The sequence below is a fragment of the Pungitius pungitius genome, chromosome 11, assembly GCF_949316345.1.
Source record: "Pungitius pungitius chromosome 11, fPunPun2.1, whole genome shotgun sequence".
Lineage (NCBI taxonomy): Eukaryota > Metazoa > Chordata > Actinopteri > Perciformes > Gasterosteidae > Pungitius > Pungitius pungitius.
This window is the reverse complement of record NC_084910.1, coordinates 8,827,863-8,899,951: the sequence shown is the minus strand read 5'-3', so window position 1 is coordinate 8,899,951 and position 72,089 is coordinate 8,827,863. Positions and strand designations below refer to the sequence as shown.

The following is a 72,089-nucleotide window of genomic DNA, read 5'->3' as shown; positions in this document are numbered from 1 at the left end:
TTGGCCATGAAATTAGTACCCTGGTCTGTCTGAATGACTTTAGGCAGACCGAAAACCGCAAAGAATCGATTTAGTGCTGATACTACTACCTTTGACGTGATCTTCCGAAGAGGAATAGCCTCCGGATATCGGGTAGCAGCACACATTATTGTTAGCAGGTATTGGTTTCCTGACCTAGTTTTAGGCAACGGGCCAACACAGTCGACAATCACTCTCTCAAAGGGCTCACCCATAACAGGAATCGGGCAGAGTGGAGCCTGTGGAATGACCTGGTTCGGCTTTCCGGCGATCTGGCAGGTATGACAAGTCTTGCAGTAATGGACCACATCTTTCTTCAATCCTGGCCAAAAGAAATTTTGCAACACACGGTTATAGGTTTTTGTGACTCCTAGGTGCCCAGCCCATGGGATGTCATGGGCGAGGGACAAAATGTGTGTTCTGAACAGTGTCGGCACCACAATCTGCAATACAGATCTCACTGAGTCTTCAGCTTGGTGTGAGGACCATTTACGAAGCAAGAGCCCATCCTCACAAAGGTAAGCAACAGCCTGTGCCTTAGCTTGCTCTGGCGTCACAGCAGAACTATAACATTTACTAAGTGTAGGATCTGTCTTTTGTGCCTCAATCAGGTTCACACGTGTAACAGGTAACATGCACTCCTCAGGGGGAGATGCATAACTTGGATCCTGCCGTTTTATTGATGCTGGTGAAATGGGAGACAAAGAGGATATTTCATCTGTACGAAAAACTGAGTCAAATATCGTGTCATTTAAATCAATCACATCGCCCAGCCGACGTGACTGTGCACGCGTCACCACACATGCTGGGTACACAGAGCTAAGCTCAACAGAGTTAGCAAGCTTTTCGGGAGCATTTAAAACTTCCAATACTGGACTCACCAGACCCCCAGCAATGTCGTTTCCCAGTACCAAGGTGATCCCTTTGACGGGGAGAGACGGTTGTACAGCAACTTTGAAACGTCCGCTAACCAATTCAGACTGCAAATACACATAGTGGAGCGGCACCGGAACGTACCCCATCTCAATGCCTTGTAACAAAACATTGTAGCCACAAGCTGAACTGTCAGACCAAGGCAACACGCCCGACAGAATAATGGACTGCGAAGCCCCTGTATCTCGCAGTATACGAATAGGAACCTGCGTCTCGGACTTATCAGTTAATGACACAGTCCCTGCAGATATGAAAGGATCGTAACAAGAATCAGCAGATTGACGTGACACAGGCAACAATTTCACAGAAGTACGGGGCATAGTGTGAACTAGCCCCACAGGTTTGGTAGAAGCCTGTCTACGTTGCAGCTTCAAACAATCCGCCATTAAGTGTCCTTTTCTATGGCAGTAAAAACATTCACGCTCCTCTCTGGAACGAGGCGGAGAACGGGGAGATGTGCGTCTCACCGGTGCAGCAGACGTGGCGGCAGCACCCCCAAACTCACTATGAGGTAAAGTGAACACTGTCTTGTGCGTTAGTGCAAACTCGTCAGCCAGCACTGCGGCCTGGGACAATGTCGCAACCTTCTGCTCATTTAGGTACACTACCAACCTGTCTGACAGACTATTTTTAAACTCCTCCAATAACACTAGTTCCCGCAGGGACGCAAAGTCACTGCTCTTACTGACCGCACACCATCTATCAAACAGTGTCTGTTTTTCACGGGCAAACTCCACGTAGGACCTATTTGGGTTTCTTTTATGGCTTCGGAATTTTTGTCTGTAAGCCTCAGGGACCAACTCATATGCACGGAGAACTGCGTTTTTCACACAGTCATACTGTAAACTGTCCTCCAGCTCCAACGCAGACACAACCTCTTGGGCTTTACCAAAGAGCTTACATTGTACCAGCAATGGCCAAACTTCTTTGGGCCACTTTAGCGAAGCAGCAATACGCTCAAATACTCCGAAGTATGAATCAACCTCAGATTCTCTGAACTGTGGGACAAGTGCAATGTTCTTACTGACATCAAAACGATCAGATATCTGATCTGGGGATGTGGTCTGCGCAGAGGACAAGGGTGAAGACGTTTGCCCAGCGCGAGCCACCGCAATTTGCCCGTCGATCTCCAGCTGCCTTATCCTGTACTCTGCGTCAAGTTCCATTTTCCTAAAGTTAAACTTGTTCTCTGCTTGCCTAGCTTGCTCCTCCATCTGGAGACGTGCAAGCCTCACCTTGACACGAGCATCCAAACTGGATCTCTGGCTGGATAATGGATCAAAGCGGGGCAGAGTGACTGGGGTTCTCACCCCATCCTTTTCCTCTGCCTGCCTTCCCGTGGGAGAGCCAAAGACACTGACAGACTGCTCACCTTGCCCATCTCCTCTGCTAGGAGAACTGGCCGCCTCAACTGGAGGCAACACACCTCGTATAACAAGCTCTTCCATGACACAGCGTCGCAACTCATGCTTAACCTGGTGCTTGGGCACAGTTAGTGAAAAATGGTCAATTATCGCGCCCAGGTCTGCCTTGCGACACTGCTCTAGCAGCTCAACGGACGGCTGCGCAAGGAACAACTGCGCCAGCGTCGTAGCCATCCAAAACCCTGGTCTCTACACAACTACAAAAACCAACAGGCCCACAACCCACAGACGGTGGACTTGAGCTAATGATTAACAAATCCCGGACGAGCCCCCACTCGTTACGCCTCCACCCCGGCTCGGAAGAGGAGGTGGGGCGTAACTGCCCAAGACCACGCCTGTTGGGACCGGAACCTGTATGCGATGCACTATAATAGCAATCAATAAAACACACGCTGCTACAAAAGTACAGAACGGTGGGTTTATTTTTCCACTAAATAATAATGAAAAGAAACAACCAGTACATACCATACAAACACACACAAATAGGTAGACAGGGGATAGGAGGGCTAACAGGTAGCAAGGCCTGTGGAGTAGGGCGGTGCCAGTGGTCTGTCAAAGCAAAGAAACAAAACAAAAGGACCCTGAACTTCCCTATTCCTCTAATCCTACCTACCACAATCTAACCTATCACACCACTTACCTAAACTGCTACAATACACTGGGTGACAGCCACTGGCTTCTAACCTAGTGTTTCTAACAGGTTTTTCCTACGTGTGTATGTAGACCCCAGGGTATCTTACCTAGCCCTGCTCCACAGTGCTCTTGGGGTAAGTACAGAAGACAGTGTTAACAAACAAAATAAATCACACAAATCTCAGTTTGTCTCTCAAAGTTTGTCTCTCAACGTGTCTCTCTCAAACCTCTATCCCAACAACCCACGTCTCCAAGCTCTCACAACCAAACATTTGTAGAGGAGAGCCGCGCTGGATTGGCTGGAGAATCACCTGGCCACGCCCGCATCATCAGCAGCAACTCACCACACCTGTGAAGCATAGATTGAAAAGGAAGACACGGGGGGGAAGGAGAAAACACCACCAGCAGCCGGACGTAACAGAGGGATATACCAAACTCTTCCATCAGTCCTATCCAGTTGTGCGGAGGGAACCACTTCAGCATAGCCCTTCTGAATGACATTACTAAGGAACTCTGTATACTCACTTTGATATTTCGGATCTCTTTTGAACTTCCTTTTCAGATTCAACAGATGCTGTTCTGCAACGACGCGGTTGTTAGGCATTGTGATATTATCCGCTTTGAAAGGTAAGTTAATGCAGTAGTGACCCTCTTTCACTTTTACAGAATGATTGACAATGTTCAGAAATTTCTTGTCATTCACTGACATTTCCCTTTTTTCTTCATAGGCCTTCTCATTGAAGTCTGTGTTGTATTGATTCACTAGAAGTTCTTGCAGGTCGACCAAGGAGATTCTGTTTGCAGTCACGGTGGCCATTTCCACAGCTTTGCTGCTACCTCCCAATGGGCCGTTGATTACCCAACCTAACACTGTTCTTACAGCATAAGGTCCATCTTCTTGTGAGTTTATTACCTGCCAAGGTTCTATAACATTGGCTGCATTCATTCCTATGAGCAATTCAATGTCACCGTCTATGTGAGGTAACTGGACTTCACTAAGATAAGGCCATTGCTTTAAATCTTCTTGTGTTGGAATGTTCTCTTTTGTTACAGGCATAGTTTTCTGCGTGTAAACATCAGGTAAAGAGATGAATTTGTCGCCATTAAGTTCACAGACTTCTAAACCTGATACTAACATGCTTTTTATGGGCTTCTCATGTGCCATTGTTCTCAACAGTACAGTCGTTTGTTTCCCCTCTAGACACAACTTCTGCGCCAGCCTGTTTGTGCAGAATGTTGCTGAACTTCCAGGATCAAGAAGAGCATAAGTTTGAAAGATTTTGTTGCCTTTGACAGACTTAACCTGCAGAGGAAGGATTGACAGTGCACATTTACTGTTCCCGGCCCCTGTATGTCCACAAACATTTGACGACACCTTGCTGATGTGTTTTTGTGACGTCTCGGCTTGACTTTTAGCCCCAAAGTCCATGTGAAGCACATTGGGATGTGTTTTATTGCAGATGGTACATGCAAGACGGTCTTTGCAGTCTTTGCTCATGTGCCCTTTACGCAAACAACCAAAGCAGAGTCCTTTTCCCCTTAAAAGGTTCAACTTTTCCTTGTGGGTTTTCTTCTTAAAGTGAGAGCAGTTCTCCAGACAATGAGCACCATCACAGCAGAGGCAAGGAGTTTCCATCTCACCAATCCTACTTGGAGCAGCTGGTGCGTTCAGTGTTGTTACATTAGTGGCATAGGTAGACTTGGGCCTAAAAAGGGTCTTACATACATTGGGCCTTTTATTCCTGCTTGCAACTGGTTCGTGTATGTCTCCAAATATCGGGTTGGAACATATCTTGGCTTCTTTCTCAATGAACTGTACAAGGTCTGTGAATGTAATCCTGTTGTTGTCTTCCAGCTTATTTTGAGCTTTAGTCCGCCATCTATCCCGCAGCTTGTAGGGTAATTTCATAACAATGGCTTTCAAGGTAGAGTCAACGTTCAGTTCCTCCATGTAGTTCATCTTCGCCATAGAATTACAGCATCCTTTGAGGTATAGAGCATACTCATTTAGGGCTTTGGGGTCTTCAGGTTTTATATTTGGCCAATTGAGAACCTTTTCAATATAGGCGGTGGAAATTTTATGCTCATTGCCAAAATGTTCAAGCAACAAGCGCTTTGCCCTGAGATAACCCTGATCTCCTTCCATATGCTGGCAACTTCTTACTAGATCTCTAGCCTGCCCTTAAGTAAACTGCTCAAGGTAAAACAACCTATCTTGTCCACTGTCGGTCTTCATCTCAATGTTGTGTTCAAAAGATGCCATAAATGACCTAAACTGTAAAATGTCCCCATCAAATATGATAACATTTTTAGGTGGCAATAATGACAATTGCTGCTGTTTGAGAAGCAGGGATGTAATTTCATTTTGTCTGTTTAAGACAGCAAGGAGACTATTGGAAACTACACCGTCCTTTGATGGTCTGTGCTACATAAGCTCTTGTTCTGATAACATAGGACCTGGCATGTCTGCATGTGTTTGAACAAGAACACTATTTCCCGTCTGTCTATATTCTGTACTGAGCTCCACTCTGTCATGGGATTTCTCTTCACCATTAGCATCAACTCGAGTTGCGCCCTCGACCTCCAGAGCTTGTGCCTGCCCTTGTGCTACCCCCGTACCATCTTGGGTCTCCTGGAATAACCAGTGTCCTCTCTGGTCGCCCTGGGAACTTTGTTGTTGGTATGGTAGGTGATACAACGGCAGATGCTGTAGATTCTGTACCCCGACCTTCGGGGGCACACTTCTTTCTTCCTGCACATTGGGAGCCCTCGTTTGCAGTGTGTCCATGTTGCCGAGTTCCCAGTTCCCCTTCTCAAAGTAGTCGTTCATGCCATCAACTGGGGTTGAATAAACTTGTTCTTCCGCGCCATCCAACACTGCAAGCTTTGCGTTTGCAGCAGACAACTCTGCTGCGAAGTTCAGAGTCTCCTTTTGCCTTCTTATTTCCTCTCTTTCCTTAGCTATGCGCTCTTCCTTTTCTTCCAAAGCATGCCTTTCCTTCAAAGCAGCAGCCTTAGCTTAGAGCGCTGCCTTTTCAGCATGTGCCACTAGACGAGCTGATTCTGAGCTTGCATGTGAACTTTTATGTGAACCCTGAAGAGATACTGTCTTTAGGACGAATTTCATCTCTTATTTTTGGCAGGTGTTGAACAGGACAGGATTGAATCCACTCATCAGCCTTAATTTCAAACTCATTGATGTTTAACAACTTTGGCTCATACCATTGTTGTGTGTCTGTAGCACACTCATCCTTTGACAATAGCTGTTGGTATTGTTTATGAAAGTCTTTAAATTCTTCAGTGTATTGCTGAACATTCTCCTTTACTTTCTCTAGATTGACTGGATCAGACATAAGTCCAATTGTTTGGTTCATTTTACGAGTCAACGCAGCACACTTAGTCTTTCTAGCACGTCTTGCTTCTTGCTTTTTTTTTCTAACTCAAACATTTCTTCCTTCTTTCCTTCCTTAACAGGTGCCACCTCAGTGGCAATTCCTTCCATATTGATTGAGCCGCTTTGTTCCATGTTCCTTTGTTTCATAGCTAGAGGAGCAATGCTGGGGTTGAGTGTCCCAAGGAGGTAGTATCTTGGATTGGCTGCCGCGAGTTGATGACGTCACGGTGTGTGTGAAAATAGGTATAATAAAAAAGATGGACGCATACAGCGCCAACAACTAATTCATTAGTACGTGTTTTACTTGGACAACTAAATGTCCGTATACACACAAATACTACAAAGGACACATTGACATGCACGTTAGCCAGGCCTGGAATCAAACCAACCCTCTGATTGGAAGACAACCACGCTCCCCACTCACCCACAGTAGCCTTAAGCTTTTTGATTTGATTGATTTCATTCATTTCCTCTATGGGGGGTTGAAATACAAGTAGTACTACTAGAAGTAGTAGAAATATTAGTAGTGGTTGTAGTACTATTTGAAAGAGCAATAAGTATTCAACTAAACATCTTTATCCTAAGCTTCATGGTTAAATTACAGATAATCATTGCAGCTTTGCAAGGAGGTTGTGACAGGCTGCACTAATCAGCTAATATGGATCAGCTGTGAGTCACAGACAGAGCCCAAGTAACCGTGACAACGGAGCAGCTGTGGTCACTAACAAGCTCACAGGGGCAGAGACACACAGTGAATTACTCAGAATCCACACCTCAAACAAATGTCCCCTGGAGCCAAACTACCCAGGCGATCCAAAAAATATTGTGATTGTGAGATACTCTACCAAATGCATGAGTGTCTTAATGTGTTTTAAAACTGCTTAACTAGCAGTTTACAAAACATGTACCTTCTGTTTTTTTTAGAAACGTGTCGGGAGATTTATATTGAAGGCTTTGGACAGACTGTCTCTGTCTCGGGCTCCTCACGCAAAAAGTAAATAACTGGGATTCCATACTCATATGAGTCCAACCATCACAAGCACGGCATCATTTTAATCCAGAAACAAAGCCTGACAAGTGAATAATGTGGCCGTAACAGAAAAAGTGCCTTTTTCTTACCAGATTCTGACACTCCTGTCACTCTAGATTTCCGGAACGTTCCAAAGCTGCCCTCTCCACATAGAAACACATGTAAAACTCAGAAACTGACCCAAAAAACTAATGAAACATAATTAGTGATTATGAAAAAAGTATAGTAGATATCAACAAGATGTTTTTTTATAAAATTGTTAAGACTTGTGTCAACATTGTATAGTTTAAATGGTGTCTCTAGCTGAAAGATTGTAAAATCTGAAAAAGATGAAAGTTGAAGAAGTTTTGAAAATGAACTCCATTGGAAACCATGTTTAAAAAGTTGATGATTTTAATTCATATTAATTCAATTATGACACCAAGAAAGCTGAAGTCATAGCACACATCCTCACATAGTTGCAGATTAGTCTCTGTGAGACAATGGTGTCTTCGTTCATATTGCACATCTCCACTTCCTTGTTTATGGAGAACCCACTCTCCACAGTAGCTTGTCCATGGGACAGAAGCAGCAGCAGCTTTTCCACAAAGCTCCAAAGTTCTGCATATCCATTCATGGCCTTATGCAGGAAGCTGTCAACTCGCGATTTTCCATCCAATGCACTGAAGGCCATGAATTCCTCTCCTCTGGCCTCACTGAAGAGGAACTTCTGAAATTGTTGGGAAATCTTATCACCTGCAATTAGATAAAGACAAGCACATCTGTAATATTTTCTAGTTAAAATTATACTTTGTTGTCACAAGAGATTATATTCACTATACTCTGGAAAATGCATCTCATATTTTCAACTCTATTTCAATTATTATGTCTAAGAACATATACTCTATTTCAATTATTATGTCTAAGAACATATATTAGGCCTTACATACATTTATTATGACTCATATATAACTCATACTAGGCTGTATTTCCAATAAAATAAAAAAATAAAAATGAACTGCAAAGTAATAGGCTAGTATAACTTGATATCTAAAATAAGACTCCCTTTGATAACCCTAGGCTAGTTGTTCACATGTCTACAGATGTTACCCACTGTGACTCCTCCTGACAGCTTCTTATCCTGCACAAATTTCATGATGGGGGCCTTCATTTTTTGCAGGCACATGTCACAGGTTCTTTGTGCATATTTTGGCAGACCAGGCACATCATATTTCGGACAGAGGGGTACTTCAGGGGGCACACATTTTTGACAGGGCATTCTGGCTGTCTCGAATGAACAGTAACACCTCACGCTCACTTCCACCACTCTGACTGCCTGACATTCCCTGACAAAAGCACAAAAGTCACATCACCTGAAACATCAAATAAACTCTCCCTATGTGTAACTTACACTACGCAGCATTTGACAGATCCAGTTAAAGGTGCTATCAGTGATCCCGGTTGGCCTAACCTCTTGTTGATGTTTGAATTATCATCAAACAAAACGAAGGCTAGCTAGCCCCTCCCTCCTCCTTATCCGTTATCCGTGCAATAACCCCTCTCTGCAGAGACCGCGTTTCTTTACAGTGTGTTTATGTGTATAGTGAGGAGATGTTTGTGGTATGTGAAAATAAATGTTTTGGCCTAAAAAAACACGTGACATCACTGATAGCACCTTTAATAGGTCAACTGCTTGTCAAAACAATTAATCTGATCTCTTAATTTGTCAACTTATTTTCTCAACATAAATACTTCACTAGTCAAGTGACTTTGCAGCTCATATAGCACAATGATAAAGAAATCTAAGATAAATATTACCTTGAGGGCACACAAACACAGGCGATCTAATATTCAAAAGCCCCCCTTTAATTCTCCTAGTTTGTTGCACTGTTGTATTATTACTTTTAACTTTGATTAAGTTATTAAATAGAACTCCTTGGTTGTTTACCTTTGATTTAAATAACTGTCCGTGAGGCAGAAACAGTTTTTAAAGGGTTAATTATGCCATGGCTGAGTGACTGCTCGGATGGAAGTGTGTAAGACTCTGCTTCCTGGTCTGAACTCTGGGTCATAGATTAAGTCCACTAAGAAACTGGGTCAGGTTCTTAGAAATGAGTTGAGCTCCATCAAAAGTTGGATGGATGCCGTCCCTCCTAATCAGACCAGGCACTCCCCAAAACGTCCTCCAGTGATCAACGAAGCCCACATTATGTACTGGGCACCACCTCGACAAACAGCGACGGAATGCATGTCGTCACTGATAAAGTTTGGGAGGGACCCGGAGAAAACTACGGTGTCAGACATTCTAGGGGGTAGGGAGGGAAGACATCACAAGGTTAGCTGCTAAGCTAATGCTAAAAGAGGTAGCGTTAACGCTTAACAACGCCTCACCTAGATAATTCGCAGCTTGTACTGAAAACTACTACTACTGACTATGATCCACACGCAGAAACTGTTCCAGTACTGCACATCAAACCCAATCACCTATTTATATGCATATGTGGTGAACTGGACTTTATATATCGCCCTCATAATGTTTACAATTGTTCACTCTTCAGTGCGCAATTTTGGATTAATTTTAACCTGGTCTGGAGCAGGCTAGCTTCAAAGAATAAATCACCATGTTACTTGCCAATATTCATGGTGAACGAGTCTTAAGTCTTTTATTCACAAATTTTAGGTTTTTCAAGTTTTGTAACAATTGGAGCATATTTAGTACCTCCAAAGCACCTTTGTTTTGACTGTGAATAGCAGGTTGTCATGGCAACACCGTGACACGAAACAAAATGTTTTTAATAACCTTTAATCACCAAGGACTTTAGTCACATTTTGTGGCTGTGATAAAGTCCCTGGGATGAGTTCGTCAAAGTATAGCGTCTAGAAAGTGCAAAAAATAGAGGGAATATTCACACAAAAAAATGATAACCAACTTCCTGTTGTAACACCCAGACTGGGGATTTTGGCCACAAAGTGATTTTCTGTGTGTCTTCTGTCAATCACCCTTCCCTCTTGTTTCAGACACCGCCTACCTGTGTGCCGCCGCCCCCGTGATTACAACCCTTATTGTTTACACCTGTGTCTCGTTCCCCTGTGTATTTAGCCCTCGCCGACGAATTGCTCTGTGCCAGTTTGTCTCTTGTCTCCCATGAGCTTACCAGCGATATCCTCCAGTGTGCCTTCCCGTGTTTCGAACCTTTTCTGTCCACCCGCAACCCTTTACCTGCCGACTTGGATTTATCTGCCTCCTCTGTCTGATTACCCGTGTACCGAACCTCTGCCTGGATTAAATACAAGAATTGCTCTTAACTACCGTGCGTCAAGTCTGCTTTTGATTCCAGGTCCTTGTGGCCCGAGCCTTCCTGACACCTGTTCATTTTAGAGCATGGTCCCAAGAAACTGTTTTAAGTCTCCCTGTTCTACATATGTCCCAATATATGGCCGGGGCTACTTTGTTGAAAACTGCCAGGTAGCAAGGAAGCAATTCATCACTTTTGAGCCAAAACTCCACATCAGCTCTGTAACGTTATTTACCCAGGACACTGACATTACGTTTCAAGAGTTTTTGAGTTTGCCAAGGCACCCAAATATTGGCTGAAACTTTCTTAAGTCTTAAGGCTGTCTGCAGATGACTGCAGAGAGTTGAGGTTGATAAGATGAAAGGGCTAGGAGTAACTCGTCAAAAGTTTGCATTTCCCTATGCCAATAGGTGGCGCTACAATTTTTTGAAAATCACTGCCAGGGAATACATTAAGGCCTACACTAGCATCATAATGAAGAAATTCTGGCCAGAATAAAAAATGTTCCTTGGAGTTAAAACATTTTACATTCTCAAGAAAATTGAATGGATGCCAGGCCACGACCAGGTAGTTGCATAAAAACTCTTGACTCTTCAGGAGCAATTGGCCCGAAATAGATATCGATCAGGATAAAATTCTCGGACGAGTTTGTTCATTTATGAAGCCAAAATGCGATGGAATTTGAAAAAAACAAGCAAATATTCAGCAAATGCCTGCAGCACCCGCTAATGTTCAAATATTCGGAGAAAATTAGGGTATACTAAAGGACTCAATGTGAACATATCTTAGACTTTTGGAGCAGATTTTCTAGCAACCTGCTGAGCGTAACGATAAAAAGCCTTCAAACCAGAAAGACTTACAGTTCAGATGAAGAAAAATAGTAATAATAAGGCGGGTGTAGGGGTGAGGGGTGTGAACTGTCAATCATAATTATGACTGACAGTTTTTATGACTCTGTGATCATTTATGGCTCTGTGTGTGTGTGTGGGGGGGGGGGAGTACGTTGATCAAAGAGTCTGTTAAAGGTATTAATAGTGATAAAACAATAAATTGGTTTAGAATTGGAGGAAGAATGAACATAAGTTTTATCCGAAGGTGTTTTTACGACCGGTCACACCTCTGATCCAGATAGAAATCAAACACTGGGGGCTAGACATTCAGGTGACCCCTAAGACATCAAAGGGCAAAACCTCTGTAGGAATTTGGGCAGACAGTTAGGTGTTATCAGAAGATGTTTCACAGAAGGGTCCCCCATTGCTACAGACAGTATGATCAGACCGGAAAATACGTCATTGAGGGGTGTATATAGGTCCACAGAAATACCTCGAAAATACTTCACTCTGCCCTCAATCACCGCTGGGACCGCTGCTCCTGATTCTGAAGCTGTTTTTTGTCGCTGTTCGCTAGGAAATCTTTGCAAAATGGATCATGCTCCGCCAGGCTGCATTATAGGTATGTCTACAGACAACGCCAACCATTCAGATGTTGATTACCCCCGCCGTAAGAGAAGGCCTGCTACATGCTTTACTGCAGAGAAAGACCCATCGGTAGAGTTACAGTATGAAGGAGTTAACGGGTATGTGTATCGTTGAATACTATGATGGAAAAGTGACTCTGGCATCACACATCAACCCTGTGGATGAGAAAGGGGATATTCGTGAAAAAGATGTCAATGTTGTCCATGGTGGCCAAATGTCCGTGCAACAGTTTCGGACCGTTGTTTGTACAGACCTTGATCAAGTAGGTTTCCTGGAATCACTTTCCGCTGTTCAGTGGTATAGTGCATCAGGCCCGAAAATATACCATCTTGCCGCAGACCGGTATAACAGACGACATGATGATTTCATTTTTTTGACGGCATGTGACGACAGAGAGAAAATTGTGGCTAATAGGGGTCGTAAGGGATGGAGGGAACAGCCATATCCGCTTACAGACGAAGAGTATAACAAGTGGTTCCCACTCATTTTCTTTATTCAGTGGTGCGACTGGCCTGCTCTGAAAAAAGTGTTTAAACAAATTGACGAAGCAATCAAGAGAGACAGGGTTAATCAGGCTTACGGGTCTGTTAGAAAACGTCTTGTTTACGACAATACACAGAGTGGTATACAATCTGGTGTGCCTGCTACCTTGCGTAGACCAAAAATGATCCATCCCTTAAGCTCCTTAAGAATTACAGGTAGGCTATGTACTTGTTGTTATGTATATATATATCTGCAACTGAGGTTTAATTATGCAGAATCCTAAAAATGTTTTTATCTTCAGGCTCTGAAAACGCCAGCCTCCCAACGACCTGGACTCCCCCCTCTTCTCCATCACCTCCATCTCTGATGATTTACACCCCACCTCCGACACCTCCTCCATCCCCAGAGCCTATGACCACACAGGAAGAGAAGAATTGTGAATCTCATGAGGTGTTTGAGTATTCCGAAAAGTTTGTGGAAGGCATTAGAATGAGCATGATACACTTGCTGGCCAGTGTCTGGCGTCGATACAACAGAGAGATCTGTTACGGATGTAGAGCAAGACGAATGTTTCTACCAGCTACACTTTGAACCTCTGATGAAAAGGCTTTGGAATGAGAACTTCATACCCTCCATCTCCATGTTTATGATCATGAATAATGTCCATGTGGGGGGAGACCGCATCATGGGGGCTGCGGAAGTACTTTTAAACGAGCTGAAATCTGCAGACAATGCGTGGACGTTGATGATGATGTGTAGTACAGAGAGAGAAAATGAAATCGAAAACAATGTGAAAATCTTGAGCAGTGCGGCTAAACTGCGCAACGCCGTTAGAGAATGTACCGGCGTGACCCCTCCCATGACCGAGGTGAATGCCTTTTTATTGGAACAAGATGTTATGTGTTGTATGTACATTATATGTGATGTTACGTTACACGCCAAGGCGGCGCTACATTTTCCGAGGAACAGGGTTTTAGTTTGCGGTATAGACAGACAGTTTCAGATGGATCTTGTTGGTATGGGAGAATATGCAGAGGAAAATGACTCGGTGCGGTATTTGTTGACGTGTATCGATGTATTTTCCAAGTACGCCTGGGTTAGATGTCTTTCTAACAAATCAGGCTCCACTATCGCCAAAGCCCTTAAGGATATTCTGAGGGAGGGGCGTCTACCAGTGAAACTCCAAACTGATGAACAGAGTTTTATAATAAGCAATTTAGGAAGCTTATAGATCAACATAAAATCACTAATTTTTCAACCTCAAACAAGACTAAGGCAAGTATTGTGGAACGTTTTAACAGGACGTACAAGACTCGATTGTGGAGATATTTAACATCTGTTAATTCACGCAGATATGTGGACGTGGTTCAAGATCTTGTAGACGCGTATAACTCTCCTCATAGATCTATAAAAATGGTGGACGTGTGATTTAAAAGACCGAGCCATACGTAAGAGGTCACTCTTAAACAAGCCAGAGACGGAATCAACACGATGGCAGCGAATGGATTTTATGTCACACTACCTAGTAACGCCTCATTTCAGGTATATCCTAAAAATTAGATATGGAATTATAGGACAAAATTAGCCAAGCCCATCGTTCTGAGTGAACCGCACGAGGTGGGATTGATAGAATTCCAGTATCCGTGCGTCTGGAACAGCTTCCCGAAGAGTGACGCGAATATAACAGTGTTACAATTCTAAGACAGACACTATCACTGTCTTTGCACTGGATGTAGGAGTTTATGACTCTATACACGCAATAACTAAAGCGATTAATTCACGATTTAGTAGGTACCCTCTGTTGGGTGGTCTATCATTGCATTATAGCAGCGTTAAAAACCGCATCTACATTCTGGGAGTGGCGGAGGAGTCAACTATAACCTTTGAAGGACAGCTGGCGGCGATACTGGGGTTTAAACACGGGGAACCTTTTCCCTTACCGTCTAATATTAAATCCCTCAATACCCCATACCCAGCAGACATTCATGCAGGTTCACTTTATACGTATATAGCAATATTGTCGACTATCAACTAGTCGGCGACAGCTATGTAGCGCTCCTGTGGTGTACAAAATGTGGACAGAGACGCATACCCACTTTGAGTTATGACAGGCCACACTACACAGCTCTCTCAAAAAACGTTATTGCCGATATAGAGATCTCGATAAAAACGATCAGAAAAGTATATACCCTGTATATACGGTAAGGTGATCGTTAAGCTACATTTCAGACCTATAAAACAGATTTTCAAAAGATAAGGCGCTCAACCTACATCCACGATGACGGGAGATATCTGTCGTATTATATGAACCAAGCCAGTGGAGAACTACCCGGATTTATAGGAGCAAGGGCCCAGTACGGCAACGGATTAGGAGGAATATTTCGCAGTCTGTTCAGAATGGCCATGCCTCTTCTAAAACGAGGATTCAGTATGGCCAAACCGCATTTGAAAACAGCCGCTACCAATATCATCGGCGATGTGGTATCAAATATTGCGAAAGGCGCAAGAGGAAAATGGTATGTCGGTGCACACGTGCAGGGCTTTGAAAAGACCTCCCCCCGGTTGTGGGCGGACCAAGGCAGGAGCTAAAAAAGGTAAAACCGCAAAGAGAAGAGTCAAAAAGAAGACCGGCACAGATCGAGGCGGTTCCCAACTAAGACGCTCTAGGATTCTGACACAAGACATATTTTAGGATAAGCCATGGCTCTCATTCACAATCAATCGGCAGAATGTGTAAAGTCTGAACTGGACCTCTTTACGGTTCCATTCACCCAAACGTCCATCTAGAGATATGCATTTATCGAAATTCCCCCCGTATCAGCGATTCCAACCAACGGTCCTCTGGAGTTTCATATCTCGGCCAGTGGAGAAGATTACTATGTTTTTTCAAGAGAAACTAATGCTTAACGGTGTTGATATTTCTCTCAAGTTTACACGCTCAAAAGATGAATTCTCTGACACCGGCGGCTGCACATTACAAGTTTAACATTGTGTCAGCCAGCGTATTTGTGAAGAAAGTTGCTGTAGCACCTACAGTCCGTCTGGCGCACAGCAGAGCCCTGCAACAGACAACTGCCAAATATGCCATTGACAGAGTAACCCTGAAAACCTTCTCCATCCCGGCCGGGACTCGAGCATGCAACCAGGAGAATCTTTACATGGGTCAGATCCCTAAATTTATTGTTACACCGGTGCTTATAGATTGAATCCGTTTAATTTCCAACACTACGACCCAGAGTTTTTGTGCGTCTATGCTGATGGCAATGCCTACCCGTCCCGACCGTTCCAACCCCTCTTTCAACGAAGGCAGTACGTGAGAGAATATTACCACATGATGATGATCAAAACCGGTAGGCATTTAATAGATAGATCGTTGGCAGTAACACAGAATGACTTTGGCCAAGGATACTCCCTGTTCTGTTTTAATCTGGAGCCCGACGACGGGCACTCAGGGAACGTGTCACTAATTAAGACAGGAAATGTTCGATTGGAGGTCCGTTTCAGAACAGCTTTGCCCCGGACGATAAACCTCATTTGTTATTCTGTTTTTGACTCTGTCATCGAGATATTAAACCAACGACAAGTGTTGGTAGATAACTTCTAAAACCTCCAATGCATACCGTAGAGTTGACAAGCGTTGTTCGAAAACGTGTTTATGACGGAACAGATTTTATGGGAGTTCTAGCTTGTGACCACCTTCCTCAGGGCCGGCGCTAGCCATTTCGGTGCCCTAAGCACAAATGCTTAGTGGTGCCCCCCCCAACCAACCAACCATTCAGAATTTCTTAGTTAGGTTCTCTTTATTACCCAAATAACTTCTAAAAATAAATAATTTACATAAACAAACATTACAAGAAAAAATTATATAAAAGATAAAATTATAAATACCAAATACCACCACAATTACTAAACACAGATTTGGTACTGAACATTGTAAACGCAGAAAGTATTCAAGTATATAACCGTGTAAGTAATGTGCACATTTCTTCAGTAAATAATATACATAAGTACAAATAATAATAAAGTGCAAATAACCACACATAAGTACAAACTGCACAGTAGAATTTATTTACCATCTCTATAAAAGACCATTCTGCTATCCGATAGAACTATATTACAAACATTTTCACTACCATCAGTTGTCAAAGGCCCTACAGAGGCAAGCGCCTGCATTTCCTAGCTGCAAAATCAGCTATCAGGTCATCAGTTTCTGAGCCACGTCCCCATTGATGCTGATGACAGCCAGACCACTTAAACGTTCCCACTCATCATTTCATTACGTTGTGAAAATGTCACTTGTAGCTAGGCTACTTTTTCACTACACAATAAGATTGTTTGAACATAATTGATAACAAACGCAAAAGAAGCATCCTGAAGTGCAAAGCAAACTAGGCTAATAGGCTAACGTTACCTGACTATATCTCTGATGGCTAAAAGAAATAGCAGGCCCAATTTAAGCATAATCAGAAATACCATTGCTAGCTAGCTAGCAACCTAAGGAAGGATTGCTAGTCTTATTGCTAACAGTAACAGAAACGATAACGGTAACATCAATGATAACATAAAAAACAAATGATAACAAAAACGGTAACAGAAACTTCGGGCGGACATTATGAGCGCGAGTACATGTGGCCAGCCGGTCGCCCGGTGACCGCTAGCAACGGTCCTCACAATAAAAAGGGGACCCCTGATTTAAAACATTGTCTTACCTGAGAGCGACACGCGAGCATCATCCCACTGTCTCTTCTTTTTTCTTCTTTCCGCCCCCGACTCTTGATGCCTTTTCGAAGCCATTTCAAAGCTGTCTGCCACATTTGAGATTTGAGCCATAATCGAACAAACTGGGAGGTTCCCCTTTTTCTCGACTAATTTGGTCTAGGCCTATTACTTTTGCCTATTAACATGCTTTAGACATATTTTATTTGTTATTTATACTAGTAGCCTACTGTGATGATTTTCCACGTCCCAGATTTTTTGATGCCCCCCCCAGGCACTTGGTGCCCTACGCGCAGTGCGTGATGTGCGTGTGCAGAGCGCCAGTGCTGACCTTCCTAAGAGGGCCTTGCGCAAGTATCCGGCTATGACGATTGTAAACATGCACCCCTCTGATAAACCCGGAGAGCACTGGCTGGCTATTTAAATCACAAAACACAAGCATGGCTTTTTCTTTGATAGTTTTGGAAACCCTCCAAATTATGAAGCATTCCCTCATGAAATAGTTAACTTTCTCAATTTAACTGTACCAAATTGTCTTATTCTAGAAAACAGGTACAGAATAATCTTGCTACAACCTGTGGGCAGCACTGCATCTTTTTTCTGTGTTTTATACAAAAAGGTTTGTCTTTTCCACGTGTGATGAGTTTGTACGGTGACAATTTAGTCAATAATGATGCCATGGTCTGTCGATTAGTTAACAAGATACACCCCTCTGTGTGCTGCGGGGATACTTTTTCATGTGTACAATGTGCAATCTAATACAGCTCGTCCTCAACCTCCAACATTGCCGGATCTGATGAGTCTTGATTTCATCAGCGACATTCCGATAGTAGGGTCTGAATGTGGCGTAAACAACATGGCATGGCAGCACGGATCCATCCTGCCTTGTATCAATGGTTCAGGCTGCTGGTGGTGGTGTAATGGTGTGGGAGATATTTTCTGGGCACACTTTGAGCCCCTCAGCTGGTGGATCAGACTTGGCGTTAACGCAGAGCAGAAGCTCCTGTTGGTTTTAATTTCTTTTAAACATAACCAGGCCCTTCTCTACTGAACTCCTGGACACAGAGAAGCCCAATCCAGAGTTGACTCATCATTGTGACAGCAAACTGATTCCGGATCAGCACCTCTTAGGTGCTTTAAAAGTAGATATATTGCTGGGACTACATTTTTATCATGCATCGGTAGAAATATACGGTTACATTCAAAATTGGGTCAGGGTTAGGTTTTATCACTCCTTATAAAACCAGTCACTGTAGGTGGATCAAACGGTAAAAGACAGTAATTTGTTCGATACATTGTAGGTTGCTTTGTGATCATGTCAGAATACAGGCAGGTTTCACAAATGACAAAATTGCAAACAGGAAGGGATAAGAGGTCACGGTGGTGGTGGAGGTGTGTGCATACGTGGCAGTGGTGTATGCAAGAGGAGCCTGTTTGAGAGGGACGCTGACACTGTCATCATACAGAGGCAGCAGTACTGGGAGATGAGGGAGCGAATAGGAGGAAAACATTTGGGTTAGTATGATTTGACTGAATTTAAATAAATAGTGTTAAATAGGGTTGAATGATTATAGTCCTATCAAATGCTTGTTGTTGAAATTGCTACTAAACACTTTGAATTAAACCACTAACACACTTTGAATAAAACAACTAAAGAAATAGGCAAATGCAACTACACACTTTCAATCAAACCACTAAAACACTTTAATAAACCACTAACACACTTTGAATCAAACCACTAAAACACTTTGAATAAAACAACTAAAGAAATAGGCAAATGCAACTACACACTTTAATAAACCACTAACACACTTTGAATCAAACCACTAAAACACTTTGAATAAAACAACTAAAGAAATAGGAAAATACAACTAAACACTTTGAAATTAACCACTGGCCTATCTAGGAGCTAGTTTCAAGTCGTCTGTAATACAGACCATTTTCATGGTCCATTTAGGAGATGTTTATTCTGGTGCTACTGTGATTGACAAGTCACTACTGCGATCAAAGGCATACACTGCGTCTCTACATCATCCTTCCACAGTTGCTCAGAATATGGTAAATTCAATTCAATGATTGTAAAAAAACAACATCACATCAACCATATTCCACGATGACATGTGTTAGGACTATGAGTCTACCTCTTCTGGTCTGACAGGCTGGTATGCAGCATTGCTTTGAGCTAAATTCTGACACGCTTAAATAGGGAGGTAATGTTTGCTATATTAACCAACTTTGTTAGTGTGTACGGTGAAGAGAATATTTTAGTTTTTCAGTTTTACCTACAGATTTCACACAAGGACGGTCTTCCAGTGTTTGTGCACGTGAGTCCATGTTTCCCCTGCAGCATGCGCTGGGCAGCCCCACCTCCTTGTAGTGTTGTTACCTCCGACTCTCCTGCTTCGAAGCTTGTGTCGAAATATGAACCAGTGCAAGGTGACGCAAATGTATCGGTGCTTGGTTCATTCGCTGCTGATCACGTGATCAGTGACGTCCGAAGCTTCGTTCTAGCGCACAGTAACGTGACCGCTTCGATTTGATTCAAATGGGTGCGAAACAGGGTTCAGGCTTGTCTGTCTGACTCAAAGTCAGTGTTGTTGCGAGTAGCAAAGAGCAAATTTACAATGGAGCCTGTGGCAAAGAGGTCGCTCCGAGATGTGGGAGCCCTTCAGTTTGATTTCCTCTAACAAGGTTGGCAAAAGACAAGCCAAGTCTGTCACTTGTATTGTGTAATTATTAATTAATTATGGATGTTTATTATATCTCAATAAAAATCAATAATTTCATGCCCCATCCCATGTGTCCACAAGCACCTCAATATCCTGTCATAACAAACCTGGACAATCACTGCCCCACTGACCTTTCCTCTGTAAATTACTTCCCACATTCCAGATAAGTCCCTATGACTGCCATGAACTGCACATGCAGTATGAAGTAGGTATTTTAAATTATATTGCTTACATATAATTATATATATATATATATTCTATTAATCATTCTGCTACTATGATCAAGAACATACATGCAGAAAGACACATAGATAAGTGTCTGTTCCACTTCTACCCAATATACAGAGAATTGAAATACACGAACAAGGACACAATTCAAACCTGAAAAACAATAGTTGTATTCATATAGGAGATTTATTGGTTCAACTTTTCATAATCATGTTCAACCCACAGAGACTGGGCTGGTAGGCTATTTGAAACATGCACTACAAGTATTCAACAGCAGAGGTCATCCAAGAGTTTTCGATGCATTGAATGAATGAACCTTTTTCCAATACAATTGGCTGGAAAGCTTCACTGGTTCAGAAAGCTTCAATTTGCCATCACTACCTCCTTGCAGTCAATCCCGCAGGCAGCAGTGAGCTCGCTCTGATCACAGGCTATTTTATTGAAGTATCAATATTAAAAATGTGCAAAACAGTATTGTTTTTAAAGCGGTACTGTCACGAGGCATGGCGCTGGTGCAAGCCGACAGGGTTTAAGGACTCAGGCACAGGGTTCTTACAAAGAAGTGTTCTTTATTTGTACTCACAAAACAGAAGCGTGCTCCAACGTAAGTCTGAGAGGGATCAATGACGCGACAGGGGACCACAGGCACACGGGGCTTAAATACACAAGGAAGGTGCAGGTGATTGGAAACAGGTGGGAACACTCAGACAATCACGGGACAAGGCAGGAAGTGAAGTTAACCCAGGACCACAAGGAACATGAAACTTCAAACTAAAACAGGAAGAGAGACCAAACCGTGACAGGTACCTTATTAGTATCAAAGTCAGGGACTTGTTAGTGTAAAACTTTATATATAAACACATCTCATCATGTTGTGTAATAAACAATGAATGCATATAGACCTGGGGGGTATTGCACAAGATAGAATAAAGAAATAATCCAGGCTAAGTGATAAAGCACCGCTTGACTTAGTGTGACCCGCTCGTCACGGCTTAATCGGTTGCACGTTTGCCGAGTCGGGCTGAAAAGTGGGATTCGATTCAGGTGCACATAGCTGGGATAAGTGCACGTCCACGGCTTTTTGAAGTAGACCACGCGATGACAGATTTACTGATGCTGAAATGGAAAAGACGCTGCGCGCAGCATATTTCTCACCCGCTGATCAACAACTGATCAAATATATGAGGAGGTAAAGCATGTAATACTCAAAAAAGGAATATGGCAGCTGTAATTAAACTGAGAAAAAGCCTGGCAGACAATCACGGACCAACTGAATGCGGAAGGATTTCAAAATATCTACTTACTAGGAAAGTTGTACACTTCGTTTTAATTGCTTTTTAGGGTCCTCGCTACGACTAGTCGTAGAGGAATCTATTGTATTTCAAGGAATTATTATTATTATTCTCACAAACCGCGGGCCTTTTGGGGGCCTTTATCATATTTTGCCAGTTGAATTTGGCATGGATATCCGGACGGTTAAAAAATTTGAGAATTTTTGGGTGTCACGTTTGGGTATAAAGAAATGTCTCTATAGCGCCCTCTAGAAATGTAAAAAAGACCACACTAGGCCAGTTTCCGCCCCGATGTCTGATCAACTTGAAAGTTACAAATGACTTGGCCTTCCCTAACCAAAATTATAGCATGTGTGAAAAATTGAAGCCCTAAACACACTAATATTTTCATAATTTTTGAAGAATGGGGGCTGTAATTAATGGTTGAAAATCTGCCTTTTTTGGCCTATTTTTGGCCTTTTTTCATGATTTCTTACAGTTGTAAAAGACCAAACTCCTCCCGGGGATTAAACCCGATTGTTTTCAAAATCACGCAGTGTGATTTTTACTGTGATTTATCCTGAGACCTTAAGTTCTAAAAATTTTCAAACTATGTGTGTAGGGAGCATTTTCAAAAAAACACAACGTTGAAGTTGTTATAACTCGACCATACTTCTAATCTGCTCCATATTTCTCATACAGCATGAACTTCTCACCCTTTAAACATCCATATGATAATTTCTGACCTGTCTTATGGTTTAAAGAAGATATTACGGTTAATGAACTTCGCAAGGGGTGTGGCTTAATCTGGCAAGATTTATAACTTCCAAATGGCTTGGCCTGCCCTCACCAAAATTGCAGGATGTGTAAACATTGAACCCCTGAACACACGATAATTTTGTCAGAATTGTTGAAGATTAGGGGTGCTGCATTTAATCAATAAAGATGTGCCTTTTTGGCATATTTTCATAATTTCTTACAGTTGTAAAAGACCGAACTCACCCTAGGGATTAAACCCGATTCTTATTAAATCCACGCAGTGTGCTCTTGAGACCTTGGGCTCTAAAAGTTGCATTTTGCCAGAAGAAATATTAAACTATGTGCATTGGGCGCAGATTTTTAAAAACACCTTTTAAAAGATTTCGAAGGAAGTTTGGTCATGTATGGTACTTCGAGAGGCTTTTATTTTGGGATTGTAATGGCAAAAATATATGTAACTCTTCTAAATGCTTCATTTGTATAACCAGTTTATTAATTGCAAGTGCTGAGATGGAAAGGACATGGAATGAGAGCTGAAGTGTTGCACACTGATAAATGTCCTCAGCGTCCTAGCTCTAGAGACTAAACAAAGTTGGTTGTATGTATTTGTTTTCAAGTGTTAGGAGGGCGAGGCCATGGTCAAAGAACTGATGTGTCTTACATGAACTAGCTGTCCTGAGTATCCTGGCTGTAGAGACTCAACAAGATGGTCAAGGTTTCTGTTGACGCCACCGATAACTGAACTTGGGTATAAGAACTGCCTCGTTCTGTTAGGGGGCAAGTTGGTTCATGACAGTCTGCAGAGCATGTAGCTGTTGTGACCTTTCTTCCCTTGCAAGGAAATAAACTGAGAAAGACATATTTGACTCGGAGCCTTTGTTTCTTACTTTACGATTGTCTGTGCAAAATCTTCCACCACAGGATTGATCCATACTTCTTTGACTGGGCCCTGGTAACAGCACAAGCCGGAAAGACACTGGGGAGAAGTTGTCCCAGTTGGTCAGTCTCAGAAGTGGTATCAGAGCTCTCAACCACCTGAGGAACCGGCACAACCTTACCCCCAGCCAGATCATTGCTCAGAATAAAGTCAACACCCTTAATTGGTAACGCAGGAAGGACAGCAACTTTGAATAACCCACTAACCAGGGCATGGTGAACATGTACATCATGTAAAGGGGCCGGAATATAACTCATTCCAACACCCTGTATGATCGCACTCGATTTACATGCTGAGATAGATGACAACGGTAAGATACCTGCTCGAATTATCGTCTGGGAACCTCCTGTGTCTCTCAAGATCGTTACCGACTGCTGTTCTTTTGGATCACCCGTAAGAGACACAAAACCTTTTTGAATGAAAGGTTTAAAACAGAGATCAGGTTCAACATCCCCACTGTGGACTTTGATTCCTGGCATGGACACAGTCTTCACTAGACCCACACCTTTTGGTTGTGTTGGGTTATACGGATTTTGTTGTTTGCGCTTTAGAGTCAAACAATCAGCAATAAGGTGCCCCTTTTCCCGACAGTAAAAACACTCCCGCTCACTACGCGGAGGAGACCGTGGTCCCCAGGTTTTCTCCAGTGAGGGATCAGGTCTCACAGGACGCGACATGGTGACTTTATCTGGACGAGCGGAAGACACAAACACATTCTTGTGAGTAAGAACAAACTCATCCGATAGTACTGCTGCTTTACTCACTGACGTCACCTTCATTTCATTTAAGAACATTACCATTTTCTCTGAAAAAGAATTCTTAAAGTCCTCAAAGATTCAACTGACGGAGGGATTCAAAGTTATTCTTAACATTATTGGCTGCACACCACTTATCAAAAAGAACACCTTTCTCTCATACAAACTCAACAAAAGTCTGTCCAGCCAGTTTCCTATGATTCCTGAACTTTTGTCTGTAGGCTTCTGGTACAAGCTCATAGGCACGCAAAAGATTCCTTAAGAATTTCATAGTTCAAACTGTCTTCCAACGAAAGAGATGATACTACTTCCTGTGCCTTACCCACCAACTTGGTCTGTAATAAGATGGGCCACAGGTCCTTGGGCCAATCTAGTGCAGTGGCGATCCTTTCAAATGCACCAAAGTAAGAGTCAACTTCTGGCTCCCGAAATGTTGGCACAAGTGCAATATGCTTACTTACATCAAACCTTTTGTGAACATCATGTTTTGGTACACCCTCCTCAGATGAAAGTGTTAGGGACTGTTTGGAAGTGATTCTCATGGCCTCTAAATCAAGCTCCCGTATTCTAACCTCTGCCTCCAGTTCTATTTTACGAAGCTGTAAACGATGATCATACTCTGCCTTGCGCACATTTTCCTTCTCTTCCAACTGAAGGCGAGCCAGACGAACCTTAAGCTTAGCATCACTGCCAGAACCTCGGCTGCCTGGAGAGAAAGCCTCAAAGCGTGGCAATGTTGCATGAGGAGGATCACTTTCGGCTAATTTCCTCGGAGGAGTAGTCTTTGGTTCTTCCAAGGAACTTGCATCCCGTAAACTTTCATCAACAGATTGACAGTCTGTAGAAAATATTATGAATACGGATTAGCTGAACATTGCAATTATGGACAGTTACAAAATGAGCTGATACGCGACAGGTTAGTGGTCGGGCTGGGAAACGTCTCATTGTCAGAAAAGCTACAGCTAGACTGGGGCCCTTTCTCAATACCTGAGACGGCGAGAACGGACTGGCGTTCCCGCGAGAATAGACTCGGGAGACAGACTCGGGAGTCCTGACTCGCAGGTTCGGGAAAACAGAGAACGGTCATTTCCGCAATTGGAACAGCAGCTGACTTGATGACGTCACCGCGTCAGCTGGTCTTGCTAATACGTTTTAATTTAGTTTTTGACTTAAATATTTTACTATTAACAAGCTTTTGTCTCAAAAATTAGAAATGGTATATATATATACCATTTCTATAAATAGAATATAATAATCATAAATATAAATAGTCATAAAATAATTAGCTTTATCATTTTAGGAGGAGGAGGTTGGATACAGTAACAAAAAATTGACTATTATACTAAAATATTTGAATGCACACACACATACCGTTTGTCTTGTCACCCAAACATCAAGAGGCTGATAATCAGTATAGTGGTCCTCGTACAGCAAGCTGCTGACCACAAAAGTTGCTTTAACAACTAACTTCAGTCATAAAATTACATTACGATACTTAAAGTAGTATTTATAAACTTCGACATAAAGTTGTGTTTATTTTCCTGTCGTTGTTGCCTGTTGCTGAGGTGAAATGCATTCTGGGATATTTGGCTCTCACAAGAACAGACGAGCCTGCTCCGATGCATGCCCGGTAAAATGGGCGGGGCGAGTCACATCCGGGTATTTTGACCGTTCTCGGTTTTGAATTGGAACAGTACTCGGGCTGCGACTGATGACGTTTCACGAGTCCACGAGAACAAGAGTCCACACAAGAACGCATATTGAGAAAGGGCCAGAGACTTAACACTTGAAACTACTAAAACAAAACAAGGCAGTCTGAAGAAGTTAGAAGGCAGCAGTGTGACTTAAGAGGAGAAAATGGTGTTGCTAGCAAATGCTCCAATGTCGATGCTGTGCATGCTAAAAATTACAGGGAACCCAACGCTGCAAAATCTCTGAATTCTGTGTGAGAGTGTGTTTAAGGGAGCCGTGGACGCTGGAAAAGACCCGTGGACAGTGCAGCTACAAGTAAGACAAAAAAGTGTGCTTTAAAATTGACACTGTGGCCGATGTCCCCGCCCTGCCAGCCGAGGTGTACTATGACATTACAGGGGGACCTGATGTAAAGCGCCTGGCACTGTCGACACGCCCATTGTTTGTGCTCCCTGTCCTAGGTGTAGAGAAACGCTGCGCAGAGGGGAAAAGTCAGACACAAAGGACATTTATGTTGTAAAAGACCTACACACTGCACTGCTGGGACGGCCTGCTATACAACACCTTCAGCTTGTGTGCAGGGCCAACAGCATCACCATGGAATCGCTGATACAACAGTATCCGAAGCTGTGTAGCGGCTTAGGTCTTGTTCATAGGCCATACTCAATTAAATTTAGGCCCTTTCTCTCCATACGCCACGCAGAGTCCCTTTACCACTTATGGGGAAAGTGAAAGAGGAGATTGACCGTATGGAGAAAATGGGCGTAATCACCAAGATTGAGGAGCCGACTGAGTGGTGCGCCGGGATGGTGGTGGTGCCAAAAAAAGCAGGTACTGTTCGCATATGTGTGGATTTCACAAGGATTTATGAATCGGTATGCAGAGGAAGGTCCTGCCCTCTGTCGAGCACACTCTGGGTATGCTAGCTGGCGCAACAGTGTTCAGTAAAAACAACGTGCTGGAGGCGAAAGAAGGGGAGAAGAGGGGGACCGACGCAAAATACAACAAGAGACACAGTGCGAGAAACCTGGAGCCACTTGTACCGGGGGAGGATGTGTGGATCACAGATGCACGAGTCCAGGGCATACAACACTACCCGCTCGTATATTGTCCAGGTGCCCCAGGGCACACTGAGGAGGAACCAGCATCACTTGGTGCCACTGCACACTAACGGTGGTGTAGTCGATGTTGATTACCCACCGATGGGAGGAAATGCACTGGTAACAACAACCAGTGACAACATCACCCACCACAGAGACTGTGAAAAAAAAAAGGAAAATGTGTGAATTGTTCTGCTTTACTGTTTACATTTACCTAAACCGGAGAGTTTACGTTCTGAAGAACACAGCCTGCTAAAGTAATGGTTCACAGTATGAAAATGTGTAAGTTATTCATTTCCGTTTTGCATGTTTGAAACAGGGACAGATCTTCCAGCAAAAGAGCAGAATAAACACTTTAAGACCTGCAGAGACAAATGTAGTCCACCCTTCTGTTCTCAAAGAAAGGGAGATGTGGTATTATGTAATAATAGCGTAAAGAATGTTTTATTTTGAAGTGACAGGAAGTGACGTCGGAGGGGGAAGCGGGAGCTTCAGAGATGGAAGGCACTAGCCGCGGGCTGCTGTACATAGTTGCTAAATAAAGAGACTCCAAAAACATCGTTATACGAACCTCTTTTACAAATAACTTGACATATGATAGGTCCTGTCATTAGTGTATGAATGGGTGAGTGATGCCATGTAGTGTTAAAGTGCTTTGAGTGGTCAGAAGACCAGAAGAGCGCTGTACAAGTCCATTTACCAAGTCCATTTAGTTTGAATAAATATTCCGTCTCCCAAACCCCCCCTCCACCCAATTCCATTATTTCTAAATAAAAGCCTTAATCTGTACCTCAACCATAGGTACATCACAATTGCTTTCAAATACTAGTGAAACTAGTTATTTTTCTAACTTCGTTCGGCGTTTCACTATGGGAATCGTCTCGGTGTGACCAACTAAGGAAGCTCCAATGACACCACGTCTGTCAGTGACAGACAGGTCGAACTGTGCTGGGGCCCCGCCCCCTCATGTTACCACAGTCGCGCTAAACACGCCCAGGCGGCTCTGGCGGACCCACAGTCCTGTCTACAGTGTGCGCCAATGCCGGAGAAGATTCGGGAGAGAAGGCTTAGAGTGGCGGCATCCTCAAAGCAGGACCCGTGCCTCTATGGAACTGCCACAACCAGCACCCACCTGCCGCAAGCTTCACCTGCCGCAAGCTTCAAGCAAGGAATCACCCGTCCAACCCCGGGGAAGGGAAGAAGCACACGTACTAACCGGCCTAGCTTTTCCCTCCCCTCTACCTTCAAAGAAAAGAAGGGAGGTGGAGGTGAGACAAACACCCCGAGTTTGTATTCCAAATTCCCTGGTGTTTTCCAGTTCTCCAGAGGAGCTTTTGATGTTTCTCCCCCCTCACGTTCAAGGGAGGGAGTATCGGGGGCAGCAGGTAACACAGTGTCACCAAGCACTTCTACCCACCTCAAACAAAGAAATACATTTCCAGGCCGAAGGCCGAGGGCGAAATACATTATAAAAACAAATCCATGTCATGGCCCCATAATCCCCACAGGGGGAGCTCACGCTCCACCGATACAACTCCGTTTTCCTCCTCAGAGAAACAAAGGCTTAACACGTTGTGTCCGGTGCGAGCACTGCATTTGTATGTGAGTAGATCGGCAGGTTTCAGAAAAGCAGATTAGCTGTTTTTTGTCCTGGGCCAATTCTCACAAAGGAAAGCCATTGTCACACCAGAGGCTGTCCAACTGGATTGTGGAGGCCATATCTCTAGCCTATAGTTGTAGGGGTGTCACGGTTTGGCTCTGCTTCCTGTTTTATTTTGTAGTTTCTTGTCTCGTGTGTCCCTGGGTTAGCTTCACTTCCTGCCATGTCCTGTGATTGCCTGATTGTTTCCACCTGTGTCCAATCACCTGCACCTCCCTAGTGTATTTAAGCCCTGTGTGCCTGTTGTCCCCTGTCACGTCATTGTCTCTGTTGAGTTTACCAGTGGTGGTTGTACGCGTCTGCCTTCTGTGAGAATTAAAGAGCACCCTTTTGGAAACCCGTAAACTCTGCGTCTGGGTCCTGCCTCCGACCTGCACCAGCAGCACCGCCAACGTGACAAGGGGTTTGAGTGCTCATTCCACGAGGAGTATGGCCACTTCATGGGCCCTGTTCAAGGGGGTTCCAGTGCAGGATATTTGTGCGGCAGCAAGCTGGTCTACACCTCACACTTTTGTAAGGTTTTACAGGCTAGATGTCTCAAGGCCGTCCTTCGCACACGCTGTGCTAGAGGCCAACGTGTCCGAGTCCCTGTGATGGGCATTACCGGGCTAAACAATTTTTGGCTTCGGGAACGGCATGCAATACAGGAGCGGTCTATATCTCCCATAGTGAAACACCAAACGAAGTTAGAAACAGAACTTTGGGTTACTTAACGTAACCTCGGTTCTTTGATAACAGAGTGAGGGGTTTCACCACACATCCCTGCTTGCATTGACACAGAAAGAAATCTGTCTAGAATGATTTGCGAGGGGCGGTCGACTGTGGTAACATGAGGGGGCGGGGCTCCGGCACAGCTCGACCTGTCTGTCACTGACAGACGTGGTGTCATTGGAGCTTCCTTAGTTGGTCACGCCGAGACGATTCCCATAGTGAAACACCGAACGAAGTTAGAAAAAGACCTGAGGTTACGTTAAGTAACCCAAAGTACTTATTTCTTCTACTGCTAGTGTGGTGGAAATTTGTGGATTGAAGCCTTGTGAGAAATCAAAAGTATCTTGAACTCGCTTTATGATTAAATATTTATTACTAACTAGAATATAGAAAAATGATTAAGATTACAGAAATCATCAACACAAGCCGTACAGACAGAAGTCAAATGACTACAATTCAGCTGAAAAGGGACAGATTGTTCCTTCTCCCTCAGAGGAGCAGGAAGATCTGACACCAGGGAGAGGGGGGACCACTGTTTTATGCCCTTCAAGTGGGACCCCTCTTACTGGCGCCAAGTCAATCACCAACACGAAACAAGTAACAAAACAGGATATACTGTAGATCAGTCAAGGCATCTGTTGGCCCCTCTGTTAAGACAGGAGGCTATTGTAAACACGGACAGGTCACAGGTTTCCCAAGAAAGGTCACCCCACAGTCCTGAGGGACTCACACACAAATGCTGCTCATCAAATTCTTCCCCAGCTAGTACCACTAGTACAACAATTACAACTATAACTAGCACTAAACCTCAGTACAATTCTCAGCTTTTCCTATTTCTATTCTTTCAGCAATGTTTAAAAGTAATTTAAGCTTTTCAAATTCATAGAAGCTTCTCCCATGTGTTCTTTTGCAATTCATTCAAGTTAATTTCAGATTCTAATTTCTGTATTCAGCAATTTTTTAATTTATTTCAGCTTCTTCTTTCTATTCTTTCAGCTATGTTTCTTCCAGCTATAATTTCAGCTTTTTTAATTCCTGTACTTTAAGCAACTTTCTGAAATAAATTTCAGCTTCATGCATTCCAACGCAGTTTCTGTAGGAAATGCATTTTTAGTATGTTTAATTATTCGCTCTGGACATTTTACAGTAAGTTCTCCCAAAACCCGGCCCACCTGCAGGTTGTGGGTTGACCTGCTCAGCAGTAAATACCCTTCCCAGTGAAAAATAAATCATGTGCATTAACAGAGTCAGATTACCTCAAAAGGGGCCAATGTCATGACTTTCCGTTTAGACTTGCAAAAACCCCAAACATTTATTTTCAAAAAGTTACAATAATTTAAACACACCAGCTTCAAAATATACATAAAACTAAGAAAGCAGTACAGTATGTTAACAAAGCTTTAATTCTATTTGTATGTGTTAATAAAAAGTAAGCTGATGTGGACTAGGATCGGGGTCTTTCTCTGATAGAGGGGGCTAAGAACTAAGAAGATTCACATGAACTCATTCTGACCTTGAGACCGGGACTGTCGCTAACGTTGTCCATATTTGATTTAGATATACGATTATAAGCATTAGCTAATAGACATCAGTCAATCTTCATTGTGCAATATCCCCTCTGGGTAAAGAGAGGTCAGGAGTGAGGGAGGACCACTCCCTGTCTTTGGAGATGTCTCAGGATGTCCAGGATAGAGTCCAGCTCCAGATGAAAAGCCTCCAACTCTCTGCTCTTGTCCTGAGCAAGACGCTTCCAGCACTCCACCTCTGATTGCTGGTCAGTCTCCAACGTCTGCAATGAGCCCACAATCACCTACCGGGAGGGGGCGGGATCAGCATCAAACATAGTTGTTGGGATTTTGTCTCCACTGAGCTTCTAACAGAGTTCATGAATATACTAAATGAAACTCAATCGATTTTGGGGTTTGAGCAACTGTGGGTTTGTAATAAATAATGTAGGACAGAAGAGGGGCAGTAAGACCAAACCCTGTAACATGTATATAGTCCTGATGAAAAGAAGAGCTCAGAACGTTTCACTGTCCCTTCCTTTATGGCCTGCTGAAGATGACTGCCCTGAATATTTTTAGAATCGATTAGTCATTAAAATAGATCAGAGCATGCTCATCACTGCTTGTCCCCATCATGCTGCCTGCACGCATTGACTGACAGTAAGTGGGGCTGCCAAGCGTGGGAGACATGCACAAGCTCTGGCTGACCCTCCTCAGCTTAATGAAAAAAAATAGATACCAGAAGTGAAACCTGGAAGTACTTTTGCTACATTACATAGACATGTATAATCAATGCTATGACGGCACCATATAGTTTTCATGGATATATTTCTGTAGGCTAATACTAATATTAATGCCATGTGTTAAGTGTTCAAATCTGGGAAGGAACAAACTGATGAAAAAGGAAAACATATAGATGTTTTACTTATTACTGTTATAGATAAATATACCAGTACCATATATTATTTGTGTTATTGTATCAAATTCTGGAATTGTAAATAATGGGCATCATGATATTTGTGGCAGGTATTGTATCGAATTTGTAATTATGGTATCGCAGCAGTAACCTTCAAGTTACTTACAACACCAATTACCCCAAAATATGACTTTCATAAAGCAGGGTTGAAAAGGTGAAGATCATGGAAACGGGATACATATTGGGGGGGGGGGGTTGTCACCTGCTGCAGCTCCTTCTCCCTGTGCTGGTGCCTGCGCTCCATGTTGACAATCTTCCTCTCCAGGCCACACAGGAGCTTTACTTCTGGAGTCTGAGCTTCTTTAGCTTCCTTCAGCTCTTTCAGCAGTCCGGTCAGCTACACACAGAGCAGTGACTAATTGTAAACAACCAAAAAATGTACATTTCTTTTACCTTCAAACGGAGCTCTCTCTATTAGCAATTAATTGTCTTTATACCCCATTCATATCTCTGCAGTATGAGGCACTTTTATTTTTGATTTTGGAAACATTCTTACTTTTGACTTACATTGTCAAAACCAAAGTACCAAATTGTGCCGAACTATTAGATCCTTTACATTATATGTATTTAAAAGAATAGCAGATGAAAAGTTTCTGTCACCTGCTTCTGCAGAGCTTCCTCTCTGGTCCTGGATATCACCAGAGCCTCTTTTACTCCCTGCATCTCTTTCAGCTGGTCTTGCAAATGTTTCACCGTTATCTGCAGGTAAATGTTAAAGCATCAGCTTCTCTCTCAGGACTTCCTGTTGACATGCTACGAGCCGTACCTCCTGCACGCTGAGCTTATTGGCCAAGTCAGCAACCTTTGAGGACGAGTGTTCCAGGGCATGGCTGGCGTGCAGCTGGTCCAGCACCCTGAGGTGCTCTGCTCTTATGGAGGTCAGCTGCTCTGCAGAGTGCCCCGCTAGCCTAACAGATCACATTCACTTCAGCCGTGGGATCGTGTCCGCGCTCTGCAGGAAACCTAAGTGGACGTGTTGGTACAAATAGAGACCTGCACAGCTCCTCCTTGGCCCGCTCATAATCAGCTCGCAACGCCTCCTTCTCCTGCTCGCTCTGCAGCTGCAGCCACTCCACGTGCTGCCTCAAAGCCTCGTTCTCCTGCACTACCTCAGAGATGTGACTGCCTGTCAAAGAGCAACCACAAATAAGCATAATGGAGGGCTCCTCAGGCGTACTGTAAAACGCAAGCTGCCCCACACAAAATGATATGAAGTTATGTCCAATGGTAACATCCTATTTGCAGCTGCTGCTGTGTGTTAAACCATTATTCTAAGCATACTCCGCATACATATTTAAAACAATCCCCCCATGCATGTGTACACTGATAACGTCAATTGTTCCCCTTTCCTGTCCGTCAGGAGCTCCTCTCTGGATAGGATTAAAAAATCTACAGTTCTAGTATTGTACAAAATGCATTTTTAAAATTAGTTAAAAATGGACTGTTCAACTACCAGGCAAGCTAGTCCTTGTCCCCAATTTCAATATGACCAATGAGAGGCTGTGTGAGCTGAGACACTTGTTTGACTCAGGTACAGTTCAGAGGATGAGGACACGTTGTGTCGCGCAGAGCTGAGAAAGGAAAAGGTGAGCGCTTGCACAGCAGAACAGAAATAAAAAAAGCTCCGTCCAGCAGAGCATTGCTAAGAAAAATAAATAAAAAAGAGCAGCGCTGAGGTAGAGGAAAGACCATCGGAGAGACCCGTAATACTGTTCTGAAACATGCGGAGGAAGAGAAACCAATGTGACCTAAATCCTCCCAGGTATGGGGATATTTCACACTGAAATGGGGGGGGAGGGGGTTTCTTAGCAGTGCCAGCCTCATCTTTTTCCGTTCTAATTGCCGCGCTTGACTAAGGTGTAACCTTTATTATTGTTCGGTCTTTGCTTACTTAGGGATGTTCAAGGAGCAATCTGTTTGTGCACTTTCTAAATATGTTTTGCACTGTCAGTTCTATTTTTCAATAAAGGGTTGGAAATTAATGTTTTTAAATTTTATTTTTTTATCCGATTCATAGATTAATCAATTGTTAAAATAATCGTTAGCTGCAGCTCTAGATGAGGCCCTGAAGGACTACACTCATGTTGTAAATAAATTTAATATTTAAATATATACAGTCCAAGCTGAGGTAATTTAAGGTTACCTGTCCTATCGAACAGCTTTATATATATCTTGTTCTTTTATTGAACAAAATAAACATGTTATTTACACTTCACACAAACAGGTGAGCACACTCCCACCAGCATTGGAAAATGTGTTGGTACAGCCTACGAGCCCCCCCCCCCCCACAGCTGTAAACACTGGTGTCAGTTAGCCAGCCAATTATTTAGGAAGCCGCAACGAACAGTTTGACTTAATGGACATCCTGCTAGCAGTCTCACATCTGTACCTGTGAAGAACGAGGGCTGGTAGGTCTTCTCACAATGAGCGGTTGGAAACGTTTCTTCTCCTCCTACACCAGTGCAGCGGAGAGTTTTGGCTGAGCGGTCTCGTCTCTTTATCTCTGTAGGGCGGGTTTCTGCTTGTGGGATGGGGACGGACATCACATTCCTCCTCTCCTTCTGCAGTCTTACCACAGTGCGGCAGAGAACAGTGCGTGTCTTCGACGCATGGTCTTGGTGCGGGTGTCGGCCTGGACTGGACTGGGCCTATGAAGGGGGGTAATGTCTTCAGCCACTAGGTTTGTCTCATCATCACCCAGAGACCAATATTTGACATAGTCCGAGTCTGTATTAATGACCTGTGCAGCTTCTGTGCCAACCGCGAGTGTGAGCTGCTGCTGGAGAGACCGTTCTCTCTGCCGATGGCTTTCCTCCACACGCTGCAGCTCTTCCTTCACAGGTCCAGCCTGAGACCTCCGTCGCTCATTGGGCCCCAGAGTTTCCATGCGCTGCTTCCGTTTCAGCTGCTGCTCCAAGTTGGCAATCTGCTGCTCGTAGCGGAGCTAAACAGTGCACACAACCTCATGTTTTCATCAATCTGTGTGTTAAGTTTGTTTTGTTACAATTTATGATAATGTGTAGAGTAGCCAGTTTTAAAATTGTAATCTAATAGGATCCACCCCTTTTTAATTGTTTCTTACTTGTCATTTCTTGGACATTTTGGCTCCACCATAGCGAAGGCTGATTTTCGAACACAGTTTTCTGCTGCAGGTCATAAAACTACCGAAAGGAATGTGCCTTCACACCTGGGTGTGATTTCTCTCTGCTGAGGTCTGACTGGCCAAGCCACAGACACCACTGGTTCCCTCTCACAAACTTTCTTTCCGAACTGACTCTGATCAGGGCAAGGTTAAGACTGCAGCATCTCCTCAGCTCAATTTTCCAAATCAACGATGTGAGGTGAAAGACAGTATCTCTCTTCAATCTTTCTGGACTGCTGTGACAGCCTCTCCTGAAGCTTTTCCGTTTCGAACTGACTCTGGTCAGTGCAAGGATGAGACAACAGAGCCTCTTCAACACCCTTTCTGGACTGGCCTCAGGATTAAGGATTCAGGCCTCTCCAACCCAAACCATTTTCTAGCTGCTTGCCTGTCCGAACGCGGCCGAGGCACGCAGCCCTCCAGAAGCAATTTGAATGACACATCAAATCTATCCTTTGCAGCCCAGCATATCCCAGCATGCAGTGCGGGCTGACAAGGATTCAAAAAGGACAGAGGCGGGTGATCCGCGGGAAGAGTTCAAAAGAGACTTTTTAATGTAACGTTAAGTGATCACTTAAATATCTAATGATGTTTCTAGGCAACGGGAGCAGCGGAGGTAATGCTGATGACCCGGACCCAGTCCAGGTTTACCGCGAAGGCTTCTGAAGGCTACAAGGATGCAACCTTGCGACACACCAACAGTTAAACGAGACTGGAGGAAACACATAAAATCCCATCAACGCACAGCAAGCCTAGCATGTGTCGTTATTTTTATTTTGATCTTTACTGTATTGTTTAATCAGAGATTGTGTATGTTTATGAACTGTGTGACGTGATGAAGTTAATCGCTATCGTGCATTACTTTTCCGAATAAGATACGCTTTGCTTTGAGTCTTTCCTTGATTTGTAATTTATTAACAAATACACCTGTGCCTCCACACATACAGGGGTCTGTAGACCTCTATGTGACACAGCCAGCTGGCAACATGGCTTGCCATGTGGTTGGTAGCAGAATGTCCACCTAGCTCCCTCCCTGTGTTTCATATGGTGTTGATCTGATTAGTATCATTGGAAGTCAATAACCCTGTTAAGGTTTAAGGAGACGTTTTCTGTGATTTCTTTGTGCATGTGTACTGTAGTGCTCGTTGGAAACATAGTGTACAAACGCAAACCTTCAATTCATTGCTCTTCATGAGTGAATACCAATTATGAGATTTTAGGGTGGTGTCCCGTTATTTGTTTATTTTGTGAATTATCTTAGCGATTATTAATAATTCTATTGATGATAATTATTTATTTTCACAATAGCTATTACATATATAACATGTGTACTGACTTTTTTTTCTAACTGTACCTTGATCATGTTGAACTGTTGTTCCATGGCCCGCAGGCCGTGCTTGGCCTCCTCATTGTGACCCTTCAGTTCAGCCTCCAGACGCTGGATCCTGCGTTCCAGCAGGGCGGTGACCCTGCTGGGTGGTGGGGACGTTTTAGCGGCTAAATCCTCCTGACAGCCAGCCGCGGCTGCAGCGTAGATCAGAGCGGGCAGGGAGTTTGGATTTCTACATCTTAGTATCTGTTCCAGGTCCTTAACCTGGTAAAGAGACAAAATACACTTCGGAATTGATTACATTACATGTTATTTGGTACGGTATGTTAATTGATACAAGGACATTAACCGCAGAGCCAAAGCAGAGAATGTATCCCGTGTGATGAGTATTGGAAAAACCAAGATGATCGTTTCCCTGAGTGGACAAAGGGTCTTTGACCTCTTGACCCGATACAGTTCACGAGGTCCCCTGACCTCTTGTTCCTGAGGTAAGGATGATTTGTGGACCGGGATCTGGGTATTTCCCCAACAAACTCATGTTGCAAAGTTTAATTGCCTAGGGATAAAACAACGTTTCTCTTCATCATGGATGACAATGCTATCTCTCTTTGATGTGGGGATGAACAAGTGGAGCTGATCCAGTCCTCCCATCCCCAAAGGAGATTGACACAGATGTTTGTCACCTTAGACTATATATAGCTTCAAGCCAAAGGAAGAATCCTTTCTATCCGGAGTAGCCTTGATGCATGATCTGTATGTGTTTCAACACTGCTCCATACTTAATATAATACTTAATAATTAATATAATACTTAATAATTGTCCTCTTAATGGTTTCACACCGTTGTTGAGTAAAATTTTTCTAACATGAGTTAGCTTGTTTGTCTATGTGAGAGACCTGTCGCTGAAGGTCCTGTATCCTCTTAGTGTCCACCGTTTTCTCTTTGCTCTTCCTCTGCTGCTCACTGCCTCTTTTGTCCACATCTCCTTTCAGCCTCTCTACCTGAAAAGGACACAAGTTTTCCAAAACAGCAGACTGCATTAAAAGAAAAAACAATCATTGGCTTCAAAGAAAAGATGAACGCCGCGGCTCTACTTCCTGTGCTGTGGATGATAAGATGAAAATCATGGTTCTATTTGCCGTGTTTTTCTTTTACACGTAACATTGCTGTTACTAACGTCCAGTTGTCCTATGTTTCGGGTAGAACAGGAACAAGTTAAGTTTAGACTTGTTTAAAATTGTAATTATGATCAATGTTATTTTCAGACAGTTGAGAGTTGGCCTCGTTTTATGTGAATTAAAGCAGAAACGACATCCCAGTGTAAATGAACGCCTCGTGTCATTTTTGCTGCTTACAGTCGGTCTTACAGATTATTAATTTTTGTTGCTGTGGTACCATTCCTGGGACCCATTAAATGAATTAGGTACGCTTCTAAAACTTTTGACAATATTTATTTTCACGTAACAAAGAACTGAAAATTATATGTGTGACTGAAAATATAAATAATTCTCTCAATTAACTAAATAAAAGTAGGGCTGCCTTTAAAAATTAAATTTCTGCATGTTCCATTCAGAAAAAATAAAATAACGGGAAGAAAAGCTTGAATTTCCCCGTTTCTGCTTCACATTTGGACTTGAGTCTCAGCAAATTAATAAATAATAAATCTAAACACATTTGAACAATTGATTGAACAGTTTTTCCTGCTAGGATGTTAAACTTGGCCGTGAATGCTTCATGTGGAGGAACACTGCGCCTCATGATGGCGTTTCAACGGGTTCTGATTGGTTAACGTACTGCAGTGGGTATGTATGAAAGTATGAACAGAAACCAGTCCGTCCATTATGGATTAAATGCAAGTTTTGCTGTCCATTTGTTCTTCATTTTTCTCACCCGTCCCTTTTTCTCGCTTTCTGCATCTCACTCGTTGTTTTCTCAAATGTCGCTATCTTTCTTTTCTTCTTACTGTCTTTTTATTTGTAGTTTGCCCCTTCCTCACTCGTCAGCATCCCAGGCAGGATGCGGACAAAGACTTGATTGGTCGAGTGGTATCACGTGGGATGGTTTAACTCAAATGCAATTGATCTGTGCTTCAAGCCACAAACGTAAAGGCGAGTAAAGCTGTGGTGGTCTAAAAGTACACAAGTTCACGTTTTTTTTTAGCTTTTGGTCCGGGTCCGGATGGGACGACCTCTGGATCCGGATCCGGGGGACGCGGCCCGCTAATTCATCGATTCACACCTATACATAACTGATGAAAGCGGCTACCCCACAAGCCCTCTACCAAAGCATTCTCTCCTATTCTCGCATCCATTGAAAGGCAATTCTCTTAAGGTCTTAAGCGTCTTGCCCGAGGACACATGGATAAGCGGTAAGTGAGTTCACCTGCTCTTCCAGTTGGTGTATCGCAGCCATAGCATCGTTAAGTCTGCGAGCATCTCTGTCCAGCAGCTCCTGGTTCTCAGCAAACCACTGAAGCTTCTTTTTCAAGGCAACAACTTCTTCTCTGTGCTTCTCCTCCAACATGTGCATCTCAACAGTCGTGTCTACTGACAGGTTCAGAATACAGATACAACCCGTCAATCAAAAAAAATATTCCCGACTCATATTCAGTATAGTATGTAATAAGTTAGTACGAAACGAACCCCGTCTTTGGTTCTGGATCCATTCTTACCTGAGGCAGACAAGGTCTGAGCTTTAGCCAGGTCCCTCTCTTTCTTCATCAGCTGCAGTTCTACCTCCAGGGCCTGCTTTTCTTGCTGCACTCTGTGGAAGTCCTCAGACAGCTTGGCCTCGTTCCTCTGAACACAGAAACACATCTCCTTGGTAACTGGAGAAAATAAAGGTGTTGTTTTACAGAATACCAAACATTAGCCCTCATGGATGATGAATGGCTTAGCCCTTGAAGGTGCAATCTGATGGGCCATCATCCCTCACATAATGTTGGCAGTTTACAATATGCAATATCTCAAATGTGTAGAAGTCATTCATTCTCAATGTGGGCTAGAAAACAGATTGGGTGTCCTTCACAGTTTCAGTGGTACTTACCTGAAATGTATTTAGTTGGGCTGACAAGTCTGCAATGCGTTGCGTGTGATCCACTAAGCACATACTTCCCACAGTCTTTGAGGTTTTATGCAGCTGCTCCCTGGTGAAAGTGAAATGCACAACATTAAATTATATTCTAAAAAATAGAAATTCAAACCTGAAATTTCCCGACATTTTTAACAATGAAAATTCATACTTTGAAGGCATTTACAAGCGGACATACAGTATGTTCACAAATCAGCCCCTCTCTGAACCGACCTTGTGAAAGCCAGCTCACTGAGCAGCCTATGGTTTTCACTAAACATGGCCTCCTCGTTGGCTTTACTCTTGGCTTGCTGTACCGTCATCTGCAAATACAGCTTCTCATTCTCCTGGAAAAAATACCTTAGTTTTACTGGACTTGAATAAGAACAACTATTAAAACTACTCCTGTACCACCTCCTTGATGACAAGGAAGCACTCTTATTGATTTAGCACTAACAAGGAGGGAGAGATTGTCTTTTGTTGATAACATTAAATGCACCCTAACAAAGCAAGTACATTTCTGTGATGGCAACTTTCTGACACAAAATCACAACAGAGTGAGTGAGATTTGAACTTGAGTATTTCAAAAAAAGATCCAAAACCAGATTATTTGACATTTCGATCAGAGGGAAAGCAAACACAGATTATTGTTAGGAGACAAACCTGCTGGTAACCTTTGATGAGCGTCTCCTGCTCTTTTATTTCCTTATCAATCTGCTGGAGCTGTTCTTCTGGAGCTACATCAGTGGCCTCAACCCATCTCTTATTCTGACTAGCTTTTTCTGCACTTTGCAGCTGAGGGGAGAAAAACCCAGAGATACACCAGTTACTATAACAAATGTCCACCACCAGAGCAGAGAATGTTTGAGCACCTTGCTTTGCAGATGGTAGTTCTGCTGTCTGAGAGTTTTGATTTCTTCTGCGCCTTCCTTCATGACCTGCAGCTCCCTCTCTTTGTGAGCCAGCTGGAGTCTCAGCTCCTGCACCAGAGAGCCACCCTCCTCCCTTTGCAAGTCAGACATCACGTGCATCATGAACTGTGTAGAATAAAACAGTATAATAGAGTTTGGCCGGAGCAGAAAAATATGATGCGCTGCCATTTCATCCGTGTGGACCCATCCAGAAGAATTAACTAACACTGCATGACCCCCATCACTGGCATAATAAAAGTCTATTCTCACTGACAACTCGTCCAACTAAAACAGCACAATAACATGTATACGATCAAAGTATACACAACCTCCATAGACATAGAAAGCATGCTGACTTTCCTCTTCTCTGGATCATGTTTGAATTATGCATTTGTGTAGCTGAATGGTGGAAATAATCTTGGATTACATCTATAGTTCTGTGGATTACCAAAAAGGGGCTTAATGCAACAGCTACATACCACTCACTTATAGCTGGGAAGAATCAAGGATTCAAGGACAGTTTATTGACATGATTCAACACAGTATTGCACAAATAAATGCAGATTTAGCCCAAATGTTATAGGAACAGAAGTGGACACAATCCGAGCTGCATTGGCATTATATCACGCAAGTAATTGCAACACCAAGAAGTCAGCAGGAGAAGGAGTCTGTTCTTACGTCATGTGTCGCTCTGGGGACTACTTGTGCGTGTGGGGCATCCTGCTGACTGCTGCTGTCGATCTGCTGTTGGAGGACAGCCACCAAGGCCTGAACAGACGCCACCAGTTCACCGCTCACCTTAAGACCCGCTTCTGCTCGTCAAGTAAACAGACAAGGAATTTAGCTATGTACAAACATACAACTCCAAACATGACACACTGATGCCACTTCTCCACGCCATGGTCCTGCTTTTTTAAGACACGTAGGGATTCAAGAAGTAAAACTAAATCAGTCCAGTATGAAAAGGATGTTGGACTGCAGCTCTCGGAGAATTATACACAACTACTACTAATTTATGTGAGCAGTTGAGTAGCATTTGTTTAAGTGCCATTAATAACCTGTGTGGTCCGCTTTTTCTTGGCTCTTTGTGGATTTGGCTTTTTCCCGTGAATTCTGCAGAGAACGGAAGGCAGAAGGCTGGGTTTTGGCTGACGCAGCAGTTCCATTCGGCTTTGAGGAGCTTGAAGGCCCTGTTGTTCTCCCATCCAGCCTCCTGTGAGAAGCATTGGATTCAAGTGCAGCCTGGAGGAAACGCAAGGCCCACTTTATTTCAGTAACAGACTGTTGGAGTTAGCCTTTTCTCTATCAGATATAATCCTGTCCACTAAGTGTTGAGTCTGATTCCATTCCAAATCCATTCCTTCTGAAACAGGATAGCTTGAAGTCTTCCTCACCTGCTGTTTCTTTGCTTTTCCGGCCCGAGAGGACGTGGAAAAAGAGCATTTGTTCTGCTCCTGCATCAACTTCTCTATTTCTTGTCTGCTGCTCCACATCAGGTTGGGTGGGTCTGGGGAGCTGCACGGGGGGCTGGTTAACCCCCTTGTTCCCTGGGTTCCTGCTACAGGCCCAGCCTCAGCTGCTCGCTTAGGTTGGGACTTTTGAGACGTCACATTTGGAGAAGTCCTTTCCAAGAGGTGCGGTTCATCATCAAGTCCTCCAGTACTGCAATCAGAAAATGGAAAGAGATGACTAAACAGTAACTGCAACGTGTTACTGGCATGAATCAAACCTATATCTGACTTTTATGCTACAAGGGTGATACTGCCAGGTGGAATCTCAGATGGAACATCCTAGAAAAACCTGGGACAAGCGTGGCCTATAAATACAAGGAAAAAGATTTCTCTCTTTATCACAGGTTGGATTATTTTATTATTATTAATAATATAGGTTCATGATTGTAATGTATAATGCAAGCATCTCTGTATTGAGTATATCCTTAGCATTTCACACTCTTGTTAGCCAAACACTTCCAATAACTCTGTGATGTTGAGTCTAAAAGTTGAACTTTGTGGAAAAAAAGAAAAAGTTTAATCAATCCCAAAACACACAAGATCTAAATAATTGTGCTGCTTCATCTATTTTTGTTTGTATTTTGAGTTTCTAAATCACTATTTAGAAACTGCTCCAGTTACAGTTATCAAACACAACTGACGAGTCACGTAGTTAGAGTAAGTTGACTAGCTCATTTAATCCAATGAATCACTCTAATTCAAATTTAATTTTGACTCTTAAAATGTGCTGACAGACTTTCAAGGCCTCACTTGAAAGTGATGTTAGCTTAGCTGTCAACCCTGTCTTAACTGGAATACAGTCATTTTAGCTGCAGGCTCTGCCCTCAATACCTCTGTTATTACAGGTCAATAACATAGCTGTAGGGTCTACCATCAATACTTCTGTTATTACAGGTCAATAACATGCATCACACAGGTTTATGGAGCCTTTTTTGGGGAAAATTCATAGTTAGCCCTCACCTGACGGGCTGCAGGGTGAAGCCTCTAATAATGTCCTTCTCGGGCCGAATGGGTCTCATCAACTCTTCTGCAGTGGGAAGCTCTAGATACACAGACGCAATTAGATATTCGGCACACTGTAGTCATGTAATGAGTTTACAGGGAAAAGGACTACCTGAATGTTTGAATCTCATACACTAGTTTGTGGTCAGTCCCTTGGCAAAAGAAGCTTCTTCAGCAATAGGTCCGTTGAAATTCTTATTAAATCCTGACAAAAACAATGGATCACTTGATCTCACTAAAAAGAAAGAATCTATTTGAATCTATTCTTTTCGACCCCTGCAGTCATCTCTCGTCACCAGAGTCTTCCACTGGCTGCGAGCTGATCAGCTGTGAACACCAACTGCAGCCAGGATTGTCATTTACCATCATTATAATAATTTGGGGGAGATGCTTTGGGAGAGGCCTCCTTAAAGGAGACTCTCAGACTTTTCTGCTAGATTTAGCAACTTCTGGATTTAACGCTGCCAGCTACTTCTATTAGAGAAGATTTGGCATCCAGGATCTGGGTTTTTAGGTTGTATAACTGACTAAATCTATCATACTCTTGGTGGTTTCTCTAGACTACCAACTCTGCCTGCAGCTTTGTGGATGCATCATTCCTCCAGTTAGACCAGAAGTAGTCCAGCATTCCCCCAAATACTGTTTACAGTTTAATGGTCACACTTGAAACTAGAGCTGCAACTAACGATTATTTTAATAATTGATTCGGTCGATTATTTGTTCGATTAATCGATGAATCGGAGAAAAAATGAAAAAAATTAAAAACATTGATTTTCAACCCTTTTATTGAAAAATAGAACTGACAGTGCAAAACATATTTAGAAAGTGCACAAAGAGATTGCTCCTTGAACATCACTAAGTAAGCAAATAAAATGGACTAACACAAAAAACATATACACATCGCATGTATACTTTACAGCTACCAAATTAAATATATTAGGCACAAAAAATATTTAGATTAGATTTTTGATTAAAGGCACCTGAGCTGTCTGAGGAAGAATACATTATTTTAACAAATAAAGAAAAATACAAATCAGAAAACTTAACAGTTACAGGATTAGGAACAGGAACATCTGAACTACACTCAGAAAAAAACACACTCACAAACTCACATACGCACTCACTCTCTCACTCCCTGTGTTCAGACACTTTGCATTGCAATGCAAAAATGTTAGCATGTCTACATGATCCTGGCTCAGGCTGGCTATTTTCTTGGATGCTATGTTTCCTGCTGCAGAAAACAGCCGCTCAGAAGGTGTTGAGGTGGCAGGGATGCATAGGTAATCAAGGCCTCATGTCAGTGACAAGCATGTTGAGGATACTATCCGTCAAGACAGCAGCTTGCTTTGGTGTACATGATGCATTTCCCATTAAGAAGCCGCTCATGGTTTGCGGTTTTTTTCTGGAATCAAAAAGATAGTATTAGTGTGTGTAATAGCATAAAACAGATTCGTTCACTTCACATAAAAAGATCTTGGAATGAGATGGCTAGCGTTTAGTCCACTGTCTATAATAGCCTAATTTTGACTTTTTTTTAACAGACTACTGAGAACTTTGATTGCTTATACATGACAACCGATTGAAATATTAATGGGCCAAAAAAGGCAAGGGAATAAAAACGTGTCTTTTGTCTTGCTAACTACCACCCTACTACCCCTGCTTTAGCTGTTATTAACGAGCTAACGCTAACTTGTCATGCTTATTAAGCTGGATAACGAGTAAACACCAGAAGAGCGACGTTACACCAGAGAAGCGACGTTACATTCATTACTTCAAAACAAAACAAAAGTGGTAATTTGTAGTGACTTACCCTGCTGTTGAACTCCCTTCCTCTCATCAAGGACTCCACATATTTACGTTTAAGGTGCTGAATCATCGCCGTGGTGCTCCCATGCCAGGCCATGTCGCTTTTGCATATCTTACAATTAACACTTTTTTTATTTATTCAGTGTGAAATATTCCCATACCTTGGAGGATTTAGGTCGCATAGATTTCTCCGCCATGTTTCAGAACAGTATTACGGGTCTCTCCGATGGTCTTTCCTCTACCTCAGCTCTGCTCTTTTGTATTTATTTTTCTTAGCAATGCACTGCTGCGCAGAGCTTTTTTTCTTCTCTGTTCTGCTGCGCGAGCGCTCAACTGTTTTTTTCTCAGCTCTGCGCGGCGCGCGCAACTTTTTATTTAATACTCAAACATAATAGTTGCGCAAAACAACGAATCGATAATGAAATTCGTTGCCAACGCTTTTAATAATCGATTTTAATTGATTCGTTGTTGCAGCCCTACTTGAAACCATCACGGTTTTCCAGGAGATTCTTGTTCTTCATGCCCTTGCACATATTTATCGTTTCCCTAAACTTCTCACAATGTGTTTCCACCGTTTTTTACAAAGTGAAAAAAGTTTGAGTAGTAAGATAGAAATGCCAAACATGTACAGTATATGAAAATATATGATTAGTTTTTGCTAGAGTGATATAATATTTGATTTTCTTTCATGAGAAAGAAAAAGTATTTAATAATAAGAATTCTGTTGTAGTGTAGTGTTACCTCTAAAAATCAGCATGATGCACAAAACAAAGTCTCTGAGAATGTAGTTTCTCTGGGAAGGAAGTTTTCAGCTCCTCCACATCTTCCAGGTTGTAAAGTATGAGGGTGGTGTCTGACCTGAGTCGTTGGTAGATGCAGGCTGAACGGAGCCTGTGGCATGTTGGGGAGCAGAATATGGAGACATGGGTCCCTCAATTGTTCCCATCCCTTCCATAGATTGATGCTGGTGATGATGGCCATCTGAAAGTTCCACCAAATGGATCTGTCTGTAGGCCTCATGAAGAGCCTCCATGTCGGAAGCTCCACTCTGCACATACAACTGGCCTGAACAAATACTCATTTAGACAACTGTGTGACAAAAACACAAGGAACCTAAACTGAAAATAGGAAAATGTATGCCACCAATAGTCTCTCAATATGAATAATTGGATAACAAAAATAACCCAGGTCAACTCATTTCAGACATCTGATCTATAATATATTTTAAATGAATGTGTGGGGAAACAGCAATGTCGGGTTGTACTCACAAGCTCACTGATTTGTTGTGAGAAAATATATTTTGCCCTAACAGTTTCTGCATCGAGATGTTAGCTATGCTTTTCTACGGAATGATATTTACCTCAATAATGAATTTTAAAAAATGTAATTATTTTCCTCGCTTGAGTAAGCTTGTGTCCTTAAATTGACATTTATGTATTACCAAGTTGGAGCAGCCAATAGGTTGTGAGAAAACCAAAAGCTACACAGGTTATGTATCAACAAATGAGAAATTAGTCAGTACTAATTATTAGTTGCTTGTTGCCGTAGATATAGAATATTCTAGAATGGGTGTGCTAAACCTTTAAGAGGATAAGATGGACATAAAGGATTTACTGGGTAACAATTCTAATGCATAATGGAGCAATATACGTGAATAAGGGAAATCGTATGCCACCCACTGCATCAAATAAATCGGTGTCTCTATACATTCAGAATAATCTACGTGTTGATGTTACCTCTGTCTGGAAAGCCTGCTGTGTCCTTCCCTCCGTTTCCCTCTCCCATGTCATCCAGGGAATCATGGAGAGAAACTGAGACAAAGGGTAAGTGAGTCACATCAGCTCTCCAAGCATATTGTTATTGTAGACCTTTTCCCACTCAGTCACTACAGTGTCATAGACCAGAAGTACAGCGCTAATATATTAGCATTGAGTAGTTGGTCTGTAATTTCAAGTCCAACCAATGGACACATTGAATAGACACTCTACAAGGAACTCTGACGATTTCATTACTCGTGACTGCTATTCTGTAATTGTTGGTCACATTATGAGAGCACCTGAAACACACATTCAGCATTAACATTCTCTCAATGGGAGTGCTAATTTATCAAATGATAGTGTGGTTTAGGCCTTGTTTGTCTCACACTCCACTCAACCCACATTATCCTTTATGAAGGACTGTATTGGTCCAAACACCCAGCCATTACCACAGAGTCTTTTTCTCTTACCTTTGGCAAGGATTGGAGATATTTTAGACTTCTGGAAAAAAGACAGATCATAGGATGAATAACTGAAGCGTGGAGCTTAAGGTCACTATGATATTTCGGTATAAAGAGATGGGTGTTTGTATTGACCTTGTTTGCAGCTCTGACACACCTCAGCAAATGTCAAGCATGTAATCAGCAGGTAAACTCTTTAGAGCTTGACTCAGTACACAGCATGTGTGGCTTTGCTGTCATTATTGTTGTGCATAGGACATAACCTTATCAGTCACTCTATCACGTCACTAACAGTGTTAGTTTCCTGTGCAATGTAGCCAAGACCAATTTTTCAGTTGAAGCCTAAGAACGGAGAACATTACATAAAACCTTTTACACATGGGTTTTAATTTCCTTCTAACACATGCCCACAAGATTAAGTGAACCAAAGAACACAAATTACAAACCTTACCCAGCAGCTCTTCTCCTTTGTTCTCTTCCTTAAAGTCCTCACTGTAATGTGGAAATCCTGTAGAAGCTGAGCGCAAAGTGATGTGACTGAGACACGCATATTACAGACAGAGATAAAGGAACACAAAGAGAGAGACGTACCTGTGACTTCAGCCTTCTTTTTGTCATCACTCTGCTTCACGACTTCCTTGACAACCCTGGAGGAAGATATTTATCCTCGTTACCCTATGTTCACCACATGGTCTCCAAGGGCAGAGACACTGTGTCCCAGACCCCATAAGAATGATGTCACCTGCTACAATGCAATTGCAATTCCATTGCTCAATGTTAACTATTGGCCCATCTGTCCAGGGTTTATGACCGCTTTTGATCTATTTACAGTTAATATCACCGATTTTTATATAATATGATTCTCCTATAATATGACCCATGTCAAAGGTAAATTTATGATAAAATATTTTAACTTTTTTACCAGATACATCCAGTGAAACTAAACTGCTGGTAATATCCAGAGTTAAGCCAGTGGACTGACGGGACTCGAGCAGATGAATACAAGTATACAGGGCTGCTACAATGCGTAAGTCAACGTTGGGCGATTCTCCAGACTGGGGAAGCTGGCACACCAGTAGTTCTGGATATTTCTGGTTGCCTTCCACGTTACACACAAATATGTCAACATGCTGAGCCAAGCAGGAATCAGGATGCTGCACATTTGTCACGCTTAAATGTTTCAGATCAAATTCTAATAATTAGACAAAGATAACACAAGTAAAAACAAAATGTAGTTTTGATACAATTCATACATTCATTTAAAAAGCTATCCAAACCTACCCGGCCCTATGTGAAAAAGTAATTGCACCCCATTTGCTACCTCACTTTTTCCAAAAACATCTTGATAACAAAGCTTGGGCCTTTTGGGGAAACAATTCGTGGACTGATGAGACCAAAGTGGAACTTTAACGTTACATCTGGCGTAAAAGTAACAGCTTTTCATAAAAACCACATCATAGCAACTGTTACACATGAGGGTAGAGCGACCCACCCATATATGTGTATCAAAAAGAAGCCCAGTGCTGTTATTTAAACAAGAAACGTGTGTAAACAACTGGAGAAGATCAGCAAGGAGGTTGAGTCCAACTTCCATTACCTGAGGTTAGCAGGAGGGGTAGAACACGTCAAGTCCAGTTCTCGGTTCAGAATGGAGTAATCTAGATTTGACCATGTGGCCGCCTCTAGTTGGGCAAAGAATCTGGCTTTTTCCTGTTCTTCCTCTATGGTGTCCAAGCCGATAGCGGTGGTGTTAGCAGCTGGTCCCATCACGGTGTCTGCACACACACAAAAGCAGAGCTCAAGTGTGATGCTTCCAAACTGAAATGTTACAGGGAAGTTGGGTCGCACATGTCTCGTTTGCGACCATGATAAATTACATCAAAAGTATAGTTTGTTCATCCTTGAGTACCAGAGTACGTGTGGGTTGTTTTAAATGACGGGTAATGCAACAGGCCACAACTATGATTCAATTCCTCTGAACTACCATGCTCCCCCTCTAGCTCAATGCTCTCTCTGCTAGGGTCAACAGTCAGTTGTGAACATTAATGACACCAATACCTTTATTATGAAATGTAATTGGTTGTAAGTTTCATATTAAAGGCAGAAAAACATGAACGCACACAATAACAACCTAAAAGGGTAATGGAGACAAAGAGAAGAAGCTACAGAATTAGAGATACAAGTGATGTGCAGCACTCTACTGCTGGGGAACTAGTGCTACTCAACCAAAGGGTTTAAGGACATGGCTTGATGTTACCACAGGGACCGTCTCCCTGGGAATGACTATCAGAGTCAGGGGGGAGAGGTACAGCAAAGTCACCCGGCGTGCCTCCACACGCCCTGGCGGGCCGGATGTGGCACTATTGTCTATTCCATCAGGTTCTACTCATTGGGTGATATCATGAGTTACAATATGTTCAGCAAGGAAACCCATTCATTAAATACGGGGGACATTCATGTGAAATTTGAAATTAAAACTTATGGAAGACATTTTGAAAGTAAATAATCTGACAGGAGACTTTTATTGGCGGTAAGAACTATTGCCCCCACCCCACCCTGATAGAAGACTAGGGTTTTATGGACTAGTTCCATGGACTAGGGTCTTTTCTCTCAATGTTGTTTGCAAAGATTACAAATCACATAATCTCTGCGTTAGGCTAACAATCTAATTAGTCACAACTAGCACACTCAAAACTCTTGTCTGTGCTCTTCCACAGTTCCGGGTCATCTTATAATCATCTAGGTTCAATTTTGTGGTGCCAAAGATGATCGTCTACATCCGAGGTTGACTACCAATACTTGGGTTTTACCCAGAGCCCCACAGTTTTAGCATATTTTTCTTCAAACTATATATTCCTGCTCCGAAGATGAAAACCTTTTAGTAGGCTTGGCGGACGACTTGAATGTGTGTCAACTCTGTCTCCTGTTTGCAAATATTACATTTCCTGATTTGATGATTTTACACCAGTCACGAGTGAGAATTTTTTTAACAATGGAGAAGACAGAACTTTGACAAAGCAATGGCGTAGACAGTTCTCTGTGATTATCCATTCTAAAGATAAATACTTGAGAACAGCTGTCCTCAATGGAAATAGAACAGACACACAGGGCAGGAAGGCCATGAACACAGGCTTTGAAAAATGAAAGAAATATAAAAGAACTCCAAGATCTCACCATTGTCGTTCTCATGCTGAGACCTTTCGGTTTTGATAAATCTGCTTTTTGCCATCTCTGCTTGGGAAAGAGAGGAAACAGAAAGGGACAGATTCTCAAACAGGATCGAAATAACAGAAAATACTTAAGGTGTGAAATCAACAAACTGTTTTATGCAGAGAGGCACATTGTGCGACTGTGGGTGAGTGGGGAGCGTGGTCCTATTCCAATCAGAGGGTTGGCGGTTTGATCCCAGGCCCGGCTGACCCATGTTGGGGAAGAATTTGATGAGCAGCATTTGTGTGTGAGTCCCTCAGGACTGTGGGGTGACCTTTCTTGGGAAACCTGTGACCTGTCCGAGTTTACGATAGCCTCCGGGCTAAACAGAGAAGCCAACAATTGCCTTGACTAATCCATATCCTGGGTGTTATCTGTTTTTGGGTTGGTAATTGATTGGGCACCACCAAGGGGGGGTCAGGGGTGTTGACTTATGACCTTTTGGAATTTTCCCCTTAATCTGTCTGAGGGTTGAGGGGGGGGAGGGGCTGACAGGGGTCCCTCTTCCATGAACGTATAAAAACTCTGTTCCCCTCTCCCCTTTGTCAGATCCTTCCTGCTCCTCTGAGGGAGAAGGAACAATCTTTCCCTTTTCAGCTGAATTGTAGTCATTTGACTTTTGTCTGTCATTACTGCTTGTGTTGATGATTTCTGTAATCTTTATCATTTTTCTATATTCTAATTAGTAATAAATATTTTATCATAAAGCGAGTTCAAGACACTTTTGATTTCTCACAAGGCTTCGATCCACAAATTTCCACCACAACCCACATGTTGATGTGTCCTTGGGAAAGACACTTAACCCAAGCATTGCTCTGAGTGAAATTTAAAGCAGCATGTAAAGTTGTTCCAGATGAACATGACGCATTTGAAAAGCTAGGTCTAGTTAAGAGGGTGTACTGCATTAGCAACACCAGTGTACAGCATAGTGTAGCTTCAATTGTTCATCAGTATACAAACATCTTCACGGGTTTGGTGTCTTACCCTTCACGTACAAGATACAACTGAAGAAAGATGCAAACCCTGTTTTCCATGCTCCTAGACATGTTCCAGCACCATTGCGGGAGAAGCTGAAAGAAAAACTTAACAAGATGATATCACTAGGAGTTGAAGGCCACAGAATGGGTTAATTCCATGTTGTGTGTCAGAAAGCCGAATGGAGACTTGCACGTATGCTTGGATCCTAAAGATCTGAATGACAACGTAAAGGGGGAACATTATCAGTTCCCAACTACAGATGAGATCACAAGCGAGATGGCTGGTGCAAAATACTTTAGCAAACTGGAAGCCTCTCAAGGCTTTTGTCAGTTGAAACTGCATTAAGAAAGCACAAAGTATTGCACGTTCAACACACCATATGGATGTTACAGCTTTCAAAGGTTTTCTTTCAGAATATGCTGCGCCCCCCAAAGTGTACCACTGAGCATTGGGGACGATCAATTTCATTGGAAAATGAATTCCCAAATTATCCTCCAAGACAGTGCATCTAAAACTGGAGAACTGTTAAAGGAAAAGTGTGAATTTAAGTGGACTGCTGCTCACGAACAGGAGTGGGTATGTCTGAAAACCATGCGCACTACAGATGTAGTGTTGTAACCAAGTGTTGACGTTCTCTAAACAAATCCACTGATTCTAAATCCACTAAAAATGGCATAGGAGCTGCATTACTACAAAAAGATGGAAAAGACTGGAAACCAGTTGCCTATGCGTCAAGAACTATGACCAGCACGGAATGCCTCTACACACAGATGGATATGTTAATTGCCCACCCAAGTTTGTGTCCGAAACCAACCACACAGAGTGAAGAACAGGGTGAGTGCACGACAGCCACTGACGTCACTCTCCATGTGAACCCAATCAACGAGTCACTACCGGTGTCTGACAGAAAATCAAAGCAGATTGCTGAAGAAATACAGAAAGATGCAAGCTTACAGAGCGTCATCAAGCTTCTGAAAGAAGAGTGGCCAAGTACTATAACATAAGAGGTGACCTGAGTGCTATAAGGACTTTTGAGGAATAACAGAATCCTCATTCCTCATGTACTGAGACCAGAGATGCTGAAAAGAGTGCATGAGGGGCACCCAAGTATGGAAAAATGCATGAGAAAAAATATAACTCCCAACCACTAAGTGAAGGCACCTGTGGTTAGTGCATAAATATAGCATCTAAGATCGGGTGAGAGAAAAGACTGATACCGTAAATCCTCAAATAAAGACCGGGATTCAATTAGTGGCCGGGCTTCAGATATCAGCCGGGGGCGTGGTAGGCCCCAAATACAGGCCGGGGGTAAAAAGAAAAAATGTAAAAGTAATATTTCATAAATACATGTTCTCCTTATTTTTAATGTCATTGGCTAATTTCATGGACTGTTATCAAAAAAACAAACATTTTACCACGTAGGCCTACTAGGCAAATTTGTTATTGTTCATAAAGGCGCGTCTCATCCATTGCTTCAAAGCGGGACAGCCATGCGCCGCTGGTAGGGATGCGCTGGCGCAGCTCCGGCAGCGGGGGGAGGAGAACCGCACGCAAGTAGCCCAGGATGAGGAGAACGACGAGGAGGAGCTGCTTAATAATTAACTTGTTGTTCTCGATGATGAGGATGGGGAAGAGGATGTTGAGGGGGACGCCGAATAGCTGTACAAATGTTGCCTCATTACTGGTGAGCTTCGGAAGTAGACCTAAGTATTATATTTAGATGTAGACCTATTTTGCAAAGTCCATTTAGTTCAGATGTTGCTGATGAATTTGGTAGTTGCGTAATATGACAGACCTAGTCTAAGTCCTGGCCATTTGGTTCAATTTTGGTTGTCTCCTGTTCGTTCTGTGATTGCTGTCCTTTGACAGGACCAGATATTTATTGTTATGTTGACACTGCAAATAAAGCGCTATAAACTTTTTTTTTTGCCGAGTGACATTTTTGACTTGCTTGATTGTAATTGAGAACATTGGAAAATATCTGCAATTAACAATGTATCTTAAGACCGACACTGTGGTTTATTACTGATTCATTTCTAAATGGTGTAATGGCAAAATATAATGATGCCATAATGTCCTATTAGATTAATGTCTAAAACCAATCGTGACTTTAATTCTGAGGAAGTCCCAAGAGATGGGAACGATCTAAACAGAATAATCTCAAAGCACCTCTCCTCTTTGATCCCATTTGTCTTTGCATAACACCGCTGCGTGGAGGAAGGAGAAGGTGTGAACTTCTTTGGCTATTGTCCTAGATCTAATCAAACATCTGTTGTAAGCACCTTGAGTTTCCCTTCAAGTCTGAGACCTCCTTGCCTGTCTCAAACTCTTTAGCATAACAAAACCAAGGTGTTAACCCTGTCGATGTATAAATATAGCCATGTTCCTCTCAAACATTAAGAAGGAGCTTGCCACTGCCTGTCCATGTGCAGCTGTTGCAGACCTCTTCTTCCTTGCAAGAAATAAACGGAAAATGCAACTTTGACTGACAAGAGACTTTTCAACTGATTCCCGATTGCACGAGAAAATCTTCCACAACAATGGTTAGTCTCCAGAAAGTTGATTAGCTATAGGTCTACCGGTTTCATTCTAGCGGTAGCCTATCGGTAAATAGTTGCAGGAAGTGCTGAACGCATATGCAATGAATGATATTAGCCTACTGTAATTATGCCCATTATTTTATTTAAATAATACAATCCTATAACAGAAGATACCGGTAAGTAAGAAATAAAGGCCTGCCCCTAATACAAGCCTGCCCCAAATACAGGCCGGTGCGCTGTGCAGCCTATGTGAATAAAAGCCCCGGCCACTATTGAGGATTTAAGGTATACTACTATGTTGTTACATGTTGGAAGTGTTGACCACTGGGATTGAAATAAAAGTACTTTTACAACAAGCCAGTTGTGGCTTGAGTCAGTAACATTACAGGATGGAAGAACGTTTCTTACATGAAATTACCAAAAATATATTCACTTCTGGCAGACACTAGGATACATTTATCATAGTAACAAACTGTTTCAGGGCAAAAAGCACAGATTGCAGATTTGAGATGTAGACATTGAACATTTAACTATTGTACAGTAATCATATCAGAAACAATTCAGCTTGACAAATTCAACCCATAGTTCCATCCAACCTCTCCTGGTTACTACCTCTCCCTGTTGCTCTCCCGCTGCGTTGGTCTTCCTGCCACCAAGGCGCTGCTGCTTCCTGGGTGGATTTACAACTGCTTTTAGGGCCGGGCTGCTTGTCAGAGTCATCTGAAACGGACTGACAGGAAATCAGGTTTCGGTTTAGCCCCTTTGTGCTCCTGCAGTTGTTAGATTCAGACCTATTATGGTTGACTATCAAATAGGGCTGGGCGATATATCGGTATAAACAAATATATCGATATATTTTTTAATGGGATATGGAATTAGACAATTTCGCATACATCGATATATTTCAATTTGCGCTCTGAAAGCAAGCTGCCGACCCAGAGCGCTCTGCACTGCTTCTCGCCTTCGCCCCGCCCATCCTCGTTCACGCGCAGAGGGGGGGGGGGGGGGGGGGGGGGGGGGGGGGGGTAGGGACACACAGGTCAACAAACATGGAGGAAGCAACAACCGCTGCTCAGCGTGCGGAGGAGGAATTGGTTCGTAAAAGAAAAGCAGTGGCTCAGTAATTTCAAGATGGTTCGGATTTAAAGTATCCGATGAGCAACAAAACAACGTTATATGTAGGGAGTGGCATAAACAGGTTACAGTAGGGTTGCCAACCGTCCCGTATTACCCGGGACATCCCGAATTATGGGCATCCCCATTTTGATTTGTCCCGGCCGAGACAGCTCCAGTCCCGTTTTCCAATCACAGCCTGCTAAGTCAATGACGCGCGAAAACCTCCCGGTTGTTGTGACGTATCTGTTAAAATGAGCAGTGAGGCTGGCGCTGCTCATTGTGCGCTGCCCCCCCCCTAAAACAACGGCACAAACTGCTATACGAAAAGTGTGTGAAACTGCGCGCTGCAGAAGCCGCGCGTCAGAAGCCGCGCGTCAGAAACAACCCGAACAAGCTCCAGCCCCAAAAAAAGTGACAAGTGGTGTACTAATAACGAAAGCTGTGTCCTATCACATTGCTAAAGATATGGTCCCTGTTGCAACTGTTGAACAGGTCGGATTCAAAATGCTCCTGAAAACGATTGACCCGAGATATGAGCTTCCCAGTCGCAACTACCTCGCAAGAGAAGCACTGCCAAAAATGTATACTGAAGTCAGGCAGAGCCTTGCTGACCGGCTCGCTAATGTGACCCATTTTGCATTGACCAGCGATATGTGGTCGAGCAGGACCTGTGAGCCCTACATGAGCGTGACAGTTCACTTCATTCAAGACTGGGAGATGAAAACAAGATATGTTTTTATTTATATGTGCACCTTATGGAGCTTTGTTTTCAAAAAATACTCCAGTTATTATTAGGGCTGGGACTTGATTAAAAATATCTAATTAATTAGAGGCTTTGTAATTAATTAATCAAAATTAATCGCATTTTAATTGCATAAATATTTGACCTGAGAACAGTGAGAAGTAATTTTTTTCACATGGATTTTTATTTTTGTTCAACCAATTCCAGCAGACAAGTGTAGCAATAGCATATTTAGAAATAGAGTACTTTCAGAAATTCAGGTAGCCTATAGGTAAGTAGACCTTCTGTAAACTATGTTTTTTTAAGTAGACCAATACTTTCAAGTACATTCAGAACATGGTTATTTTTTCAGACGTGGACTAGGGCTGGGCGATATAGACCAAAAGTCATATCCCGGTATATTTTTGCTGGATATCGATATACGGTATATATCCCGATATTTTCTCCACATTAAAGGGAAGAAAACCTGTACGCAAATGTCAAAGCCAAATATGACATGTCATCAGTCGTTTAATTGAAACCAGCTATTTCAGTAAGGAGTTGCAAAATCAAATAAATAAAAATGAGTAAATAATAAATTCAATTAAACATTAGCGAGCCGGTCAGCAAGGCTCTGCCTGACTTCAGTATACATTTTTTGCAGTGCTTCTCTTGCAAAGTAGTTGCGACTGGGAAGCTCATATCTCGGGTCAATCGTTTTCAGGAGCATTTTGAATCCGACTTGTTCAACAGTTGCAACAGGGACCATATCTTTAGCAATGTGATAGGACACCGCTTGCGTTATAGTACACCACTTGTCACTTTTCTTTTCACAAGGCACACTGCGGGAGGTTTGCAGTGAGCTTTGTTTCGGGGCTGGAGCTTGTTCGGGTTGCTTCTGGCGTGGGGCTTCTGCAGCGCGCAGTTTCACACACTCTTTGTATAGCAGTTTGTGCCGTTGTTTTAGGAGGAGGGAGGGGGGGGGGGGGGGGGCAGCGCACAATGAGCAGCGCCAGCCTCACTGCTCATTTTAACAGATACGTCACAACAACCGGGAGGTTTTCGCGCGTCATTGACTTAGCAGGCTGTGATTGGTAATCGGGACTGGAGCTGTCCCGGCCGGGACAAATCAAAATTGCCCATAATTCAGGATGTCCCGGGTAATAAGGGACGATTCGCAGCCTTACTGTAACCTGTTTATGGCACTCCCTACAGATAACGTTGTTTTGTTGCTCATCGGATACTTTAAATCCGAACCATCTCCAAATTACTGAGCCACTGCTTTTTTTTTAACAAACCAATTCCTCCTCCGCACGCTGCGCAGACGTTGTTGCTTCCTCCATGTTTGTTGACGTGTGTGTCCCTGCCCCTCCCCCCTCTGCGCGTGATGCCCCTCCCCCTTCTGCGCGTCAAAGAGGATGGGCGGGGCGAGGGCGAGAAGCAGTGCAGAGCGCTCCGGGTCGGCAGCTTGCTTTCAGCGCGCAAATTGAAATATATCTATGTATGCGAAATTGTCTAATTCCATATCCCATTAAAAAATATATCGATATAGTCGTTTATACCGATATATCGCCCAGCCCTAACGTGGACTAAGTTACCCTGGTCCTTAAACCAGTCATCTGGTGCAGTGTGGATTGGGTGTGGGTCCTTGTACTCGGGCTAACGTCCACGCTAGCTGCTAATTGTTTTGCGTTGAGGTGATACTTGAGGCTCAATGTGAATTCCTTGTTGCATAGCGTGCACACAACCATGCTCTTATCGACGCTTCCATCCGTGTGTTTATTATAATAAGATTTCCCATTCACGGGGCCACCCGACACGGTCTCGTCAACTTCTTCGTTCATGTTCACTGTGGTTTGTTGTTGTCTGAAGTCATGAACGCTAGTTGGTGCTCCAGTATAATCGGTCCTCCGAAACTCATTCAGTGAGAAACGTTCTGCGGTGCAAAAAATAAGTGTAAAAATGCGTAAAAATGTTTTAATGTGTTATTTTTTGTGTAATTAATTAATCGTAATTAACGCGCTAAAGTCCCGGCCCTAGTTATTATTTATGTTTACATATTATTATTTGAACGGCTGAGCATTTGTTTAATTTAATTTATTATTTATTCATTTTTATTTATTTGATTTTGCAACTCCTTACTGAAATAGCTGGTTTCAATTAAACGACTGATGACATGTCATATTTGGCTTTGACTTTGCTTTGACATTTGCGTTCAGGTTTTCTTCCCTTTTAATGTGGAGAAAATATCGGGATATATACCGTATATCGATATCCAGCCAAAATATACCGGGATGTGACTTTTGGTCTATATCGCCCAGCCCTACTTCAAAACCACGAGAAGGCAATGTGAATTGTTGTGGACTAATCGCTCATCTGTGGGTGCTGTTAAAAAAAAATTGACAATGCCCCCAGCTATGACTGTAGGAAAGCAGTCATGTTGAAACATTATCTCCAGCGCACTTCACAGGCTGTATGAAAGAGGACGGAGTTAGATCACACATCCCGACGCTAAAAAAAAACCGGTTAAAGTTCTAAGATGAAACCACAGACCACGCCGTGGCAGAGACCTGTCAATAACAGTGAGTGATTAGATCTTCATCTCTTTTGATCAGAAAACAATGTAGAAGTTTAAATTGTTGAGGAGGTTCTTCTGATATAAGATCAGTCTCTCTCTCTTTGGGCTTGATTTTGTGTGAGCAGTAAGCATGTGGAATGTATTTAATCATCTAATTTAACATCAAAGCTATGTATATATTTTGTCTGTAAATATAAGTAGGCCTGCTGCTCCACAGGTGTCTCGCTGTATATGCGTGTCCCAGGTTCTACGTTTACCACCCCACAGACAATGGGATATCCTCAACTTTGATTGCTGCTAAGACAAAGGAACATATATACGTCTCGTCACTTCAGTGTGTGGCATGGTATTCTATCAATAATACGATGGTAGCCTGTACATTATGTGACCCTACCTCCTTCAAGAACAGGTCAAACTGTTCATCCAGCTCCTCCTTGGTCAGTCTGTGAGACATAGCGATGCTGTCCACTCCATCAGCAAAAAGGAATCCAAACCACTGACAAAGACAAAAAAATGTATAAACTTTCTTTTACAACAGATACAGCTGTAATTGAAAAAAAAGAGTTGTCTAATCAATTTGTTGAGGATTAAATATAATCATGCATGCTCACGCTTGACTGCAATTACACTTGAACAATAATTGAATAATAATAATGAGTGGAGGCTGTGTATGACCTGGAGCACACGAACATGTTGATAAAAAGGCTGCACGCACTCTCAGGGTCACGTCCATACATGGGACTGGGTGACCATGGCTCACACGCAAAACAGCCTTAATATGGAGTGAACCTGTTGCTAAAGAACTCCACGCACTCCCAGGGTCAATTGTAGATAAAACAGAATATTGAGACTAACATGTCTCACACACAAAGTATCTCAAGTATGCAGTGAACTCATGAACAACAGGAGACGGGATGATCCGAGAGCCTGAAGGGATGGACATCCCTGTGCTCCAATGGGGCTCTCCGAAGATCATAAACAAGGAGCCGCCTCCATCATAGTGAACCAATCAAAAATGCTCTTAAAGACTATATATTCCGAGCGCACTTTGTATTAAGCGCCCTTTCATTGCTGTTGCTAGACAGATTGAAACAGGTCCGTGCACGTATACTCCTGTCACAAATAAACATTGTCATATTGCTTTGATTAAAGTCTCAAGTCTGGTCCTTGCTTTGCGTTCACGACAATACATTCCTGATTGTGATTCCCTTCGTTGATAAACGAAGCTTTGATTACAGTAGTCGAGTTAGCTCTGCCAGGAATGACACAGTGATGCTCCACGTACTAACGCTAATCGTTAGCTAACTATCGCGTTGACAACTGGTAAAAAAAAACATTTTACATTCTACTTGCTTATCTTGTGCCAAATCGTTCTTATTAACCTAACCAATAAAAGAGTGATAACATTTTCTAACGTTAATTCCTTTAACGTTAAGAGCGAACGGGACGCGGACAAGGCATCAAGCAAGGCATCTAAGAGACGGACAAAGGCGAAGTTACCACTTCCGTCCAAACTGTCAAAATAAAGTTGTCTAGTAACGTTAGTTAAATTAAGCAAATGGTAGAGCGGCTACGTAGGGCTGCGTTGTTATTTTGAAGAGAGTTGTAACTTACTTCTACTTTGGCATTTAACGTCCCCCTCTGACCGCTAGTAGCCTTAGCTGGCTACAAGCTAACTTTTCCCACTGCAGGCGGGATACGCACTACACGTTCAGTAGCGTAATGTTACGTGAATGTGGTTTGCATCGACAGAATTGCCTCTAGATTCAACCAGTAGCAACCTTCCCTCAACTGAGATAATCTTTTCTTCTTCTTCGTCTTCTTTTTCTAGTGTTTCTTGGCGGTTGCATCTTGTAGGTGCATTACCGACACCATCTGGACTGGAGTGTGGTGCAGAAGTGAATGCAGAACACCGACGAGGCCCTTTCTCAATACCTGAGACGGCGAGAACGGACTTGCGTTCCCGCGAGAATAGACTCGGGAGACAGACTCGGGAGTCCTGACTCGCAGGTTCGGGAGAACGGAGAACGGTCATTTCCGCAATTGGAACAGTAGCTGACTTGATGACGTCACGACGTCAGCTGGTCTTGCTAATACGTTTTTAGTCTGCTAATTTAGTTTTTGACTTAAATAGTTTACTATTAACAAGCTTTTGTCTCATTTTCATTCAAAATTAGAAATGGTATATAATATTGAGCACCATATATATAATCAGTCATAAAATAATTAGCTTTATCATTTTAGGAGGAGGAGGTTGGATACAGTAACAAAAAATAAACTATTATACAACAACTAACTTCATTCATAAAATTACATTACGTTACTTAAATAAAGTAGTATTTAAAAACTTCGACATAAAGTTGTGTTTATTTTCCTCTGTCGTTGTTGCCTGTTGCTGAGGTGAAATGCATTCTGGGATATTTGGCCCTCACAAGAACAGACGAGCCTGCTCCGATGCATGCCCGGTAAAATGGGCGGGGCGAGTCACATCCGGGTATTATGACCGTTCTCGGCCAGATGCGGACTTTAGAATTGGAACAGTACTCGGGCTGCGACTGATGACGTTTCACGAGTCCACGAGAGCAAAAGTCCACACAAGAACGCATATTGAGAAAGGGGCCGTTTCTCAATACCTAAGACGGCGTGAACGGACTCGCGTTCCCGCGAGAATAGACTCGGGAGACAGACTCGGGAGTCCTGACTCACGGGTACGGGAGAACGGAGAACGGACATTTCCGCAATTGGAACAGCAGCTGACTTGATGACGTCATCTCAGTAGGCGGTCTTTGTTTACGCACGCAAGTGGAAATGTATAAAAAGCCAGCAGCGTGTTAACGGTTGTGGAAGGTGTTTTTTGAAATTGCAAAAGTATTCTGATTGAGTAGCTGATAACAAAGAGCACAATAAAAACATATTGGTATTATTATATTTAATAATTAATTAATTTGAGTAAACTACATGGATGCGATACATATTGCTGTTGCGGTCGGCAAACTGTATATAGAAGCTGAAGAGGAGGCTGCCCAACTCAGGAGAAACATACGCAAGCGAAAATCCAAGATGAGGCAAAGGATGGCGAGGAGACGTGCCATAATAGCATGTCTCGCTTTCTTTGTAAGTTTAATTCAGTATAAAGCATTGATGATATGTAATCATTTATATTAATGTCAGCTGTGGTTTACTCTGCTGTTTGACTGTTATGGCTGACACTGCAAGGTGGTTGTAATACAGATTTTGTTTGGAGCAATGCCCTCAAAGGCACATTACAGAAAAGATACCTTTTACATATGAAACCTACAGATGTTATTAATGATAGGGCAGTTGTTATGTGTATCAAGGCTTAATCCAGGCCTAATAAACCACCAGGTACAGAGAAGGTTTGATACAGTAACAGCATCTGACCATGGATTAGCCTACTAAAGCATACACACCTAATGGTCGTCTTGGTATTCAAACATGAAGAAGTTGGTATTCAGATGGACAGAGCCATAAACATCATTATGCGTTACTGCATAACGCAGCAAGACCTCATTCATTATGGAATCCATGGAAACGTTATTATTAACTATATGAAATAGTCAAAGCATAATCGTAAAATGCAGCATAACTTTAATATTACGAAATGAATAACCAATTTAACAATATTAATACAGTTGTTGCATTTGTTTATTACAGAACAAACATCCTGTTACTAAATATGCTGTGATGAAGAATGATGTCCCCATCATTTCGATATTTTGTTCTGAGGCCGACATGAGGCCAGCATTCAGGCTACTCCAGGAACAGCTTTAACATGCTAGTCCAGCTTCTGCCCCGGCAAAAATCCCACGGGTGGAGCCACGAGATGGAGGTGCTGGTGACTGTCTTGCCTGCGGAGCGTTCTACAGGGTCTTTACAGACGTATTTGCAATGCCGCTTGCAACAATTTGCCGGATGGTTCCCAATGTTGTGGAGGAAATGATGACCATTATACACCGGGTCATTCATTTCCCCAAACCGGAGGAGATGGAGGAGGTTGGGGCTGGCTTTGCTCGTCTTGCTGGTCATGAGGCATTCCGCTGTGCGGCCGGTGCCATTGATGGGTGCCACGTCAGAGTACTGCCACCTGCAGAACCACAGAAGATATGTTACATTAACAGAAAACTCTTCCCGTCAGTGTTGCTACAGGGCATCTGTGATGCAAACGGCAGGTTTTTAGATGTCTACATTGGGGAGACAGGCTCTGTGCATGACGCACTGATGCTGCGCAGGTCCCCGATGTATCAGGAGGCCCTCTATCCACCACCGGGGTACTTCCTGCTGGGAGATGGAGGCTACCCTTGTCTGCAGCATCCTGTCGCCATCATGACCCCGTACCGCCAGCCTCTAGCAAGTAAGAATGAGTAAACGCATGCACACCAAATTCTTACATTGTTGACAAATGTGTTGATGATTTCCTTTGTAAACATTATTTCATAGGCCATGTCGAAGCCAGATACAACAGGTACCATGCCAGAGGACGGAATGTCATAGAACGTACCTTTGGGATCCTGAAGACACGCTGGCGTAGCATCTTCTTGAGGGCTCTGGAGATCCGGCCTCAGTTTGCCCCGAAAGTGGTTGGTGCTTGCTGCATCCTGCACAACATTTGTATCGCAGAAGGGGACATCCTAGAGGAGGTGGAGGACGACGACGACGTCCATGGAAACAAAGAATGTGTGGACAGGGACCTGTCGGGGAACGGGGTCAGAGGAAGGCTCTCCGCCCAGCTTTCTGCTCCGGAGGAACTGGCTGATTGCCTTCGTGAACATGACTATATCTCAGTTGATGTGTATATATGTTTTTGTTCTGTGTGACTGATGTACGTTATGACCCTCTTATCATTTGTTTTTGTCACAATAAAGAACTCTATACCCTGTGTTGAATTTATAACATGATATGACATTTATTTACATTTTATCAACAAGTTTCTCGAACAAAGACAAATAGCGCTCTGCTCTCCCTGCAGCAGCCCTTTCCCTCTCCTCTTCTCTTGCCAACTGCTGTCTCTCCCTCTCCTCATCTCTCTCTGCCTGCTCTTTGAGGAACTCCAGGATACCCTCTCTGTCCCTAGGCCTCTTCCTGGGAGGTTGGCTGACCCCATGCTTCTTCCTCGGTAGGGGCAGAGGCAGATGTGCCTACTGTGCCACCTGTATTGGCAGTCAGGTTTGCTGCAACAACCAGGGGCGGACTTATTGAGTGCTGCCCCTGGAGTGCTGCATCCATGGCTGTGTACCACTGCCAAGTGGCAGCAGTGACACTACCGCACTCGACCCCTTTCCCGGTTGGTGGGTCCCTAAGCTCCTGAAAGCAGGTTATTACTTACTACACTGCAAAGCATACACAGTTCCAAAAAACACTCTGCATCTGGGTTAGGTTGAATACCTGGCTTATTATTAGTGTATTTAAGGGGAATCAGGCTCTCAGTCATAATACAAAGTGGAGATTACCTTGTATTTAGCCTTCAGGTTTGTCCACTTTTTCCTGGCTTGTTTGGCGGATACTGCCAGGCCAGAAGTGCTAACAAAGTCCCTAGGTGTAACAAAAACATAAAAAACCACAGTGACACTTTGCTCCTTCAATATGATATTAAATATTTCAGATGGAGATGGCCCAAGACCCTGGCCCTCCTCATAATTACACACTGATAGAAGCTTAATACTCACTCCCATCCAGTCTTGCTGGAGTTTCGTTGGCCTGTGAACAGGCTTTCGTTGCCCGCACGCCACTCTATGAGGGCTTGGGTTTCCTCAGTTGTCCCTTATTGAAGATATCGCGGTCATATTAGTTAAAATGCACAATGACACCCATTATTACAAGCCTGCACAATATGGATAGACAGCCAATTTGGTCTAAGATATAAAGACCATGAAGTTCAATTTAAACATGCCGCTATGAATCTAAACTCCGTACTAACATATTTAACTAACGTTACCGGTGACCGAAAAATAAACTAACAGATTAGACGTCATACAAAGCAAAACGAATTGTATGTGTCATGTTTAACTGCTACTTTAATACCAGCGTCATATTAAAAGATGATTCTCGAGAATAGGCGGCTGGAATGAGCGCTGACCGCCCGGTGCGCGAGAGGTTACGTCATAACGGCTCCGTTAGATTTGGAGGCATTTTTTAAAATAGGCTGAATGTTGACCACACATTTGTTGCTTAAACCGCTAACTTGTATCCTTAAAAAGTGTTCACATCACATTCCGTTAATTAACAATAGTGGTATTTAATAAAAGACAACTTACAGTTGCGCGTTTTCTCATCTGCCATCGCAGCTTGCTGAGGTGAAATGCATTCCGGCCACTTTATTAGGTACCCCATGCTAGTAACGGGTTGGACCCCCTTTTGCCTTCAGAACTGCCTCAATTCTTCGTGGCATAGATTCAACAAGGTGCTGGAAGCATTCCTCAGGGAGTTTGGTCCATATTGACATGATGGCATCACACAGTTGCCGCAGATTTGTCGGCTGCACATCCATGATGCGAATCTCCCGTTCCACCACATCCCAAAGATGCTCTATTGGATTGAGATCTGGTGATTGTGGAGGCCATTTGAGTACAGCGAACTCATTGTCATGTTCAAGAAACCAGTCTGAGATGATTCCAGCTTTATGACATGGCGCATTATCCTGCTGAAAGTAGCCATCAGAAGTTGGGTACATTGTGGTCATAAAGGGATGGACATGGTCAGCAACAATACTCAGGTAGGCTGTGGCGTTGCAACGATGCTCAATTGGTACCAAGGGGCCCAAAGAGTGCCAAGAAATTATTCCCCACACCATGACACCACCACCACCAGCCTGAACCGTTGATACAAGGCAGGATGGATCCATGCTTTCATGTTGTAGACGCCAAATTCTGACCCTACCATCCGAATGTCGCAGCAGAAATCGAGACTCATCAGACCAGGCAACGTTTTTCCAATCTTCTATTGTCCAATTTCGATGAGCTTGTGCAAATTGTAGCCTCAGTTTCCTGTTCTTAGCTGAAAGGAGTGGCACCCGGTGTGGTCTTCTGCTGCCGTAGCCCATCTGCCTCAAAGTTCGACGTACTGTGCGTTCAGAGATGCTCTTATGCCCACCTTGGTTGTAACGGGTGGTTATTTGAGTCACTGTTGCCCTTCTATCAGCTCGAACCAGTCTGGCCATTCTCCTCTGACCTCTGGCATCAACAAGGCATTTCCGCCCACAGAACTGCCGCTCACTGGATGTTTTTTCTTTTTCGGACCATTCTCTGTAAACCCTAGAGATGGTTGTGCGTGAAAATCCCAGTAGATTAGCAGTTTCTGAAATACTCAGACCAGCCCTTATGGCACCAACAATCATGCCACATTCAAAGTCACTCAAATCACCTTTCTTCCCCATACTGATGCTCGGTTTGAACTGCAGGAGATTGTCTTGACTATGTCTACATGCCTAAATGCACTGAGTTGCCGCCATGTGATTGGCTGCTTAGAAATTAAGTGTTAACGAGCAGTTGGACAGGTGTACCTAATAAAGTGGCCGGTGAGTATGTCTCTCACAAGAACAGACGAGCCTGCTTCGATACATGCCCGGTAAAATGGGCGGGGCGAGCCACATCCGGGTATTATAACCGTTCTCGGCCAGATGCGGACTTGAGAATTGGAACAGTACTCGGGCTGTGACTGATGACGTTTCACGAGTCCACGAGAACAAAAGTCCACACAAGAACGCATATTGAGAAAGGGCCAGGGCCTAAGGCCCTTTCTCAATATGTTTCTTCTTCTTCTTCTTTAGGGTTTATCGGCAGCATCTTTTTATGTTGCACTACCGCCATCTTCCGGATTTATTTCTCTGTTATATCATATCCTTATTTCATATTCTTTTCACCAGACCTGTTCTTAATAAAAATTTAAAATAGTTTCTCTACATTGTTCATTCTCCCCACTCTCTAGTATTTCCTTCACTCCTGTCCCTTTTATTCCAATCTTTCCTAACTCTTCCATCATCTTATGTCCTTCATATTGTTTACAATTCATTAACACATGCTCTATTGTTTCTGCAACCGGACAAAAACCCGTTGGGTGCTTCCTTATAATATGAAGTGTGCTGTTCAAATTACTGTAACCTATCCTTAATCTGCTCATAACAATTTCTTCTCTTCTATTTCCTCCCCTTTTCTTCACAATCCCAATTTTATTTTGAATAGTATACAAATGTCTTCCTTTATTTTCCCTATCCCACTGCTGTTGCCAATTTCTAATGGTTTCTTTCCATATTACACTCTTTTCTTCAGATTTTGACAGCTTAATACTTGCCTCAATATACTGTTTTTTAACAGCTTGTTTGGCTAACTTGTCTACTCTCTCATTTCCCACAATACCAATATGAGCAGGAATCCAAGCCATTTGAATTTCGTAACTTTTTCCTTTTATTTTAGTATAGATTGTCAATATAGCATACAATAAATCCTGATGACTCTTAGACACCCCAGTCATGAGACTGTATAGAGCTGACATTGAATCACTGGCAATTAAAGCTTTTTTTATTTTGTTTTCCTCAATCCATTCTAGTGCCATCAATATAGCATATAACTCAACTGCATACACACTCTGATCATTTGTGGTTCGTCTACTCAGCTCATCTCTTTGATTCAAAATGTAAACTGCAGATCCGGTCTTTCCTGTTCCTGGATCCTTTGGTCCATCTGTATAGATCTGAACATGTTCTTTATATTTAACCTCTATATGTCTATAACATTCCGCTACCAAATCAATATTATTCCTTTCTTTTTTTGCCCGATTTAATTTAAAATCATCGGTCATTGTTTCTAACTTCCATACCGGTGTATCAGGCCATATTACAGTTGAGCAGAATTCCTTTTCATATACTCCCAATTCTCTAGCTGCTTGATCCCCTATCCACCCAAAACTGAACTTTTGTGCTCTCTCCCTTTCCCAATTATCTTGTAATATTCTTTTAGTTGGATGACTATCTCCATATGGAGGACCAAAAATGTGTAAATAAATACATAAATGTATAAATAAATACAGGAATAAATAAATAAATACATGTTAAAATAAATGAATAAATGTATGAATAAATTAATAAAAGTTGATAATAAAACAGGTCATAAACAAATACATACCATTTATTTCTAAATTTCTGTTCTCCTATATTTCTACATTTATTTATTTATGGGTCTGTATCATATATTTATTTCTACATTTCTGTTCGCCTACATTTCCACATTTATTTATTTGTGCGTCTGCACACATAAATGAAGAAATAAAATGCTAATGAGGTGGGCGGTCCTAACCTCTGTCTGAAGCAGGATTGGTCAGAGCAGTGTGATCGCTCCTGGTCTACTTTTCCTGTCTTGAAGTCCGCTCCTCGGCAGAAGCTGTTGTTAGCATTTGGCTACATGGTGTTTTCAAACCACTTCAAATCGATTGCGATCGTGAGCAAGAAAGACACACTCAGTTTCTGCTGGATAAAGCAGAGGACTTGTCTCAGGTCAATGAAGACATGGATGTGGAACCAGAGGAGCAACACATCGACATCCATCGTATATTTTATTCTCCTTTGGGGCAGCGTGGCGCTGCTCCTCGGAAGATGCTGCAGTACGGAATAAGGTAATAATGTCAAGTGATTTTTCTGGTTTTATTGACTATCTTTTAAAAGTGGCTGTTTATCATAATGTACGAAATGTTTACTGATGGTAACTTTTATGAACTTTTTACACGGTTGCCATGGAATAAACTCTTCAGTATATCAGATAATTTGCAACCCCATTACTTGATTAAATGAAGTTAAATGTGGTCCGATCTTGCACCTTTTAAATTAAGCACAATTGCATCAGTTTTACCCTTATGGTGCTGCATTCAGAAAATCAACAAGTGAAATATGTTTAACTTAAAATATAAATTGCATGTAAAATGGATATGGCCAAATGTATTAAGGCATCAGATTCAGGTTAAAGCTCTAAGTTATATTTCATTTATTTCTACAGCACAGAGCTGCGTTCAGACTAACACAGAAACACAGTCTCTTAAAATAATCTCGATTTTAAACTGCAGTTTGCAACAGATCGATGTTGACTTGTGATCAACATGTGCTGTTTGTACTGTGAGGTCATATTGCTTTTATTGTCTCTGAATTTTGGCTTGTTCTTTTTGATGACCAGAGTCCACGACCTATAAACTCCATTAGAGGACCACGATTTGGATGAAACTGGGACTCAAATTCTGCAGCAACTTCCCAACACACAATGGAGGTTGGGCTTTGAATGAACCACATACACGTATACAAGGTAAGTGACAGTAGTCATTAACTGTTTGGTTATTAACTTGTGCACAGATTCTGATCAGATGAGATACCAACAGTGCTAACTCGATACCTTCTATTTCTATTGTGACGTCTGAAGGAGAGCTTTGCTAAAGTAGATTGCAAGTGGCAGCCAGTTATCTTATTCTTTTTAAGATATTAACACAGATTGTAAGCAGACTAAATTAAAACAATATTTATTTTCCCATCAAGATAGAAAGGGTCTGGAGAGGCGTTCATAACGGCCTACTTGGATCTCTCCTACTCCATCTTTACCTTGAGGGAGAAGGCCTTCTCAACCTGACAACCAAACTCATTACACATCATTATCCAGGATGGCTGGACCTGCTGCGACAGCTGCGACTACGTACCAAGGGAAACCAGTCCCACTGAGGGAAACCAGTCCACCCCGCAGCTGTGCAGTCTCCATGAACACGAGGCCCAGCAGGATCCAGTACTGGTGTAAATTTATTCAGTCATTTTATTTTTACTATGACCTTACTTTCCTACATGGGACAATGTCAACATGAACCGTATCTCACATTACACTAAGTTTTTAGTGTGGGGAAGGTTTATTTCAAAGTGCACATATCAGAAGCATGATGTAACTAACAGAGAGGCTTGTACATCTTTAGTCTGCATATCATGGGCACTTGCTAAAATGTTGTGTTCAAACGAGTGTTTTAGAGACATTATTATACATCATAGCTCTCTCTTCCCCATATATTAATTCATCGGCTCTCTGGGATTGTAATTCATCTCTTTCTGTTGCCATAGCTGTTCATTTTCATCCAGAATCCAATGAAGTTATAAAACCAGTGATATTTACAACAGGGTTCTAAAATATAAATAACTAACTGAAAATAACTCAGCTCTGTAGAAATGTTGACCATAAGAATATAAACTTTTGGCTGAACAGACCCTTTAACCTGAACCATTTTAACTGCAGGTCCACATGGAGGTTGGAGTTGACTGGACTGGACTGTGTGGTCATAGTCAGCCTGGTGTTCTGGTCCCTGAAGTTCAGCTGAATGCTTAATGTCAGACGTGCTCCAGTAAATGCCTGTGTCCCCTGCTGCATGACGCAGGGGAAGTTAAATAAATGCTCTGATTAAGCATGGATCTGAAATCTGTGTTGAACTGCCTTTTTATTTCCCAAACTCCTTTCTGTTTCAAATGAATAAAAAGATCAACACAAAAGTAAATATAATGCTAATGACAGCACTGTGTATATAGACACACAGTGCTGTCATTAGCATTATTTTTACTTACTACTTACAAACAGCATTATTTATAGTCATTTTTCTCAAATAACACTGAACATATTTACAGTAACAGATCACCTCGTCCTTCTCAGATCAACCGCTGCCTTGATTATATCATAATCAAGAGAAGACTCGATTGGCAGGGAAGAACAGACCTCCTGCGCTTTTCCAGTTAGGCTACACTGCAATAACAGAGCCCACATCTCTTTTGGCCACGCTAACTTTCCTGCAACTCGCTCAAATGTGACAAAATAGGAATCTATCTCCGCTTCCCTGAACGGCGGTACCAGTTTAATATATCGACTGGGGTCAAAAGGACCGGCAGGAGAGACATGGCTATGCTCATCCGCCAAAGGCCTAGTAGGTGTCAATGTAGGAGAGGAAATTAAGAAGGGTTTTTGGTATTTGGCAACGGCACAGCCGTACGCTGAGCTTCCAAAGCCAATCTTTGCAACTTAATATCCCGCTCAGCCTCTATTTCAACAGTTCTCAATTTAATCATCTGAGCTTCACATTCCTGCTTCTTTATTTCCAATTCCAACTCTTTTAACCTCACCGCCAACCTAGGGTCCTGTAAAGCCACAAAGTCAGTTTCAGGCTGACCTTCACTATGTTTCGCTTTATCTGCTGCTACACGTTGCTCTACCTCCTCACCCTCATCACTTTCACTTGCCAAAATTCCATCACTTACCAATTTGGCATACACCTTTTCTTTAATGACCTGTTTGGTAGCTTCTTTGACAATGAGGATATTAAAAAACTCTGCTATCTGAATAAGATCTCGCTTTCTACAGCGATTAAAGACGTCAATAGTCGGTGCAAGAGTAAACGAGACTAGATCAAATTCCATCTTTTAATCTCCCCACTATGCTCTCCTCTTTCACACAAAACAGAAAACAGCCAGCAATCAAGAACAAAGTTGTACTCACCAAAGTAGAGTTGCTTGCAAACGAATTTTCAAATTAAATAACGATGAGCTAATTGTCACAGGGCAAATGTATGTATTGCACATACCGCAAGCTTCACAACATTACACTAACGCATAGGACGAGCCCCCAATTGTTACGTCTCTCTCTGTATTTGTCTAGGGGTTCCATGAGGGACGTAACAAAACAAAATAAAAAAGATGTTAAACATGGAGAAATCACCTTCTCTACTCCCAGCTCTGACCGCACTTTACACTGAACTTCCAAAAGCATGACACAACACCCTTAGATTCTAACGCTGTCACAAAAGGGAAACAGAACGAATGTAAGTATTTATAGTTTCATTAATAGGTTTAATAAAACCTTAGGGTAGGACAGATCAGCTCATAACAAAACGGCAAACAAACAAATGGTAACCAAATCGTCAGGAGAGGGCCAGGCCAAAATAACAAACAAAACAAGGCTTCCTAAAGATTATGATGAGCTACCTTCCCTAACAAACAAAAGGGATAAAACAAAAGACAGTCATCTTACCTCTCTCCCTGACTAATAGAAAAACAAGAGAAAAATTTAGTGAGGTGAACCTCCAAACAAAATGGCACCCAACTCCCTACACCATTTACACCGTTTACACCGTTTGTGGTGAGACCAACTCCACAGACAGGTCTCTACCATGAACACACGCTGTGATAGCTCGCGGGGGGAAGAATCCGGCCTCCACCTGGTTTCCTTGCTGCCTTATACCCACTGCCAGGCTCCAGCTAATGGACATCAGCTGGGGATCGTTTGAGGGCTGCATGGCAGAGAGAGAGAGAGAGAAAGACAGGAGGAGGGGAGAAAACATCACCAGCAAATGCACCATCCCTATTACGTCAGGGGACGTAACAATGGACCAAGTGAAGAGGAGAAGCTGTAATCAGTAAACAATAAGCACGTTGCAGAGGGAACTTGTTGGCTGAATAAAGCTTTGCACACTTTACAGGAAGGTGATCTGACCGCAGGTATGAATAAATCACTCTTCACGGCGATAGTTATTTTGTCTCCACAAGGAAAGACTGCAGACACCCCCCACCCACTGGGTGCAAAGTGTGACGTCATGTGTCCGCGGAGGTGAAAGTGGTTTGCGGTTCTCGGTGCCACAAAGAAATAAAGCAGTGAACGCTACGTGGCTATCTAACAGTTTAATACAACGTTAGTATGTTGGCACTTTGAACAACAGCATTTAGGAAACGTGAGCTAAACAACTGCTGTTGTTATGCTGCCTTCACGTTAAACAGGAACTCTCGCAAAGTGCTGGGATCGATTGCTTCTGTCTCGCTCCTCTATTTGACCAATCCTGCTCAAGAATGAGGTTCGGCTTGCCTGAGCTCATTTACATACGGACACAGAAATACAAGTATAAAGAAATGTAGAAATAAATAAATGTAGAAATACGGAAATGTTTGGGTGTAAACTTATATTAATACATTAATGTATTCATTCTTTTATTTACATTTATTTATTTATACGTGTATTTACGCATTTATTCATACATTTATTCATTCATTTATTTATTTATTTATACTTAAGTCATTTTTCGTCCTCCATATCTCCATGTCCTTTTAGATTAACCCAATAATATACCATCAATTGTTTTTGTCTTATGCTCAATGGCATTTCTCCCGCTTCCACCTGTAAAACACACACTGGCGATGTCTTAACTGCTCCTAAACATAATCTCAATGCTTTTGCCTGTATTACATCAAGC

At 42.7% G+C, this 72,089-nt stretch overlaps 2 protein-coding genes across 21 annotated transcripts; one reads left to right on the top strand and one right to left on the bottom strand.

Annotated features, from left to right (window-relative positions):
- Positions 1-29,578: 29,578 nt before the first annotated feature.
- On the bottom strand, positions 29,579-59,900 carry cep162 (centrosomal protein 162). 19 transcript variants are annotated; one of them, XM_037453137.2, is made up of 29 exons: positions 59,454-59,897; positions 58,234-58,335; positions 54,037-54,154; positions 49,871-49,927; positions 48,294-48,471; positions 47,288-47,343; positions 47,143-47,213; positions 46,706-46,736; positions 46,215-46,289; positions 45,337-45,543; positions 42,631-42,712; positions 41,554-41,821; positions 41,218-41,401; positions 40,838-40,971; positions 40,121-40,285; positions 39,912-40,043; positions 39,483-39,595; positions 39,225-39,324; positions 38,851-38,977; positions 38,562-38,725; positions 37,076-37,180; positions 36,204-36,443; positions 34,448-34,651; positions 34,097-34,355; positions 32,701-32,833; positions 32,510-32,615; positions 32,308-32,406; positions 31,910-32,044; positions 29,579-31,036 (listed from the first exon to the last, which is right to left on the bottom strand). In XM_037453137.2, the coding sequence occupies exons 2-29, from the start codon at positions 58,291-58,293 to the stop codon at positions 30,860-30,862; spliced, it is 3,780 nt and encodes a 1,259-aa protein (XP_037309034.2). In that variant the 5' UTR covers positions 58,294-58,335; positions 59,454-59,897; the 3' UTR covers positions 29,579-30,859. The 19 variants fall into 19 exon arrangements, with proteins under 19 accessions (XP_037309034.2, XP_037309030.2, XP_037309032.2 ...); XM_037453133.2 differs by having other exon boundaries at positions 32,474-32,615; positions 59,454-59,896; XM_037453135.2 differs by having other exon boundaries at positions 32,474-32,615; positions 38,562-38,722; positions 59,454-59,896.
- Positions 59,901-59,957: 57 nt separating this feature from the next.
- On the top strand, positions 59,958-62,743 carry LOC119196945 (uncharacterized). Of its 2 annotated transcripts, XM_037452756.2 has the most exons (3): positions 59,958-60,953; positions 61,996-62,211; positions 62,298-62,743. In XM_037452756.2, the coding sequence occupies exons 1-3, from the start codon at positions 60,938-60,940 to the stop codon at positions 62,672-62,674; spliced, it is 609 nt and encodes a 202-aa protein (XP_037308653.1). In that variant the 5' UTR covers positions 59,958-60,937; the 3' UTR covers positions 62,675-62,743. The 2 variants fall into 2 exon arrangements, with proteins under 2 accessions (XP_037308653.1, XP_037308652.1); XM_037452755.2 differs by lacking the exon at positions 59,958-60,953 and having other exon boundaries at positions 61,749-62,211.
- The last annotated feature ends 9,346 nt before the right edge of the window (positions 62,744-72,089 follow it).

What these genes read in the sequence shown, in the direction of transcription:
- cep162 (XM_037453133.2), bottom strand. Translation starts at nt 58,293, where the DNA reads ATGTCTCACAGACTGACCAAGGAGGAGCTGGATGAACAGTTTGACCTG. An exon ending in TCAGACCTTGTCTGCCTCAG is followed by an intron (nt 38,726 to 38,850) that starts GTAAGAATGGAT and finishes TGAACCTGTCAG; the next exon opens with TAGACACGACTGTTGAGATG. An exon ending in GGGAGAAGGAGCTGCAGCAG is followed by an intron (nt 31,037 to 31,909) that starts GTGACAACCCCC and finishes CCCTCCCGGTAG; the next exon opens with GTGATTGTGGGCTCATTGCA.
- LOC119196945 (XM_037452755.2), top strand. Translation starts at nt 61,749, where the DNA reads ATGCCGCTTGCAACAATTTGCCGGATGGTTCCCAATGTTGTGGAGGAA. An exon ending in GTACCGCCAGCCTCTAGCAA is followed by an intron (nt 62,212 to 62,297) that starts GTAAGAATGAGT and finishes ATTATTTCATAG; the next exon opens with GCCATGTCGAAGCCAGATAC.